Source organism: Mixophyes fleayi, chromosome 6 (genome assembly GCF_038048845.1).
Source record: "Mixophyes fleayi isolate aMixFle1 chromosome 6, aMixFle1.hap1, whole genome shotgun sequence".
Classification (NCBI taxonomy): Eukaryota; Metazoa; Chordata; class Amphibia; order Anura; family Limnodynastidae; genus Mixophyes; species Mixophyes fleayi.
This window is the reverse complement of record NC_134407.1, coordinates 185,409,355-185,481,346: the sequence shown is the minus strand read 5'-3', so window position 1 is coordinate 185,481,346 and position 71,992 is coordinate 185,409,355. Positions and strand designations below refer to the sequence as shown.

Genomic DNA, 71,992 nt, shown 5'->3' with positions numbered 1-71,992 from the left:
ATTTGCATATACAGTATATTAAACCACAGAATGTTCTGCCTTCTCTCAATAAAATAAATGTCATGGTTGACCGAGGGGCTAATATTGCACACCGCTGTCCTTATGTCACTTGAGAGCACACCAGAAAATCTGCACAACAAACAAGGCACGCTGCTCTAATTTGATTATTGGCAGGGCCTCATGGGGCTGGGGCAAATAACTGCATTGGCCCATCAGCAGCAACTTTTGTGTTCATTGGTTACGGGTCCTAAGGGACTGCGGCCCTTCACCTTGACATCATCTAAACATTCACTTATATTACGTCATTTAATATAATACTGTCCTTGGTAACCTGAAACCTAAATATAAAACATGCAACTAAATATAGTTCTACCGGAGCCGTGTACACCTTGATGTGCATTGGGCAGAACGTTGAGGTGCACCAGGGCATTCTGTAGTGCGTTTCTGGTGCGCCTTTTAAATAACCTATAAAATATATAATATCTATCAAAAAGTAAAAAGCACTTTTTTTTTTTTTTTTTATATTTTTGTTTTTTTCTCTTTGTCATTCTATTTTTGTTTGTGATCTTAGGTTGGATACTTGCAGATAGGTATCCTATGATAAAGATACAAATAGGAGATATCCAGCGCTCGAGTAAATAAAGGAAAGTGTGTAACCATATATAACAGTGTGGCTAAAATCAATGATATATAAGGGTATAGTGTGTATGAGCGACATCAAGTATAAATGAATAATCTAAAAATGGGATTTACAAATGATTTAATCTGGCAAATATATATCATAAAACCAAGATAAGAATCAGAGCACAGTTCGCTGTAGCAACGATGGTTGGTACTAATAATACAGATGATGGTATAAATGTCCAAGATAATCACAATATTGTCCAGAGTTCTAACTATGAACTATGATACTGAATGTCCGTCCTGATGGTGGCAACATGAATATATCATGGTGCACTCTTTGCTTTATCTGTCTTGGGTCACTTCTTTTCGGGCTTTAGATTCTCTTACTGTCACGACCCATTCCGGAAAAGTTGGATTCCAATTATTATCCAGAATTACCTTTAGTAGGACAGAGGAGCAGAGTCTAAAGAGCCCCCTATTTTTCACCAGGAACTGCAGCAAGGTGGTATGGTCTTCACTGGGTGGAGCGCCTCTGAACTGCCTTCTGGTGTGATGACAAGAGGTGGTATGGTCTTCACTGGGTGGAGCTTGCAGGTGGAGGTTCTCTGAACTGCCTTCTGGTGTGATGACAAGAGGTGGTATGGTCTTCACTGGGTGGAGCTCCTCTGAACTGCCTTCTGGTGTGATGACAAGAGGTGGTATGGTCTTCACTGGGTGGAGCTTGCAGGTGGAGGTCCTCTGAACTGCCTTCTGGTGTGATGATAAGAGGTGGTATGGTCTTCACTGGGTGGAGCTCCTCTGAACTGCCTTCTGGTGTGATGACAAGAGGTGGTATGGTCTTCACTGGGTGGAGCTCGCAGGTGGAGGTCCTCTGAACTGCCTTCTGGTGTGATGACAGGTGGTATGGTCTTCATTGGGTGGAGCTCGCAGGTGGAGATCCTCTGAACTGCCTTCTGATGTGATGACAAGAGGTGGTATGGTCTTCACTGGGTGGAGCTCACAGGTGGAGGTCCTCTGAACTGCCTTCTGGTGTGATGACAAGAGGTGGTATGGTCTTCACTGGGTGGAGCTCCTCTAAACTGCCTTCTGGTGTGATGACAGGTAGTATGGTCTTCACTGGGTGGAGGTCCTCTGAACTGCCTTCTGGTATGATGACAAGAGGTGGTATGGTCTTCACTGGGTGGAGCTCGCAGGTGGAGGTCCTCTGAACTGCCTTCTGGTGTGATGACAAGAGGTGGTATGGTCTTCACTGGGTGGAGATCCTCTGAACTGCCTTCTGATGTGATGACAAGAGGTGGTATGGTCTTCACTGGGTGGAGCTCGCAGGTGGAGATCCTCTGAACTGCCTTCTGATGTGATGACAAGAGGTGGTATGGTCTTCACTGGGTGGAGCTTGCAGGTGGAGGTCCTCTGAACTGCCTTCTGGTGTGATGACAAGAGGTGGTATGGTCTTCACTGGGTGGAGCTTGCAGGTGGAGGTCCTCTGAACTGCCTTCTGATGTGATGACAAGAGGTGGTATGGTCTTCACTGGGTGGAGCTCCTCTGAACTGCCTTCTGGTGTGATGACGGGTGGTATGGTCTTCACTGGGTTGAGCTCCTCTGAACTGCCTTCTGGTGTGATGACAAGAGGTGATTATAGAAGCACAAGATCAATATAGGAAAAGTCAACAATCGGGTCTGGTACATGAGTGGACTTGTGAGGTGCGTATTCAGAATCCAAAAGAATGGTGAAATAACTAGCTGTGGTCAAACACAGGCGTAACAATTTATACTTCTCTCATACCTCATAAATTAATTTATAATAGTTATAAACTAAATACCACTCCTCACTTATAAGAAATATTTACAGTTCAAGTTTGTAACACTAAAATTTTACAGTTCAATAGAATGGATTTATATATTTTTTTCTCCTTCAAATTATGGCCAGACTTTCATTGGTGCACATAAATTTTAGTTGGTAGCTACATTTAGATCATTTAAATGTATGTCTCACTTTCACCTCCGTATCTGAATAACATTTTAATAAAGAAGATGTATTTATCGAATATATAAATCAGTCTTTGAAATAAATATTTATTAATATTTATAGATTAGTTGAGCCTCCGTTTGTCGGGGAATGTTACATGTATGTCGTGAATATTAGAAAGCACATGTCCTGTGAGAGGATTAGCCTTGCAGGAAGCCTGTATCTTGCATGGAATGGCTCTGTTGCGCGAGACATCGAACGGATGTGAAGTGAATTATGGGTAATGTGTCTTGCACTATAGTTTGATCTCTTGGTTGTAAATCCTGTTCTGGCAATTTCAGTTTTACTCTGAATAAAGATGACATAAGGTGTCATAGTTTATGCACAATGTGTGTCAGTATTTAGAGCCTGTCTAAATAAATAGAATAAATCACATGAAACATTAGGTAGCCTTGAGTCCAGAGGATTGGGTAATGGTCTTAAGTTAATCCAGGTCCATTTGGATTCCCAAGACTGAAGCAATGCATCCTAAAAAAGGTAGTTGTAGCTTTTCAAATAGTGCCTATTCTCCATTTGCAAAACAAACAATGAGATCTGAGACGAGTAAGGACTTGATCGGTGGTAGTAGTTATAACGGTAATTGCAATCCCGACAACAGGTATAACGACAAAATTATTCCCATTGCACTATTTCTGATATATATCTAAAATGCAGACTTACTAGAATGAAGACAGAGCACATGTCCGATAACACTCCTACACGGCTGCTATACATTCCGATACCAGGAAATGGCGGTGCGTCAAATTGACGTCACTTCTAATGCAGATAGTCATATTTTCGTTTTTAAAGTGGCAATGCCAGGACCCACTGCCTGGATAAAGTAATCGAAGGGTTAGGGTCCTGCCATTGCCACATTAAAACAAAAAAAACAACCACTGTCTGCATTAGAAGTGACGTCAATTTGAAGCTCCGCCATTTCCTGGTATCGTAATGAATAGCAGCCGTGCAGGAGTGTTATCGGACATGTTCCCTATCTTCATTCTAGTAAGTCTGGATTTAGATATATCATAATTAGTGCAATCGTAATAATTTTGTCGTTATACCGGTTGTCAGGATTCCAATCACTGGTATAACGTACCCAACCCGGTGAGATTTAATGTTTTGATTAAAATTTAGTTTATCGTCCAAACATACTTCTACATAACAAAACAATATCTTTTATTGGCCTATACACCATCTTGTCATGTTTCATTTTTAATTTCTTTCTGAACTTTTCCTTTATGTTTTAATATGAGAAGGTTGAGTTGTTAATTTTTATGGCTATGGGATACAACACAAAGCCGCTCTCTGGGTACAATTGTTTGTCTCTATTGTATAGAACATAACTAACCACTTTCATATCACAGGACAACACGAGTAAATAATTCTGCCTTCTCATATAAATATATATGTCTGAATATGACAAGAAGGGGCTAAAAAGCAATGCATTTAATAAAAGCTACAAGGGAAAATAGGCAGTGCCTTAAAGTAGTTTGAAGATGGAAAAAATAATTAAATCCTTACAGTGCCATGACCTGAAGGTACCTTCTTGAACTGTGAACACAATTGTAAACACAACTTACTTTCTCAGCAGCTATCCAGAATGTCTCAATTAAAAATACAACAAGGATTGCATAAAAGTAAGGTACCCTTCAAAATGATGTTCCCCTTAATAAGTCTTGATGTTATTTTTTTTACATGTGTGTTATGAATATTAAAAAGCACATGTTATCCTGTGAGAGGATTAGCCTGGCACGAAGATTGTATCTTGCATGGAATGGCTCTGTTGCTCCTATGACGTAAAGTGAATTATGAGTAATGTGCGTAGTTTGATCTCTTGGTTGTAAATCTTGTACTGGCATGTCGGTTTTACTGGGAATAAAGGGAACATAAGGTCACATAGTTTATGCACATTGTGTGTCGGATGCTGCTTTCTCCAAGAGTAGTGACGGGCTCAATTATATAAAAATACATTTCTATAAAAATAAAAAAAAGCAAAAACGATTTCCTCTACGTTAGCTCTAGTTAACGTAGTTAAATGCTGCAGAACAAAGATTTGTCTTGGTGCATTGTTATTTCATGGTCCAGAAAAGTATCTTTGTCAGAAGGGTTTAGATCATACTTGCCAACATTGAGCTTTTATCCTCCGGGAAGGGGGCGTGATTGTGGCAAATCACATCATTTTGGCCCTGTACCCAGCGACGAAAGTGTCATTTTGTCATGGGGGGTGATGCAATTCACAGCAAATCGCGTCATTGAGGTTCCCATCCTGCCCATTTAGCTAGGAAGTGGGCAGGTTGCGGGAGAATTGCCTGCTCTCCCAGGACACTGGGAGACCTACCCGGAATTCAGGAGTCTCCCAGACTTTCCGGGAGAGTCGGCAAGTATGGTTTAGATATCTCTTGAAATGTACTAGTCAACTTTACATAGTGGGGGTTTTTGTGTGCCATTTTGTGTGCTGCCCAAGTTTTAATGAGAATGCAATCTTTCAAATCACTATGATCCAGTGCCATCAATGAGGCACATTGTGCTGATTCCTAGTGTATTGATAGGCTGCGTTCTTTTGAATATTGGTTTGGCCCACAAATGGCTGCCTATACTGGGGACATTTATAAAGTCCAAAGAAAAAATGGGGTGTTGTCTATAGTTTGTAAAGCATCTTTTCTTAAACGGTTTAGAGAATCATAATCATCATCACGATTTATTTATATAGCACCACTAATTCCGCAGCGCTGTACAGAGAACTCATTCACATCAGTCCCTGCCCCATTGGAACTTACAGTCTAAATTCCCTAACACACACACCAATATGTTAGCAGTCAATTAATATTTCCGATAGGTGCTCTGTGCAATGCCAGATTTCTAATTTCGCCATTTTGATAAAGTACACTGTTTTCCTTCAGTCTGTACTGCTGCATGTGTGAATATGTTTACATTGATTTGTCCCTGTTGCTTTTCATTTGAAATGCGGTGTGGGCAAAGTCAGCCCAAATGGTCATCCTTTCAGCCAGCACTATCAATCACAATTACGCTTATAGGGCCTGGTTCATCAAGGTACGCATACGCAGTGCCATGTGCGTTTATTTCAGAATGCATGTAATTCGGGCCTGTGCACGCCCGGATTCAACACGGAACGGATTTGAAAATATGTGCGCTAATAAATTCAGGTGTAAGTCTGCTACTACACAAGATACTGTATGACACGTCCATTTATAAAGCACAGTGCAATATATTTTACTGTATATATCATAGTTGCCAACATTGGCAGCTTGTGTCCGGGGAGGTCCAGGAGGGCAGAGGTGGGGGCGGGGCTCGAAGAATTGCAAGTATGGTATATATGTAATATTTTGCTCTATGGAAGGAATTCAGTCGGCCAAGAGGTGCCGCGATGTGTCTCCCGATCAGTTCGCAAAGGCACATCTCGGTGCACATTTTACAAAAACCTCCACTCAGCTTCTCTTGCGTACCATAGACATAGCACCTTGCAGCTAATTAAATCTGCCCCTATATGTGCCAGGTTGTTTTTAAATACTGCTCTATTTCAGCACACAGTTAGGATTTTTCTCTCAGTTCTGCATACAAATTCAACAAAATCTTAAATTTCTTCCAAAATAAAGCATTACTGTGCTTTGAATGCATAATATGAAAGGCGGAATAAAGTGAATTAAATTACAGACACATTTCCAATATACAAAATGTACTTTTATTTAAAAAAAATAGTCTAATTATTTTGGCAGTATTTCTCGCTTTTATGTATTTTAATTACTATAATTTGTTCATGGTAATCATTAAATAAAAACTTGGACAGTTTTCAGAGCTAAGTGCAAAACAGTTTACCGCAAAATAATCAAATAATCATTCAAATTAAAGAATAAAATGGCAACATAGTTACTTAAAAAAATGTAGTGGTACAAATTAAAACTCATATATTATTAGTTGCATGGTATATAAGGTGACCTTTCTTTTTGGAGTATCGTCCCCCCTCAGTACACTCTCTCAGTAATATGGATACACACAAGAGCAATCTAGAGAATTGATCCAGTCAGTTAATGGCTAGGCCTTAATGTTGCACAGTGTTCTGGGAGAGGGAGGTTTAGCAACACAACTTTAATATTGGTTTTATACAACATTAGAACCCTCTGCAAATAGAGTTAGTTCATGAAACACACAGCCATCAATTTTAACGTGCATGTCCAGTGGCTGGCTGGGCCAGGGGGCAAGCAGGAATATGCACCCCAGGCCGGCTCCAAAGTGGGGTACCTTGGGCTGGGTCACTGGGCTATATGCATTTATTTTCCTTTTAAATGTTCCTAATAGGCTGCTGAGCAGACTTTCCAACCCTCCCTCCCCCGGGCTAAAATTTACCAGTCCTCCTCCAGGGGCGGACGGAGGATTGTCGGGGGTTTCTCCCCGCCGACTGAAAAAACCCCCCAAACAAACCACGAGAGAGAGCTGCTGCGCATGCGCAGCAGCTCCGTTTCGCCAGCGCTGTCCTATACAGCAGCCGCGGTGCTGTCTAAGAAGCGTCTGCGGCGGTGCTATATACAATACAGCACCGCCGCGGACGCTTCTTTGACAGCGCAGCGGCTGCTGTATAGGACAGTGGCCACTTAGCGCAGGGGGGGTTTCTAGAGACTCAGAAACCCCCCCTGCGTGCGCCACTGTCCTCTGTGGATGTCTCTCTCTGGGTAAATTACCAAATCCCTGAGTAATAATTAAAAGGCCAGGAAATCCTATTTTGTGTAGAACCTTCCAATCACCTCCTGTAATCTGGAGTTGAGATTACACACTCCAGGGTGAAAATAGGCCTGATTTAGGGTTGGATGTAAACTTGTAATCAGGACAGTGTGCAAACAATGGTGCGTAGTCAAGCTACAGAAGCGCTAAGCTGCTTCCAGCCTGCTTCCACGCCACTAAAAACACCCCTCCAATGCTGTTCACACCTGCCACTAGTTCTTGCGGCATGTAAGGGGCATGCGTTAGCGGGGAACATCCTCCAACTATACAGGAATCAGGGCAAAAGTCCTGAATCACAGGATGGCAGGAAAATATTCCTCAAGCCTAAATCAGGACCGTTTGGCAGGTATAGTATTAATGAGCATGTAGTAAAAACGGCTTGTATCTCCAGAAATGCCTTTATGCAGCTACATGATGAAGATCAGCATGAATGTTTACAATTATAAAAAAACAAAATTAAGTAATAACCCCCCCCCCCAACATATCCCATCAACCATAAAAGTTAAAACAGTGCAGTACTTATAGCCTAGGCTGGTTACAGCTAATGTGGGGTTACCAAACAAAGGCTGCAAAGACTTTAACAGGAAACCTGAAGCATGGGGTCACCTGTCATAGTAGGACTGAGCCCCAGTCTAGTTAGCATTAGAGATGCTCAGGCTCGGTCCCCCAAGAACCGAACATACCCGAACTTAGCAGATCCGAGTACAGAGCCAAGCCGGCTCGGTACTTTCGTGCTTTTTCAGATTTGAAAATGAGGCAAAACGTCATTGTTGCGTTGCCGGATCTCAGATCTCACGATTTTTGGATTTCGTTTTAAGATCCAACTTAATGGTGGGTGGGACAGAGGGCGGGCCCAAGGAAAATTCCATCTTGCACCATTTTTCTTTTCTGCCACTGCTGTGTGCCAATGTGTCCTAGATGTGCTAGGAACTGCCGTGTGTTTGTGTCATTGCTCTGTCGCTTACCATCCAGCCAGGGTGCGGCAGTATTTGTCTGAAAGTGTATAAAAATAATATTGTGATCTGTGAGGTGGTCAAAATTTACTGGAAATTACTTGAAATTAGTGTTATTGAGGTTAATAATAATGTAGGAACAAAAAAAGAGCAAAATTATTTTCTAAAAAATCCAAAACCAAAACACGTAGGTGGTTTTGACAAAACCAAAACAAAAACACGAAGCTAATCTAGATCCAAAACCAAAACCAGTTCACGGGGGTCAGTGAGCATCTCTGGTTAGCATGGGTCTTATTTACCTAGTGCATTTGAAGCTCTGTCATTAGTAGGGCCGTTCCTAATGTACTTTTATTTATAAAATATGCTTTTATGATTAGTCTAATTTTCTTGGCAGTACTTCTTGTTTTTAAGTTTCTTAATTATAATAATTGTTTTTTTGGTAGTTATTTAATAAAATCTTGGATAGTTTCAGAGCTGTGCGCAGAATATAATCATTAAAATTATAAAAGTCTGGATCATTCCACCTTACATAACTGCTTCAACTCATGCATGTTGGGGGATTTTCTTGCATGTACACCCTACTTTAGGTCATGTCACAAAATTTTGATTGGATTGATACAATATTTATTCTGCTTCAACTATTTTTTGCAGACTGGCGTCCCGGGCAAAGTCCTGGAGATGGGAGTGGGAAGAAATAATCAGTGTTATAGTGAGGATAGTATTCAGAACGGAGAGGGCTAGAAGAAGTGTAGGTAGAGATGAGGTTGGAGATGTGTGTGTGTGGGGGGGAAGTTACCTGAGGGCTTTATAGGTGGGAGTGAGAAGTTTACATTTAATTCTGTAGGCCCTGGGAGGCAGTCTAATGACTGGCAGAGGGGGACAGCAGAGATAGAATGTGGGAGTGAAAAATAAGGCAGGCAATGGCATTGAGGATAGAAGGATAGACTGAAGATGGGCAAAGCCAGAGTTGGCTAGGCCAGGGAGAAAGAGGTTACAATAATCAGGGCTTGGGATTATAAGGGAGTGAATATAAGTTTTGGTAGCCTCCTTGATGAGAAGTGGACGGATCTTGAATATATCCCTCTGGTGGAAGTGGCAGGATTTGGAGAGGGACTGAATATGAGATTTAAAAGAGAGTGAGGAGTCGAGGATGAGTCCTAGGCAGAGAACTTGAGAGGCAGAGAATAGGGTAGTATTAGCAACATAAAGAGAGAGGGGGGTGAGGGAGCCCTGGAGGGAGTAGGGGGACACAAGGATTTCAGTCCTAGAAATATTAACTTTAAGAAAGCACTGGGACATCCAAGATAAGATAGCCAAGAGATGGCAGGAGACTCGAGAGATGAGGAAAGGGGAGAGGTCAAAAGAAGAGAGATAGATTTGGGTGTCATGAGCATTCAGATGGTACTGGTGGTCAAAGGAACTGATGAGGCTACCAAGGGGAAATTAAGTCATGTGTGGAGACTGAGAGGAGCGAGTGGTGAGGTAAGAGGTAAACCAGGAGAAAATATGGTTACTGAAGCCTATAGATTGGAGAATTTGCAAAAGAAGTGGATGGTCAATAGTAAAGGCAGCAGAGAGTTCAAGAATGATGACGAAGGAGAAGAGTTCCTTTGATTTAGCGGAGAGAAGCTCGTTAGTGACTTTAGTGATGTCAGTTTCGATGGAGAGGGAGAAATTCAGATTGAAGGTGATAAAAAAGGGAGTGAGAGGAGAGAAAGGAGGTGAGATTGTTTTAAACAGCCCATTTCGAGAAGATTGGAGGCAAAAGGAAGGAGGGTGATATGGCAGTAATTAGAGAGAGAGAGATCCTACTCTCTCATATCACTCCCCCTCTAGAATGTAAGCTCTCATGGGCAGAGTCCTCTTTACCTTATATCTCATGTCTGTCCACTATCCATCTTCCTCGTATTTGCCCATTGTCTTGTCTGATGCTGGATGTTTTCTCTGTTAATTGCATTCATGCATTTATTATTCTGCTTAATTGTACCCATGTACTTATAATTATGATTACTATTTTCATATATGTCATGTATGTCAGGCACTATGGAATCTGGGGCACCATACAAATAAATGATGATGATGATGATGTGACCACATAATTACATAGTATTTTCATTTGTGCCTGTCTTAATATACATGCAACTCAAAATAAACAGGTTTTATGTCCCAACTTTTATGTGTTGGGACACACATAAAAGTTGGGGCAATAACCTTTGCCATCCTTGTATTTGCCTGGAATTGCCCTTTGTAATACGACTTGATTTACATTACCCTTCTTGTATTACTATTTAAAGACAATTGTTGTCAGCGCATATCCATAACACTTCATATCTATGTGTATCTAGCAAAATGAAAACATGAGGTATTGGTTCATATTTTGATCAAAACATTTTAAGCCTGCATCCCAGCGTCAAGGGCACCTCACTGTATGCAGGTCCTTCACTGGCATATATGCTTCAAACACCATTAAAATGCAGTTTAAATCAAATGCACTGACTTCCCAGATATAGGGGCTTACATCTAGCAAGGGCTCACTTAAATAAGTTTGATAGACAGCTGCTAAGTCTATTTCTACTTGTATTTGCTTATGCATTCTATATTTACCTTGTTTGTACTACCGCAATGCTCAGTGCTGCGGAATTTTGTGTAATTATCCATAACCCTAACGTGACAGAGTAATCATAAATTTTCAACTGGTTGTTTTCAAACTAGAAAAACAAGCTTTATGAAGCCGAACATCAAATGGTGTGCAGTTCTGCATTAAAACAGAAAGGAGATGTGTGGTTAGTAATTCAGGCCACGTTGAAGTGATCAGAGCCATTTTTGCGCTGCTCTCTCAAATACTGGGCCTGCTTTGTGTCAAGTTACGGCTATATACCAAACATTTGGAGGTCTCGCAGATCTGGTTCTTCTCAGTGTCAGCCTGTCAATTGGTAAGGTTAGGAGAAGGTTCTGTAATCTCCAGGGAAGAGACATAAGGTGTGCAGAGCTGCAGTCCAATTGTGTGAAGAACTTAAATTAAGGCACACCAGAAAAATAATGCAAAAAGCCAAGAGTCATTATTATACGGAACGTGAGGTGAGTTTTGAGTTAGTCACACTAGATGCTTTATATCTGTCTGTTATGCAGGTCACAGCCATCGTGAGAAACTCTTTGCATTTTTGCTGAAATTTATCAGTGATTGTTTCAACTTATTTATTAAATATATGGCACCAAGTACTTGGCCTTTGATCAACTTCTGATAGATGCACATTAACCTACTAAAAGTTATAGGATGTGTAGTATTGAATAATTGTCTTCATTAAAGAAGTATGGTTTGAACTTTTGACATGAAAAACTATTCATTACGAGAGTCTGCATATTGCTTTCTGGTTACATGCAAAGTTTTTGTTTTCTTATTCGGCTACCCACTGACGTTGCAAACAATGGCCTAATTATATCTTCTAATATATTAGAATGATGTTCTGTTAGGTTGTAGCTTCTGCACTGGCCACTTCCTCAAGGTAAGGAGGTAATTAACTTTTCAAGACAAATTAGTTCTTGCAGAGGCGGAGCTAGCAGGCTGTGGGACTCGGTACAGGGCCTTTGGGATGAGGGAACCAAGGCCCACAGCTCGCTAGTCTGCATCTGCCGTGCAGCAGGCCCCATTATCTTCATGGGCCCCAGTGCACAGCACCTGCTGCACCAATGGTGGTTCTGCCACTGAGTTCTTGGAAATCAGGATTTAAAATGTGCAAAAGTTGACAAGAACACATTACTGTCACTAATAGCTATTTCTGTGACATCATCAGTTATTTATATAGCACCACTAATTCCACAGCACTGTACAGAGAACTCACTCACATCAGTCCCTGCACCATTGGAGCTTACAGTCTGAATTTCCTAACACACACACACACAGACTAAAGTCAATTTAATAGCAGCCAATTAACCTACTAGTATGTTTTAGGAGTGTGGAAGCACCCGGAGGAAATCCACGCAAATACAGAACATACAAAGTCCGCACAGATAAAGCCATGGTCAGGAATCAAAGCATGACCCCAGTGCTGTGAGGCAGAAGTGCTAACCACTAAGTCACAGTGCTGGCCACAGTAGAACCAAAGGGACCCAATGCATAAAAAGCTGGAACCCCGAATCGCCAGCTTAATTGAAAACAAAACCCTAGAGTTTTATCATATGACTAAAGTGATTACATAACAAATCATAAAGCATAAATATTAGCTAAAAGCATATTCAGTCATTACACACAGTCCCAGGGAGCCCAGAGCAAATGTCATGTCTGTCCTGGACAGAAAACGTCTTCTAATAAGTTCTCTCTCTTTGTTAAGAGCACATGTTGAAATGAGTTCCATGGAATGACCATTATCTCCTTCTTCCAGTTCAACGTTGTTTTATATCTAAAATTCTCAGGAGGCCATGTCAAAAACTTCACAGGGATGTTTGAAGAGATTTTGCTCATGCAATTGTCGGGTGATGTTTCCGGTATTGCAGAAACGTTTCAAAGAACCATAGTTTTGTGAAAGAAACTTGGAAACATTAACACAGTGCCACACTAACTGCTTGCCTTTATTCTTACAGAAGGCAGACATTTATATAGCATGCTTTACCTAATCTCTTGATCATGTGCTGCTAACTGTTCAAATAACATCTAAAGGCAGATGTGTTCATGCTCTGGCTAAGGATACCCTTCACTGTCTATCCTTTACCTTTCCTCTCTCCTTCATACTTCTTATTTATTCCCCCTTTTTGGCTTTAATTCACATACTGCAGGTATTATATAGCAATATACAGTATATCTGCTTATGAGAATCACAGTTACTGCACCATCGGCTACTTGGATGATTGGATAGATAGATGGATAGATAGATAAGGGGGTACATGCTCAGAGGTACAGTGGCGCACGCAGGGGGGGTTTCTGAGTCTCTAGAAACCCCCCCTGCACTAAGTGGCCACTGTCCTATACAGCAGCCGCGGCGTTGTCAAAGAAGCATCCGCGGTGGTGCTGTATAGGACAGCGCTGGCGAAACGGAGCTGCTGGTTTTTCTTTTGGTTTTTTTTTGGGTCGGCGGGGAGAAACCCCCCTCCCCCGACAATCCTCCGTGCGCCCCTGAGGTAGATGACATGAGATAGATTCTAATTATATCGCTTCACAATATTTTATATACTATAAGAAATTGTATAAAATAAATGATAATCAGTTATCATGGAAACTATTTAAAAGATACAGACAAAAATAGAAGACAAGGAAATTCAAGAACTACTATCACTTTATACTGTGATATATGTTATCAGTCAACCTCCAATATATTTTTTCTCTTTTGTATACCTTTTTTATTTGTATAGCTATAGCTATGTGAACTGTGTTAAAACTAGATCTAAACCTTCAAACCTTGTCTCCAAGTCTTTTCATCTCCTGGTTTTCTTCTCAAGTCCATCGAAAAGTGATAATTGTTGATTGTAATTGTCCAGATCTGTAATTAGCTTTGAGAAAGGTTTTCTTATGCATTTCATATGCATCATTTTAGCTTTGCGCTGTTTCCATGCTCATCACCGGAGTGCACTGGGTAACATGCTATAACCTCTTCATTTTTGTGGGACAGTCACGAGTTTTGTGGCCAAAATGTCATCGTCTCTAAAGAAAGGAAAGTATTGGGGGAAAGGCCTCCTGATCTTTCAATTGGGAAATTTTGGAGGTATGAATTGTTGCTAGTGCTTAGTATCACCAAGTTGGATGTAGACCTTAATTCCATATAGAGCTGCGTTTCACACATCATTCTCCCCCACCAGTTTGACAGGATTGTTACATCACTACACTTCACCTCCACATATCACTATAAGGTTGCCCTCTACTTGTCAGGGTAATTTACTAAAAGGCAGTGAACTAGTGTGCACAGGTCTGATTCCCTGTTCATGTCACAATAAAGACGCATCTGAATATACAGATTTCCAGCCAGAAAAGGTTTGCCTTATGGGAGAGAACTGACTACTAAGTGGATACACTGGAGGAGATCACAGTGGTGGCCAACAGTCAAAACTAAACCAAAGAGAACGTCTGAGTGTGAAAGCTGCAGATAAGAAAACTGTCCCTAACTGGATAGTTGAGCTTGATTTCTAAATGTGTACAACATCACAAAACTAGGGAGAAAGGAACACAAAGGGGGTTAATATACTGTTCTCATTTCCCAGTGAAAGAGCAGGGCATCCGCAAATTGTGTTTTTTAGTAAATGGTTTAGTTGTGGACATAAATTAAAGGATTTATGTTCATTCATCCAGCAAAGGTTGCCAAATAGTGAGCTGCACTCTCATGTCTCCTGGGCTCTTTTCTGTCACAAACTTACCTGCTCCACACTCCTGTGCTGCTGATTCCCTCTGCCTCTGTGTAAGCTCAGCACTTTCTGGTTCAGGCAATCACATGATCGTGGCTGGGAGGCGGCATATTCATCTGCACAGTATATAAAGCTTACTCTGTCACTGCAGCACTGTCAGAGCAACATATATTCATAACCAGAGTGACTTCCTGTTGTGCTGTACTGCTGCTGACCTTGGCTTTCCAAGTGATTCCTTCTTGCATAGTGCTTCTGCCTCATGTATCAGTCCTTGGTTGTTTTGACCACTCTCAGATCATGATTTTGTACTGCACTATTGCCAGTGTTCCAGATTCCGGCTTATTATTGGACTTCCCTACTGCTTACTGATTTTGTACCTCACTTCCTCCAGTGTACCAGTCCTCGGTTAGCTGACCTGCTTTCAGATTTTTCTTTCCCTCTTCAGTGTCATGCCTAGTGGCTGATCAGAGGGCTGCAATCTGCATGTTCTCGGCTGCAAAAGTCCATCCTGCCTTGCGCAAAAGTCTTCACCAAGTCCCACAGTCTTGGTGAAGACCGTGGGACCCGTTAGACTCCACGTCTCTGTTTGGCCAGCACTAAACCAGGTTAACACGTGTATCCATCACCCCAGGGCTTTCCTCCTGAAACAATCGTTACACTTTCATCTACATCATAGGTCCTGACCCTTGTAAGTGCTGACAGACTTGCTTACTGTAGAATTACTTAGAATTTTTTATTTTTGTAGATTATTTTGGCTTCAGGCAAACACATAAGTTTACTGTATATGGGAAGATTTTGTCTATTCTTTGCTGTTCAGAATAAACAGTTGCATAGTGATTAGCATTTCTGCCACACAGTGCTAGGTTTATGGGTTTGACTTCAAAATTTACCATAATGTTTGTGTTGTTGTTGAAGCCTATAAGTTCCAATGAGGCTGGGACTGATTGAATATTCTATGTAAAGTGCTTCGGACTATGGTGACTCTATGGCTCTATGGTGGCTCTATATAAATACAATATAATAATAACTGAGTAGATACTGTGGCTAACATAGGTACAAAAGTTCCCATATACAGTAATCCATAGTAGCCAATCAACGTAGCCAATCAACAATTAAGTCCCTGTTTGTCAGAATGCAGTGATAATTCTAATTTCTTATCTCAGTAACACTTCCTGAACTATATATATTCATTTTATTCCCATTAGATGCCAGATCTGATTATTACATGAATAAATCACTATACTGCAAAACTGCTCTATCCATAGTTAATTTCAGGACTTTAGGCTTCCTTTATAAGAGGTTAAGAAATATTTTTGACTTTGAATGACACACATTTGTGTAAAGTTGTTGCAAACCACTCTTTTTATTTTATAAATTATTGTGGTTTCATGGATATATTTTTGTAACCTTACCTTCAAACATCCAATTCTGCTGAATGTATCCTTCATTTGTTTTTAGTGCTTTCTAGGACACTGAAGTTATTGACTAAAAATTTTCAGGCTTCCCAAGAATTCCTGTTTTAAGAATTAGCATATGGTACATATATTTAACATTGACTTTAAGATTACACTTGATTCATTTTTTCATTTGCTGATTGCATAGCAAGTTTAATTTGCTTAGTTTTCTTGTATTTTAAGAACATATCCTTTTTTTATTGATAATAAACCAGTAACAGCTGTCTGGCAGCGTTCATATGTTACATCAATATAGCTACTCTAATGCCTGTCTAGGTTACATTCACAGAGAATGTAGTGTTAGACTCAGCCTGTAATCTTGGCCATCATGTATGAAAGACTCTTGTTACACATATTGAAATTGCTCTTTAATCCGTGTTCTGTACTTCTAATAACCTCAAGCCACATTTATTGTTTTAACCTCTCTTTCACTAATTGCAGCAATGTGCCTAGTACACCCACAGAAGCCCTGGAAATTATAGATAGGCCTGTATTTCAAACAGACATAATCGTTTGCAGGAACAGGTTTTAGTAAAGAAAAGTGCTGTGATAACAGAGAAGAGAGAGAAATATTAATGATGGGAGATTTTCAAACCCCAGATGTGAAATGGGGGTAGGAATAGCCGAATAATGAGAGATATCTGCTGTTTTGCTTTACTCTGTCTGAAAATTGGTGAAGTACCTTTCACTTGAGAAATTTACAGTGCTGCATCAGAACTTTTTAACTTTATTTAAGAAGGATAGTAAATCCATCCAATTCCTACAAACAGTACTTTGGTGGCGGTACCTCCTCTAGAATGCCCAATACTCACTTGATTTAGCACGGTTCTGCCACTCACAGGTAGCTGGTACCTCCACCCAGAGCCATAACTGGACATTTCAGTGCCCTGGCGAGAGAGAACACTAGTGCTCCCCGACATCACATATCTTGGTGTAAGTAGATGCTGCCCCCCAGCGGCAGCACCTAGACCTTTACAAACGCTAGCCCGTTCACTAACACTGTGCTGTGCTCTCCTACCTGTTCTTGATGCTCTGACTACCTGGCTCTGCTGCTTTGGTCTTAATCTCAGCTGCTGCTTCACTGAATTCTGCAATGTTGGGATCACATTCTCTTGAAAAAGTCTGAAACTCAGACGAAACGCGTTGAGACACCCCTCCAGTGACATATCCCCCTACAAAAAGTCCGGTCAGCCCGTGCCTTCCACAGTAAAACGCACGCTGCGAACACCATCTGTTTTCAGTCCACTGGAGCCGACATCTGGGTACCCAGCCAAGATCTACCAAACGCAAGTATCGATATTCACCCAAGTAAACTCTTTACAAACTGTGAAAACATTGTTTGTAACTCACTCAATATCGCGCATAGGAGTCTGTTACCCATATGAAAATTGCCATTTGAGAGACTCTTATCAAACCAATCATCCTGATTTATGAATCTCGGCAAAACACCATTGAATCGTTGTGTGATACTTACAACCTATCCAACAATTGGAGATATTGGATTTATTGCTTTGTCTCTGTGTGAATCGCTGTAGCATGTGGTACATCTTGGGACTATAACAAATTTGGACATTGTGCAATATGCAACTTTATGAGATTTATGAGAATATTACGAATGTTTGAATTGTATTTATGCTTTTTATTTTTTATTTTTTATTATTGTTGGTTTTCACATTTTATCATTGATTAAGTGGCAAAAAAATAATAATTTAGATTAAAGAATCAGTCCATTGTATAACAATTGAACAACTCAGACCAATTTAGGGAAGTAATACACTTATTGGTAATATCAATTAAATAAAATTAGGGATTGTACATGGGTAGATTAGTCCAAATATATATAGGACATAAGAAAATGCTATATTTAAACTATAGTACTGGATACTGGTAAATAACAATATTTAATCATTGAGCACCTACCTCTCGTGTTTTTTGTAAATTGTCCAAAAAGGATGGGATCCCCCTTATAGGCAGAGCTGTTCTTGCAACTAAAAGAGAAGGAGGTAGTCCCTTTAGTTATTTGTTTTAATGTTGGGACCTTGTTTGGATAAGAGATGGTTACTGTTCTCTCATTGAAAGCTGAGCAATAAATAATAATTCTAAGCAACCCTACCCCAACAAATCCAACATTAAATTAATAGTGTTTTTTTGTCCAACAAAAAGGCTTCCTTCGCCTAAGCAGCTCTAAAATTAAATTAATAGCATTCACATTTAATAAATGTGCCTATTTGACCCTCAATACAGACACAGGGACACACAAAAAGGTAAAGGGGGCAAAGAGTGCCTGTTGAGTATAGTGAATACTACTATTATTGTAAAAGAAGAGATATAGTACGGAGCACGGTGGCTAAGTGGTTAGCACTTCTGCCTTACAACACTGGGGTCATGAGTTTAATTCCCGTCCAAGGCCTTATCTGTGAGGAGTTTGTATGTTCTCCCCGTGTTTGTGTGGGTTTCCTCCGGTCGCTGCAGTTTCCTCCCACACTCCAAAAACATACTGGTAGGTTAATTGGCTGCTAACTAATTGACCCGTGTGTGTGTGTTAGAGAATTCAGACTGTAAGCCCCAATGGGGCAGGGACTGATGTGAGTGAGTTCTCTGTACAGCGCTGCGTAATTAGTGGCGTTATATAAATAAATGGTGATAATGATGATGAACTAACTATAGCTGTGAATCTGAATTTAACATATCAAATTGTTATTTAACTTATTCCCTAATTGACACATTTAGGCATATAACTATACCATGCCACATCCACTTTAACCATCAATTATATATATAAAACTATTATCTATACTATTTTATTTCAAACAATTTTCCCTTACTCCTACTACCTACCAAATTATATGTTATTTTATTTAATCAATTACCTCTATGGTAGCAGACTATTGAGAGATAATTAAAAGGTAATAAAGCTATAGGATACATCAAAATAGTTGTAGGATACTAAGGCTAGATTAAGCTCATCTTTGGTATTACCCATCATAAAATTCTATAACTATATTTTCTTTTAATTAACTCCTGATAGTCCAAGTTTAATTTATTGCAAGATATATGGTCACCCCTATCTATGTACATCTCCAAATAGATTTATGAGAAAGTTACGGAGACAAGCATGTGTAACATCAAAAAATGCCTGATCTTTATTACTATTGTCTTCTCTGGTTCTCACATCTGCAATGTAATTTATACAGACATATGAAGTAACTATATATAGACATGTTTATGGAGTATGTTGATTAAAACTGGATTGATGAATTGCAGTGTGCAATCATTTTGATTTTTGTGGTTTTTATGCTTAATGTATGTCCGCGTGTGATAGACAGAGAGTCTTTGTGTACATTGTTTGCATGTTTGTTTCATGCGGACACATTCAGTTGAAATGTCAAATGCTGCTAAGATAATTATATTTTACTGATTCAACTATTCAATATGTCTATGAGGTTGTTTTTATAGGTGAATTGTCCCTTATGAATTTTAGGCTAATACTTAACTGATGTGTGCTGTAAACAACTGAATTGTAGTAATCGTTTTATGTGCGCTATATAATGATGGCACATATTTGCCTGATGTAAGTTACCTTCACTTTATGTATGGTGGAGGCTAAATTCAAATATTTATAATTTTGAACTGATATGTTGTCATACTGTACATTGACTGTACTTACTATAATAATAATATTAAAATAATAATAATAATAATAATACCGTTAATTATATTAATACCGCTCATAAGATCACATCTGTTTTATAAATAGACTATACATTTTTATTTTTATGGTCCATTTAATTTATTTATAAGTATGAATTTATATTGTTACATTTTATTAATTGTATGAATACTAATCTCAATTGTATCGTTGTGTTCATAAGATCTGCTCTGTTTTAAGAAGCTGACCACCTACTTTCACATATGCTGGAAGCGAGACAATTAAGTATTTAGGAGGGGTTCAATTTCCAGCCCTATTTAAACACAAAAGAAGTGAGACAAACTATCTCTGAATAAGTTTAAGTTGTGCGAATCGCGTCAGTGCAGTTTGTTTCGGGCAGAACTTTTGCAGACATTGAGTGACTGAAATTATTATCAGATGATCCCTATTCCTCGGTGTTCACTCTTGGTAATTATAGCCTCTCATACATTTTTGTTTAAAGCTAATGTCACTGTTTGTAGCAGTTCGTTGGAGCCTAATTTCAGCTCTTGTTGGCTGCTGCTAAAAGCTTCTGGTTAAACTGTTAATGGAACCAGGTTCGAGCACAGATTTTCCTAAGGAGACGATACCCAGCTTTATTGGTTTCATCACAACCTAGAGAGGATTTTACCAATTGAAATATATTGAACTGGAATCAACATTTTACAAGTCAGTTAAACAGTTTTCCTATCTGCAATTCTGATTCACCATTCCTGGTTATTTCCAATGATGATTACTTGTTCTTATAGGGCCTGATTTCTTAAGGAAAGTAAAGCAAAAAAAATGAGTAATTGTTCACCTTGGCTAAACCATGTTGCATTGAAGGGGAAGCTAAATTTAAAATATGGGGACAGATTTATTGGGGTAGGACATGTCCTATATCATCTTCAAATGTCAATGTAAAAATAAAGCTATCAAGTAATTGTGTGCTATATGAAAAAACAGCCAATATTTAACTTATGTGCAAAATAATAAACTAATTTGCACCCCTTGCATTGTAACATGGTTTTGTCCAGGAAAAAACTTACTTAATTTTTTGCCTTACTTTCCTTAATGAATGAAGTCCATAGTCCCTAGGTTCCCAAACTGTGCGCCGCGGCTCCCAGGGGTGCCGCGGCACTGTCACAGGGATGCCGTGGCCAGGAAGAAGAAAAACAAAAAAATCCCCAAAACTTACCAATCCGGCGGTGCCCAGGACCCAGCAACCTCCTCCCTCCTCGCTTCTCACTGAATGCTGGGCATGACATCATCACGTCCGACATATTCAGTGAGAAGCGGAAGGAGAGAGGATGCTGGGTCCCGGGCGCCGCCAGATTGTTAAGTTTTTCTCTTTTTTTTTGTTTTTGTTCCTGTCCACGGCGGGATACAGAGGGGGCAAAGCGAGGGGGCAGAGCGCGGATGCAGAGGGGCACAGAGTGTGTGGATGCAGAGGGGCACAGAGTGTGTGGATGCAGGGGACACAGAGTGTGTGGATGCAGAGGGGCACAGAGTGTGTGGATGCAGAGGGGCACAGAGTGTGTGGATGCAGAGGGGGCACAGAGTGTGTGGATGCAGAGGGGGCACAGAGTGTGTGGATGCAGAGGGGCACAGAGTGTGTGGATGCAGAGGGGCACCAAGTGTGTGGATGCAGAGGGGCACAGAGTGTGGTGATGCAGAGGGGGCACAGAGTATGTGGAGATGCAGAAGGGGCACAGTGTGAGTTAGCTGTAAATTATTCTTTGACAGAAATATAATTGAAAAAAATATATATAAAAATATTCTTTTCCCTTGGATTTATGTGTATTATTTTTGCATACAACTAAATAAGTATCTCTGTCCTGACCTAAATACTTATTATGTTTTTTTTTACTACTTATAAAACGGGACTGTTTGATAATTATTTTGGAGGGGTGCCTTGAAAAAATTATGGAGACTCTAAGGGTGCCCGGAACTGCAAAAGTTTGGGAACCACTGCCATAGTCTATTAGATTTTAGTGACTGTTCCAGTTATAGATTTGACCAAAGTTTTTAATAAATGTATCAATTTTGATAGAACTGTTACTTATGAGCATTATTGTACTGGTTCTGCTACAGTTAGACTGCATCAACTAGTTTTTTTAATCTGTACTGTGCCCATATTAATTGAGGCCTCAGCACTTTATAAATCTTTTTATTGTTATTAGTTTCCTAGTGGGATTTGGCAATATCCCTCCATGCAGCTGCAATCACTCTGTATTTTAATTAAGTGCAGCTCAGCGCCGGAATTTTTCTTTATTTCCAGGAATTTTTAAGGCAAAGAAGTGGAATATTTTGCAATGGCCAAGTCAATCTCCTGATCTCAACCCAATTGAGCATGCATTTCACTTGCTGAAGACAAGACTAAAAGCAGAAAGACCCACGAACAAACAACAACTACCGACAGCAGAAGTAAAGGCCTGGCAAATCCTTCACCTCTCCTCCACTCTAATTACCTCTTCCCACTCCAGAATCCAGGACTTCTCCCGTGCTGCCCCCTGTACTGGAATGACCTCCCTCGCTCCATCCGTCTCGCTCCCAATCTGTGCTCCTTCAAACGAGCACTCAAAACTCACCTGTTCCTTAAAGCCTACCAACCTTCCACCTAACCCCCTCATCTCCTCCGCTCATTCTCCCCTCTCTCCCCTGGTCCCCTTTTCTCTCCCCCTTGCATCACTGCCTCCCTATCGTGCCTGTTTCCTCCACCCTCCCTTAGGATGTAAGCTCGAATGAGCAGGGACCCTCTCCTCTCCTGTCTCCATACCCATTCTTCTGCTCCGTATTTACTCCATTTGTCTGTCCGGAGTTTCTGAAGCATTGGTACTTAGTGTTTACTGTTCTGTACTGTTTCACCCTGTATGGTCTACTGTTTGTACTATGTACGGCGCTGCGGATACCTTGTGGCGCCTAACAAATAAAGGATAATAATAATAATAAAGAAAGAAACCAGCATTTGGTGATGTCCATGGGCTCCAGACTTTGGGCAGTCATTGCCTGCAAAGGATTTGCGACAAAGTATTAAAGATTACCATTTTATTTATGATTACGCTAATTTGTCCAATTACATTTGAGAGCCTGAAAATAGGGGAATGTGTATAAAAATGGTTGCAATTCCTAAATGTTTTATACAATATTTTTTTTCAACCCCTTGAATTAAAGCTGAAAGTCTGCACTTCAGTTGCATCTCCATTGTTTAATTTCAAATCCATTGTGGTGGCGTACAGTGCAAAGATTATACAAATTGTGTCACTGTGCAAATATATCTGGACCTAACTGTGTGTTCAAATTTTAGATAGATGGAGCTCTAACCATTATGGTAATTATTTACAGCAAAGAAACTCTGGTTTATATAATATTATAACACCTGACATGTTACTATTATCCTATTGGGAAACTCCCAGGTGAGTTATGGAGAAGGAACAGGAAGAGAATAGGTGTCTATACAAAGATCACAGTAAAGAAAGAGATACTGGATAATGGCTCTTTGTATCTGTCATTGGCTCTAACTTATGAGCATGTTATGAACATTTCCTAGCAAACAAAACAGGGGATAGCTGTAAAATTTTAGCCTTGGGGTAAACACAAGTAAATCACCCAGGTTTTTCTACCAGCAAGCCACAGTACACAAATGGGTGAGTCGAAAACCACATTGGCATGGTTTCTTCTAATATGGGTGTGGTTTTAAATAGCCAATGAAATATATGGAAAATTATGTCAAAGTGTTAAAATCAAATATATTACCTACCAGCCCAATCTGATTAGTTTTCAATAAAGAGAGCCCATCCTAGTGACTGCTATACAATACAGAGGGCATTCTAGTGACCGATATACAATACAGAGAGCAATATAGTGATCACTATACAATACAGAGAGCATTCTAGTGACCACTATACAATACAGAGGGTATTCTAGTGACCGATATACAATACAGAGAGCAATATAGTGATCACTATACAATACAGAGAGTGTTCTAGTGATCTCTATACAATATTGAGAACATTGTAGTGAACTCTATATAATACTGAAAACACTCTAAATATAATATATACAGAGAGCATTCTAATGACCAATATACAATACAGATAGCCTTGTAGTGATCTCTATGCAATACACAGTGTAGGGATCGGCAGAGATGGGAGACTGAGGGAGACAGACGCAGGATAATCAGTCTTTCCTTGGAATGAGAGGGCATCTGCCCTTGCAACGATCCGCCAGGCGAGTAATAGGAGCAGAAAGGCACCAGCAGTAGACAGAGGTCAGAGGTCATGAGTAGGATTTGCCACCAAGAAAAGCCCAAATGAAATGCAGGGTCCGGGCAGCAGTTCTCACAGAAGACTGTGAAAGCAGAGTACTGGAGAGCTAATACACAGCTCAATCAAATCCCCAGATGCCCCATTGTTGCACTAATCGTTAATACTAAGATGTTCACAATTTTGCTATTATGGTTTAATATTGATAAATAAATGGAAATTCAGTTTATAGTACATAATATATCTTAACTAGTTCCAAGCAAGTTCTATAATGCCTCATGACATGTGTTCCTGATTTGCTGTAGTTTTTATCTGCAGGTTAAGCATTTATTCTACGACCAAGTAATTAATATAGCTAATTTTATACTTGTTAATAAATTAAAATATGGATTAATGTAAGGATACAATGTTCTCTCTACACAATTTGTATTATTACTGAACATTAACTGGACAGAATTAGAAATTAAACCATGATTGTGTAGGTGGACATATTTCTTTTTAAGAAAAATGCACAGTGCTCTGTCTGTATATATGAAAATATTTATTGTAGATTATATATTCTATAAAAACAATATTGATACGTCAACAATTAAAAAAATACATCAGGAAACAGTGGGAAACATGCTATGGTGACATTGGGAGGTATTGTATTTTACAATATTGTATGTAGTAATGCAAATAATCTCAGTACTAATTGACATTTACTGCAGTGAATCCCAATAGTTATTAAATGTGCTTAGTTGTGCTGTGTTTCACAATGTACTGTAGCAGTATAATTTTAGTTTTTTACTATAAGAGTGGACTTTCCCACGCATTGCTTAACCTTTGATGAAAATGTTTTTAGTTTAAGATGAAATGAATGTGATGGATAATCAAATAGGCTGGCATAAATAGTGGTTAAGATGAATTGAAAGGGAAGAGAGGTTGAAATGGAGATGAGGTTATATAAATAGACCTAAGGGGTTAAAGATGGAAAGTGTCAGATCACATCAGTCAAGATAGGAGAGGTATGACTTCTACAACTTCCTTTTGTTTATAGCTTAATTCATTCCATTGAAACGTCTTCTTTCCACATTCAATATGTCAGAGTACAGCGGTGTTGGGCACTCCCTCTCGTATCCGCTTAAATGTTTTGAGCCCAGCCATATCCTCTTCCAGCATCATCATCATCATCATCATGTATTTATATAGCGCCAACATATTCCGTAGCGCTTTACAATTGGGGACAAACACAGTAAACTAATAAACAAACTGGGTAAAACAGACAAAGAGGTGAGAAGACCCTGCTCGCAAGCTTACAATCTATGGGTCAGCACTGTAATGTACAATGCTTTTACTGATAGTATGAAACCTTAGCATTCTCTCCCAGGCCATTATATTGCAATGCATTGCTTTACTGAGCATGTAGTGTAAAATAAAGTGTAGTTTTAAATTAAGTAGTTTTCCATTGTGGACCCGTGCGCCTTGAGAGAAATACAAACACAGTTTGCTAACAATAAGTGCATTTAAGTGTGGCTTGCTCCCTGGGGATGTGACCTAAATGCCTCCTTGAGATGTGGCACATATCTTTACTAGTGAAACAAAAGAATAAGTAAAAGAAAAGTACAATCAGCACCAAAGCATATAACCTAGGCTGGTGGCGGGAGTATTTATTTCTAAGAAAGATTTACAATATGCAGTGTCCATGTGTTTATTGACTGTTACTTATGTTAGTGCAAATACATGTTACAGCGGCCCTGGCATTCATGGGCATGCTATCATTTGTAGCTCTACAAGATCTAGCTGCCAGTGCTTGCTGGGGCTTGTGGTTCCACAAACTTCATTTATGATTGTCTGACTTTTAAACATTACCTCAACCCCCAATACTCCTGAAGGTTGGGAAGAACCCCAGTGCTATTCAGCACAGGGCTGGTTACCCCTGGTGGGAGGGACCTACACATTTTTTGGGGGGCCCCATTCCCCTAGGGAATTCCACCCAACGCTGCCCATGCTAGGGCTGCAGCACATAATGACTGGGGGATCCCACAGTGTTGTAGTGTGACCATTCCAACCTTGCATAGCTTGGCGCTGATTTTTTTGAGGGGACCCCTTGCTCTTTGTTCCTCTGCATTAGCCATAACCAGCCCTGGCTTAGTAACACAACATTATGATATTGATAATAATGACTGGCACGTGTTTACTGCGGCCTCATCAAGATATGCTTAAAACGTGGGGAGCTGTGTTTCAGCAGTGTGGATAGCCCATCCTGTAGATACAGACAGTCTGGAAGAGGTGGCAATGACAGAAGGCGCAGGGTTCACAGCAAGGTGGCGCAGGGGGCTTACAGCTGGATTTAAGAGGCACACAATTTGGAGGCGGTGATGTTCGTGGCTTCTTTTTAGGAGGGACTTTTTTCTGCAATGCATATGAGAAATAATTATCAATTTATTTATTTTTATTTTTAACTTTTTTTATTGTATTTTTGAAATACAAACAAAACAATGTATACAGAAAGCAGTGCAGTCAACATTGCTTAAAGAGATTTTAAAAAATGTACAGAAATATAAAACATAAGCCAGAAATAGATGAGGCGGGGGGGATGATAATTATCAGTTTCAATGCAAACCAAACAAAGACAGGTTGCTAAAATTTATCTACGGTACAATTATAATGTGTCTCACTCATGAGTTACATTTAAACCTCCCTATTTTTTTGTATGAGATCAATGGCTGGCTAGGGAACTTTAGCCCCTGGGGGGCAAGACTCGGCTCAGCAGCCTATTAAGAACATTTTATAGGAAATAAAGTGCAGGTGGCCAGAGACCCAGCCCAAGGTAGCTCAATATGAGAATGGCCCAGGGTTAGATGCCCCCCTGACCACCAGCATAGCCCCTGTATGAGATCAGGTGTGTGAGTGGAATTTATATGATGTGACTAGATGCATCTCAGCAATATCGCACTTATGAGGCGATTAATTCCATCTGTCTTCACCTACAAGCAGATATGGCTTATTTATGCTTAAATGCTGGTATTGACTAATGTGATGGATGAGTATAATAATGCCAAAACACTACGTTTATCAAAAACTGTTTATTTACAATACACTATATAGATACCTATACAAAGGTAGACGCTAACCTGACTAGCGTCTAGGAGATAACATAACCTCCGAAGTGTAAAACTCTGCAACAGCATGCAATGCCAAACACCTTACAATTTCCCCTATCTCTATCTAGCCTATCAAAATCTAAGATGCATAAAGATGTTTGTGCATTTAATGCCTCACTTATGCTAAGGTCAACAAGGTTAGAAATGCCAAGTCCCAAATGAAATATTAAATTGATTAATATGAATGTTTGTGTTTTCTCCTCAGATAAAAGTGTTTAAAAATGTTTGTTCAGTCAGCCCAGGGGGCGGTAATTAGGTTAAGCTCAGACCTTGTTTCAGGAAACTCACTTAACATATGCAGATCACAGCCATGCATTCCCTCTGATCATTCATGCCCTTTCCTACTTATTTAATTAAGGTATTGTAAAAACAAAGTGTAAAGGTGTAAATCAAAGGTGTAAATTAAAGAATCTTTTAGGTAAATGCAAAATATAAAAGAATCATAGGAAATATTAATTTCAAAGAACATGCCACTCTGTACGTAGGGGCAAAAAACACAACATGGTTATGATGTATAGATAATAACACAACTGTACAGGAAATCCACAGTAGTCACATATCTTTTTGAATGATATTTGATATTGTTGTAATTCCTATTTCATATGTAAATGTGCGGGAGGTTATGATTGGCTTATTGAATGGGGAGTTATGTCTCTGGCATATGTCCGAGAAATGTTATGGAAGGTCAAAACTTTTGGACTATTTTTGGACAAACTATAATTGAGACCCATGGAACATTTCCTCCCTGACATTAGCACATACACTGCCCCTCTGAATGCCCTCGCAGTAAAATACCATGTGTGTGGGAGGGCAGATTGTCATTTCTTGGGGATTAATTAATTGAAGGACTGTCCATTTTATTCTGCCTTGTCCCAGGCCTACAGATTATGATACGTATGTGTTATTCTCTGTAATTTCATCCTATTTGTTTTTTATGTATTGCATTTATTTTTTGTGTGTCATATATTATATGTTCTTTTTTTTAACTTATGTCCAAATGCCCTACCTTGTATATTAATAATAATTATGATGGGGTTAATTATTATGAAAGTTTAATTATGATGAGGAGGTTAATTATGAAGATATGTGCTTACTTAGGATGAAGATAAGGGGAACAATGACAACAGTGGAAGCAAGGGTGGAACCTCTGCTTAAGAGCTGTTACTAAAGCGGGGGTGGAATTCTTTGAAGCATGAGATAGAGCGGTTGGAGAAGGGAATTGAAGGGCAAACTAACAGGGAGATGAAGTAGAACAAGGGGGATGGTGGACGAAATATGAGGCGGATTGTTAGTTGATAAGTGAGCCTCTAGGAGGCTACAAATAGAGCATGAGGAAAGAAAATATCAACATTTCAACAACATTAAAACAGCCCAAGCCGAACCAGACCCAGTGAACCACTATTAACAAGATGCACCACAACCTGGAAATTACATTTTACTAGACCCCTCTGTGACTGGATCACGTATAAATAACTTATGGCATCAATTTATTTAAAGGAAATAGCGCAGAGCGCTTATTTATATAATTGCACATGCACTTATTTTTGATATTGTGTATATTTTGGTAAGGGAAATCTTTAGTTTCTGAGACCAGGGGAGAAAATGTGTTTCTTTTTTAGCCTTGCTAGAGGAAATGTATTATATCTTAAGCTATATATCTGATACAATAAGCCTTTATATGGAAGCCTTTTGTGTATTGTGATGTGGGAAAATGGCTTGTTTGGGTTTGTGGCGTTTTGTGTGAATGTGTATACTGAACGGTTTGAAGAAAGGCCCATATGTTAATCAGGCCTTTTGATGTGTGAGGCCTTTTGAAGACAGGGAGGGTTAATTAAGACCTTGCTACTAGAGATACTGTGTCTAAAAACAAGATGCAGGACATCACTGAATTTGTAAGATATCACAGATAAGTGTAAATATTGTTAGCTTTGCAACGCATGTAAATCTATGTTTTGGTAAACAGATTATGTCCTGATTTTAAAAATAGTCTGTGTTCAAATCTGTATAAAAAGCACTGTTCTGTACACTGAAATGTATCATTCTGATGTTCCATCTGACTTGACCACTGATACCTTTAATCAGTGGAACTGTCCTTATCAGGGCACCAGAGCGAAATAAAACATCACTCTTTGCTTCAAGACCCTGCTTGACAACTTCTTCAATATTGCTGTAATCCAGTGACCCTAAATCTAATCCGTTCACCGGCTGTTTCTGAGGTTGGACCCAGCTCTTCAGCACCACGGGTCTGCTGCTATTCTGCAGCTCTGGTCAGTGTGATAGGCCAGGGGGGATCCATCCACGGCAACCCTGATCCATAGTATGAGGTCCGGAGTTACCAGCCCAAGTGTACCAGCACAGGAGTACACTAGCAGTGACAGTAACCCAGAAGGAACAGGGATCTGAGTGCAATAAAGGAGCTCAGTGGTAGCAGCATTGTAAGCCCCTCCTACTGCGGCCAGAGGGCGCATTTGGGATAACGTAAGGGAACCGTGGCAAAGTAAGCCCAGCCGATTCCCAGCAACAACAGACAGGGTGGCACAGGCGGGCCATCCAATCACACCCTCCCTTACATAGCTGTACCCGGGGGCAACAGCAGCACATACCATATAATTTATATAAAATGTGTTTTTTTTACTTTAAATGCAACATATTTTAATTAATAAAGTTTTTTTCTTTTGATACTTGCTAATTATATATACACCACTGTAGATCACCAGTGCCACGCCACTTCTTCCACTTAAACCACTGTTTTCAAATATTGAAATATTCTGCTGTCTGGCTAATGTAATGCATTATTCGCTGACTTGAGCCAGGCAGCGAGAGATTTAAAACAGAAGAAGTCACTAGTGAGTTATACTGGCACCTTTCTAATTAACAAGTACATTTATTTTTTTCTAAATCAATAAAAGAATTTTAAACAGTACTGCATTAAAAAATGCTTTATCTCAAAAATAAATAATTTTTTAAATACTTTTTTTTAACGCCATCCCCAGCTGGCGTTATCAGAACAGGGAATACTGCCTTGATGCTTGATACATAGACTCCCTCAACTGGGGTTTGCGTTAGCAGTAATCCCATTTCACCATAACAGAGATTAAACTACTTGTTGTGCACCAGTCAACACTTATCAGGTTTCAGGCTATTAGGTTAATGCGCCGAGTGCCTTATCCTCTTTTCTTGTGAGTGTGTGTGTGTTTCACCAGTTGTTTTTAGGGAATCAGGTGGCGGTTTCCCAAGTCAACCCCTGGTGGACCCTGCTAGGATCTATAGTCTGAATAGTGAGAACGACTCGAGTATGGTTACTATGTTGAGAAATCAGGAAAAGGTGAGACAAACTTAATCATGAGGTTTACCACCCCTGTCCCACCCAGGTGCGTTGAGGTGTCTAGTGGAGAAGGGGCTACATATGTAACATATAGAAAGATTGAACAACCCAGGATACAGGCTTGGACTGACCTCAGAGGGATTTTGTAGCTATTTAGATAATAAAGCCAAACATTCCTTGGGGGTAAATGTATCAAGCTGAGAGTTTTCTGGCGGGTTTGAAAAGTGGAGATGTTGCCTATAGCAACCAATCAGATTCTAGCTATCATTTTGTAGAATGTACTAAATAAATGATAGCTAGAATCTGATTGGTTTTTCAAACCCGCCGGAAAACTCTCAGCTTGTTACCCCTTGGTGTCTTAAACTTATCCACATTTCTTCTACATAGAACATTTCTTGTCCTGTCTCCAAGCAGACAATTGTGAAATAATTTCCTCATCAGATAAGTTCTCAATTGATTTTTCCTCATGTTCTCAATTAATTTATCTGCAGATTAATAAAAAAGTGTGAAGGTAACGAGCTGTCTCTAAGTCTCTGCTGCCCCAGGCACAACTTTATTGTGGACATGATTCTCCCTTGGAAGTATGGAAAGCATTAACTCGATATGTATATGCTACTTGTAATTATCTTATTTTACAGTCAGATATGTAAGGTATGTTATTATTTTCAAGTCTAGCTGGCTCATGTGACTTCATAAACAAGTTTAATGCTGGAGATGAAATTTGAGAAACTATTAAAGAAACTGAAGATAAAACAGACTGATTTACCAGATGTTACTTGTAAGCTCTTGAAGCAGGGGGAATAAATGATTACTGTTAGAAATTGGACGGCAACTATATCAAAACAGTAAAAATCAAAGCAAAATCCATTTGTTTGGCTGTATCGGACAACATGATGCAAACAGATGAGCTTCCACCGTGGTTCAGCAATACTTCCCTACAGGTGTGAATATATGTATGACAACAAGGTCATTTCATATGGAACACAGACTGCTCTCATTTGGCCCCGGAGACTTTGCAATTTATCAAACTAGATCAAAGCTGTTGGTGCTCCATATGTTTGATAAGGTCATAATGATTACAGCTAGGTAAAATGTCCATTTTAACTGAGATGTCAATGCAGCAGCATTCATGTCTTCATGGAAGCCAGGCCCATCTAATCAGATTGCTCTTCTGCATTAGAGGGAAAGAAGAGGAAGATATTGGAAAGCTGAAAAATACCTTAGAGAGAGATAGAGATCATGTACTTGGGAGATAGGAATTTCAGATATTTGGAATCATCCCACTATAGCCCCTTATAAATTAGTGTGGTGGTGTAGGAGCTTCTGACATATGTTCCTACCTCTGGCTTTGGTTTCAGTCCCTTGTTCTTCTCTCTGTTGTAAATAAAGTGTAAAAGGGCAAGTGCAAGTTTAATAACCAATTTAAGAGTTAAGATGACAGAAGTGTAGCGGTGCAGTGCGCATGGATGTGAGCAGAATGTATGCCAGACCATTTCTCGATAAAACTCCTTTATTTACTCTTTTAGCACTTTATTTACTTACAAGTAATAAATAATATTAACAGGGGATCAAAGATAGATGAAAATCGATTAATGATGAGTGGTTTAAGTAAGGACACATGAAAGGTGTTGGAGATCCGGAGAGAAGCAGGCAATTTCAGGGTCACTGAAGCGGGATTGATGACCTGGAGTATTTTAAATGGACCGATGAATCGGGGCGCAAATTTCATGCATGGCACTCAGAGTCGCATATTCTTTGTGGCCATTCACACTTTATCGCCGACTTTCAATGGAGGAATTGCCCAATGTTTCTTGTGGGAAAAATGTTTGTAACGAGAGGAGGATCTCCTGAGACTTTTGAGGGTTTGAGCCCAGATGGTAACAAAGTTCTGATAAGTGCTATCAACAGCAGGCATCTGGGTGGGTGGGAGGTATGCAAACCTAGGGAGGTTTGGGTGTTGCCCATAGGTAATAAAAAATGGTTGTGAACGAGGTAGATTCATGGTACAGGTTACTGTGTGCAAATTCCGCCCAGGGCAGGAGATCAGACCAGTTGTTTTGAGAGGCAGAAGAATAAATTTGAATAAATGTGTCCAGCTCTTGATTTACCCTCTCTGTTTGCCCATTAGATTGTGGGTTATAGGCCGATGAGAAGTTGAGTTTGATATTAAGAAGTTTTCACAGGGATCTCCAGAATCTGGACGTAAATTGAACCCCTTGGTCTGAAACAATCTCCAAGGAAAACCCGTGTAGCCGAAAAATCTCCTTCACGAAAAATTGGGCCATCTGAGCGGCCGAGTGAAGGTCCCAAATGGGTACAAAGTGAGCCATTTTTGAAAAATAGTCAATGAGCACCCAAACAGTGTTAAAACCTTTACTTGAAGGGAGATCCTGGCATTACTCGAGGTGTCTTGTGTTGAGCACAGATATTACATGCTGACACAAACTCTTTGGTATCGGTGCGAAGAGTGGGCCACCAGTAACTTTTGGAGATGAGCTCAGTGGTTCTCCGGATTCCAGCATGACCAGAAAAGCGTGAGGCATTGTACCATTGAAGTAACTTCCTCTGGAGAGCTTGAGGCACAAAAGTTTTCCCAGGCGGTGGCATGGGAGAGGAGGATACAGATATGGCCATCAGACAGTTGGGATCCAAGATAGGACGAGACAGGGGCTCGGCTGGTTCTTGTTCATGGGGAAAAGCCCAAGAGAGGGCGGCTGTCTTCTTTTTTTGAGAGCCTGGCATGAAAGTGATGTGCAGGTTGAAGTGGAAGAAAAAGAGGGATCAGCGTGCCTGGCGAGGATTTAACCACTGGGCTGTTTGGAGGTAAAGCAGATTCTTGCGATTGGTGGTAATGTTAACAGAAAACTGTGATCCTTTCAGAAGGTATCTCCATTCTGACAGAGCTAATTTCATGGCCAAGAGCTCCTTATCTTCTATAGTGTAATTTTTCTCCACTGGTTAATTTTTTTTTTGAAAAAAGATGGCAAAGGAATGGGACTTCTTCTCCCCCGGGAAACACTGTGAGAGAACCACTCCTACACCCAAGGTAGAGGCATCAACTTCTACAAGGAAAAGTAGAGAGAGATTAGGATGTCTGAGCATAGCTGAAGCAAAAGATTCCTTAAGAATATTAAAAGCTTTAATAGCTTCAGGAGGCCAAGTTTTGGTCTCTGCTCCCTTCCGAGTAAGTGCCACCAGGGTAGAGTAATAGTTGGCGAATCCCAGAAACCGCTGAAATGCTTTGAGACCAATGGCACAAACCTTATCTGGATCCATTTGTAAGCCAGAGTCTGACACGATGTAACCCAGGAAGGTTGTTTGAGCCGTCTCAAAAGAATATTTCTCGAGTTTGCAAAACAGTTGGTTTCTTCACAAACGGGTAAGTACCTCAGTAACTTGCTGATGATGAGTAGTTAGATCTCGGGAAAAATCAGAATATCGTCTAGGTATACAGAGACACAGGAATAAAGCATATCTCTGAAGATCTCCTTGACAAGGCTCTGAAATACTGCTGGGGAATTACATAGCCCGAAAGGCATCACCAGGTATTCATAGTGGCCGCCTCGAGTGTTGAAAGCGGTCTTCTATTCATCCCCTTCACGAATGAGGATCAGGCCTCTCGGAGATCTAACTTGGAAAAAATCTGCGCACCTTTTATGTGGTCGAAAAAGTTCAGTTACGCGGGGAATAGGATACTGATTCTTGACTGTGATGGAATTCAAGCCTCTATAACCAATACGCGGACGTAGAGACCCGTCCTTCTGATTTACAAAGAAGAATCCTGCACCTGCTGGTGAAGTAGAGGGATTGAATAAAGATGAGCTGTAGATTCTCCTTGATGTAGTCAGCCATTGCTTGGGTCTCTGGTATAGCTAGTGGGTACACCTAACCTCTGGGAGGGGGTTTTACCCGACTGGAGATTGATAGGGAAATCCCAGACACAATGAGGAGGCAAAGTCTCAGAGCGGGCTTTATCAAAGACATCGGATAAAGGTGCAAGATGAGGAGGCAGGATTGTCCCAGAATCAGCAGGATGGGTTGATGTGGCTAGTAAAGGTTTGACTTGAAAAAGACAGCGGAAATGGCAGGAGAAGCCCCAAGCAAAGATATGAGAGGAAGTCCAATCGATATGAGGAGAGTGCCGTTAGTGCCAGGGGAGGCCCAGAATAATTGGACAGTAACCTGGGAGAGAATAAGGTGAGAGATCATCTCAAAATGCAGAGCAGCTACTTGGAGAGTAATAGGTTTGGTCTGGTGAAGAATAGTCCCGTTGGCTATATGACTGCCATCAATAGCTGTAATAGTAATAGGCCGAGGTAGAAGTTCAGTAGGTAAAAGTTTTTAAACTAGTGTGTCGGAAATGAAACTCCCTGCTGCTCCAGAATCCAGAAGGGCAGAAGAGTTAAACGGGACGGAAGGCCAATGGATAGTAACCAGGATGGAGTATGCAGAAGCCTTAAGAGAATTTGGAGAGGGTTTTGAGGACCCTAGCCTGACCTCCCCCGAGCAGGTTAGGGCCTGGCATTTCTCTGGTGTTTAGGGCAAGAAGCTAAGAGGTGTCCAGACTCGCCACAATAGATCCAGAGGCTTTTGGATATTCTTCTCTGTCTCTCATCAGGTGTCAATCTGGAACAGCCCAGTTGCATAGTTTCTTCAGGAGGACTGGGTGGCCGGAACGTTGAGTGATGTCTTTCTCGGAGGCACTCTCTCTGAAGCGGGTATCCACTCGATGACAAAGAGAGATTAAAGCGTCAAAAGAGGCCTTGCCAAAAGGCAGCAATCAGGGCTTCATTGTTCCATTGGAGTTCCGAAGAAAGATTACAGAATTGGACAACATACTGGGAAACACAATGTGAGCTCTGAGGAAGTCTGAGGAGACTTGAGGCCGCATACGAGACCCGGCCTGGCTCATCAAACATCTTCCGGAAGGCCGAAATAAGAGCTTTGCTGTCCCGGAGGATGGTGGTCTTCCTTTTCCCAGAGAGGGAATGCCAAAGCCAATGCTTGTCCAGATAGTATGGCGATTATATAAGCCACTTTGACACGATCCGAAGGAAAGTTCTTTGGGAGTAGCTCAAAATGGATTGTGCACTGATTGAGGAACCCCCTGCACAGTTTTGGATCGCCATTAAACTTTTGAGGGGCCGGCAGTCTCAAAAATGAAGCGACTGCCACCGCTATGAGAGTTTCTGGAACAGGAGCTGCAGCTTGTCGAGAATGGGGGGCAGCGACTTGTAAATTATCCATTCGGGCAATCAATGCTTAAAGGCATTGGAGTAACTGAACTTGAGCTGCATCTTGCTGCTCAATTCTTGTTACCAGATGTTGCAGCATGTCCTTTGCGGAAGGATTTCGGTGGGGATCCATTTTACTGGCAAGATCTTACTGTCACTGAGTTAGGGTCAGAGGACTGCCCGCACAGCCGGCTCACGTGATATTACCTTCCAAAATGCACAGAGTCTAAAGGTATGGAGGTGTTCACCAGGAACTCCCGCAAGGGAGTTTGGAGCTAGCTGCTTACAGACCGCAGGTCGCTGCCCTCTTAGTGGGTGATGAGCGAGGCTGTATTGAGAACCAAGATAATAACTGAAGAGGCAACGGATAAGAAGTAGCTGAATGACTGAGAGACTAAGAGGCAGTTTCCCAGGGCAACGGTAGAGTCAATGTACTGAGAGTAAGGAACAGCAGGTGAGTATGCAGGTTATACTGGAGACTGGTAGTGATGATCTGCGGGTAGATGTGCTGGAGACTCAGAGAACGGGTAGCAATAATCTGCAGAGCGTTACCACAGGATAGTGGAGTAGACACAGAGGCTGTGATGATCTGTGGATAGATGTGCTGGAGACTCACAGAACAGGCAGCAAACAGGAGCCAGGGAACAGGACATCTGAACAGGAGAGTAGACCTGGATATCTGGCAACTTGGTAGAGAAGCAGGTGCTTTAAATAGACAGAGCTGACAAACAATTAGCCAATCAAGAGGATGCAAGAAGTATTGAGCAAACCAGGCGTGTGCATGCTCAGTTCAGACCAGCAAGTGAATGCAGGAAGAGGGAAACAGGTGAGAACATTGACCATAATGTAGGTTTAGCTGGTGCAATGTGTGACAGTTACATCCTGTCACAACACTCCCAGAAAATGCACATGTAAATAAATGGGCATGGTGTATGGAACCAGTGTTACAACCCCTTAATCTAATCCATACCTGGACTGAACTTTTTAGCCATGTTGTTATCAGGAAGTTTCAGTGATGGAACTATAACATCTCCTTGGAAAAGTACTTCAGGGATTAAATACCACCTCCACATGGAACACTCAGGATTTGAGTGAATTAAGCTACCATTGTTATTTCTGTTTGCTCCACTTTTGTTCACTAGTGAGCTCTACAGACAGCCAGGAGCCGCCCCAGCAGGGTTCACCTGAGGGAGGACAGTTGGGGAAGTAGGGGAGGGGGCTGGATTGTGTGAGAAGCCCCCAATCGAGACCTTTTGCAACTTCCCTGGGCAGGCAGTTCCCAAGGTGGGATCAAGAGGTGATAAAAGAGGCTATCCTGGAAGTTGGACACAAACGTGACTGACTTTGGCCAAGAGGTGATACTCTGCCAGAGATGTTCTAAGGAACCTATCCCACTGAATTTATTTGAACTGATTTCCTCACTTGTTGGACCTGCTATTGTTAAGGGGGTCATGCTGTATTTAATCCTGTTCTGCAGAATAAGTCATCCTTCTATTTTTCCTCTAATACTGTGTCTGAGTGATTTGGGAACCACGTATCTTCACAACACATATCTCACACAAGACACTGTAAAAACTTTAATTCATGCACTCATCATCTCCCACACTGGCTATTGCAATACCATCCTTACTGGTCTTCCCCAAATCAGATTCTCACCCCTAAAACCTATTTTGCATGCAGCGGCTAGATTGATTTTTTACTTGCAAATCGTTCTTCCACTGTTTAGCCTCACTGTCATTCTATACATTGGTTTCCTGTTTATTACCGAATTCAATATAAAATACGTCTACTGACCTACAAGGCCATCAACAAAACTGCACCAACATACATCTCCTCACTTATCTCAAAATATCTCCCATCTCAACACCTCCGTTCTGCACAAGATCTGCGTCTCTCATTCCCACTTTTTACCTGCTCACGTTTACAGTAATTTTTTCGGGCTGCACCCACTTTGTTGAACAACCTTCCTCACACAATAAGACTTTCCTCTAGTCTTCAAACCTTCATGTGTTCTCTGAAAACCCACTTCTTCAGGCAAGCTTATAACATTCCTCAACCTCCCTCTTAACCTCCCCAGAGTATCCTATTGCCACCCATTACACCGTTCACACCAGACATCAGCTCTCTGACCAATACTGCTGTGTGACTGGATCATATAGCCCACTAAGCACGTTTTAACTTTGCATTCTGGCTGGATCAATATGCAATATGAAGCGCTTAATCTTATGTATCGAACGCCCATTGTCCAAAAGATTGTAAGCTTCCGAGCATGGCCCTCTTACCTCTCTCTCTGTATTACCCAGTATTGTATTATTACTATGTTTGTTCCCAATTGTAAAGTGCTACAGAATATGCTTGTGTTATATAAATAAATGTGGCTGACAAAGTGAACTTCCCCTTTTAGCTAAAGGACACCACACAAGTCATTTGTGAAATATTCTGGTAACTTTTACATCACATTATTCACCCCTAGGCACCATTTAACAAGACCTGTTGATATGCTTAGGTGGTTGGCTTGACTGGAATTTTATGTGTAGGTGGGTGTTTTTTGAACATATAATTGAGAGTCTGCTCACTTTCTCTTTGATATTTGAGTGTGAGCAGGAGAGTTATTCAGCCTCAGCCTTCTAACTGTTCCATGCGTTCTTTTTTATTTAGTTTTGCAAAAATCTAGAGTTGCAATATCTACCTTAGACAGTATATTCCTTTCAGCATCCACTCTGCTCACCCTCCGAAAAGACTTTTTTAAATCTGTGAGATATAACAAAGGAATTAACGATTAGGGGTGCTTTGTTACCTTACTGTCCATATTAAGCTACGATATCTACCTCCTTTACTTACCAACTATAGAGATAGGTGGAAGAATCTCTGGAAATCGGACAATACTTTCACTGTTGGTTTTGTCCTGTTTTCCCAGCAGGACATTGTGAGACTGGACCAGCCAAATGACACATGTTAGGAGGAGAATGAAAGATATACCATTCATGTCTGGAGAAAAAAAATGACATTGCATCATCATCTATTTTTATAGCACCACTTATTCCGCAGCACTGTACAGAGAACTCACTCACATCAGTCCCTGCCCCATTGGAGCTTACAGTCTAAATTCTCTAAAACACACACACACACAGGTCCATTTGATAGCAGCCAATTAAGCTACTAGTATATTTTTGAGCGTTGGAGGAAACCGGAGCAAAAACCTATGCAAACACAGGGAGAACATACAAACTCCACACAGATAAGGACATGGTCAGTAATCAAACTCATGACCTCAGTGCTGTGAGGCAGATGTGCTAACCACTGAGCCACTGTGCTTCCCATCACATGCATTGTATGCGTACATATATAAACCTTGTACCATTCTGACATGTAACTTGGGGGTCAATTTATTAAGGGGGTCAATCGCAATGCATTGCAGTGATGCATAATGAAACACCGCTGTAATTTACCATGCCGCGGCCATGGTCATTGAAAATGACAGGTAGTGCAATTATTTTCACAGCTTAATAAATTGGAGACCTTTGCAGTCCCCATATTGAGATATGGGTCCTGCAATAAGAAACTTTAAGTAGGTTATGGCAGGAAATTTATGACTGATCGTACTTTCATAAATAGACCCCTTAGTGTTTAACATTGTAGATAATACAAGAGTACACTACTGTGAGTGAAGGTAGTGGGCTAGTGAGGCCCTTATCTCAGTCCCCACGCTGTGCAAACCCCCCTCCACTCCGTGATTATCAATAAAGGTGAATATCTGCAACTCTTTACATACTTTATATACAGGAGCAAAAGTCCATGACAAAATCCTGAGGAGGTTTTTCAACTATCTTTGACCTCGGTAAGATTATCATATAGTTTTAGAAAGTAGTGTAAAAAACATTTAGCAGTTAGGAGGTTAAATGTGATCGAAATAGTATACCCCTGTGGCAGGGGGCAAGTTGCCCTTCACTTTTATGGAGCACTTAGCCATAATACATTTACCTGCTTACCCATAATGCCAAGTGATACTTTCATTTAATGACTTATTTCATAATTTTGCCATGCGGTAAAACACCAATTGATACACAGATTTTTTGGAATGGAGAAAGGGAAGACATTAGTAATACAGACAGAGAATATATATTTTTTTAAAAATCCCAGATATATCGACAATCAGCAAGATTTTATCATAATAATGTAAAAAGATAAGGCACCTTAGTGCTCCCAAATGAAACCTAGTGGATGAAATAATGTGAAGTTCAGTCCGTAACACATCCCAAACAGTTGCAAAACATTATTTTTGAAAACTACAGAAGGAAGTGGATACCTGGGGGTAAATGTATGAAACGTCGGTTTCTGCAAGTCACTGGAAATTGGCAACTTTGCAGGGGAGATTTAAAGCGGCGATACCTTGAACAAGATGCCCAAGATGACTGTACCTCACAAGACCCCCATCTTTTTAAAGAGGATGGCATCATAAAGCCACACCAAATAAGACACCAAAATAGAGACTGGCTGTACAGCTCTAAGGGTATATTTACTAAACTGCGGGTTTGCAAAAGTGGAAATGTTTCCTACAGCAACCAATCAGATTCTAGCTGTCATTTTGTAGAATGTACTAAATAAATGAAAGCTATAATCTGATAGGTTGCTAGCATCTCCACTTCTTCAAACCCACAGTTTAGTAAATATACCCCATGGACTTTAGATTCAAGAGTTGCACTTGCCTCAATATGGGGAGGTTTTTCCTATTAGTCAAAAGTGCAAAAGGTTTTTGTCATGTACTCATAGCGATGCAGGAATGAAAGAGGGAAACCTTTTAGACAAATAGATGTGTCTCTCATTCTCTTGTTTTTGTCTCCTTATTAACTTGTTAATTTTGACATGCAATGTTAATTTATAACATGCATTGCCATAGTTAATTCCAAAATGCATGATATTTACCCTATCGACAACCTTTTCACACACACAGAGTGAAAAATTCCAACTTTTAGGGGTAAATGTGTCAAGTTGAGAGTTTTCCGGCGGGTTTAAAAAACCAATCAGATTCTAGCTATCATTTATTTAGTACATTCTACAAAATGATAGCTAGAATCTGATTGGTTTCTATAGGCAGGGCCGCCATCAGGGGGGTACAGGGGTACCCTTGTACCGTGCCCGGGCTCACCAGGGGGCCCGGCGGCACACAGAGCTGGATTAAAGCTTTGGGGGGCCCGGGGCACTTAAGACAGGGGGGCCCCTAAGATCTAAAATTAAGAGCATTGTGACACATCTTGCATTACAACACCTACAGCCCACAGTATGACACTTACAGCTCTCCCAGAGGGCTCGCTTAGGTTGTCTGCATAAGAAAAATCATTGCTTCCACAAACTAAAATACTGTACATTAAAACAATCATCAAAACACCACATTAAAATGGGTATTGACACCACACATTAAAACTAGCAATGATATCGCACATTAAAAATACCATTGATAACGTACACTAAAACTAGCAATAATACTGCACGCTAAAACTAGCAATGATACCGCACTTTAAAAATAAAATTTATAATGCACATTAAAACTAGCAATGATACCGCAAATTAAAAATACCATTGATAATGCATCATTAGGCGTGGCCAGGCCACCCTCCTACAAACAAAAAACCTGCATTGTTGTGTACACCATTGAACGGTCACCAAAAATTGGGATTGTCCCACTAGAATAACAACATTACAGACTTTGCTGCTTTCTCCTACCTGTTCTTCTTACTTTCACCACCTGTGCTGCAGGTTTCTATAGTTGTGGCTTGTCTGGATCCTGGAATGTTAGGGGCCCTATAGGAAAAAAAATGGGTACATTTAGAAAATTAGGCCTTCCTTCAGCCCGAACATTAAAATAATAGTATTCACATTTAATAAATAAACCTAATTCCCTCCCTACAAACAGCCCCAGCAATAAATTAATAGTATTTACATTTCAGAAATATACCTATTTCCCGCAACCGTCACTGCCATTAAATAATTCATAGGCACATTTAATAAAGGGACATCATTCTCCCCAAACTCACTCCCACATTCAGTAGCGCCCAAACCACCCCATCTTAAATTAATAGTCCCCATTATTGTGCCTTTCTCCCCCCCTTTTTCCTCATGCTGTGTCTCTCACCCTTTATTCCTTACTGTGCCTCTCTCCCCCTTTTTTCTTACTGCGCCTCTCTTCCCCCCTTTTTTCCTTACTGTGCCTCTCTCCCCCCTTTTTCTCATGCTGTGCCTCTCACCCTTTTTTCTTTACTGTGCCTCTCTCCCCCCTTTTTTCTTACTGCGCCTCTCTTCCCCCCTTTTTTCCTTACTGTGCCTCTCTCCCCCCCTTTTTCCTTACTGTGCCTCTCTCCCCCCCTTTTTCCTTACTGTGCCTCTCCCCCCTTTTTTCCTTACTGTGCCTCTCTCCCCCCTTTTTTCTTACTGTGCCTCTCTTCCCCCCTTTTTTCTTACTGTCCCTCTCTTCCCCCCCCTTTTTTCTTTACTGTGCCTCTCCCCCCCTTTTTTTCTTACTGTGCCACTCTCCCCCCTTTTTTCTTACTGTGCCTCTCTTCCCCCCCTCTTTTCCTTACTGTGCCTCTCTCCCCCCTTTTTCCTTACTGTGCTTCTCTCCCACCCTTTTTTCTTACTGTGCCTCTCCCCCCCCCTCTTTTCCTTACTGTGCCTCTCCCCCCCTCTTTTCCTTACTGTGCCTCTCTTCCCCCCTCTTTTCCTTACTGTGCCTCTCTCCCCCCTTTTTCCTTACTGTGCCTCTCTCCCACCCTTTTTTTTCACTGTGCCTCTCTCCCCCCTTTTTCCTTACTGTGCCTCTCTCCCCCCTTTTTCCTTACTGTGCCCCATTCCCCCCTTTTTCCTTACTGTGCCTCTCTTCTTTCCTTTTTCTTCATACTGTGCCTTTCTGCGTTATTCCCTTTTTATTACTTACCTTTCTATTAGCTTCTTTGTTCTCTTCTCTTCTGTCTTCTTGTTTCTTTCTTGATCTTCTCCGTGCTGCTCCTCACTGAATGACAGGCGTGACTTGATGATGTCACGCCTGTCATTCAGTGTTAACAGTGCAGAGAGGAAGGAGGAGGGACGCCGGTGCCGCGATCAGGTGAGTAGTATATTTATTTATTTATTTTTTTACTACCCTGCTCCCCCCACCAACGAAGGGAACCCCGAACCCGCCCGCAAACCCCCCCCCCCCCCCACCGCCGCCATAAAAAAAAGAATAAAAAATAAATAAATCAGGAGTAGAGGTTATGTGCGCGGCGGAAGGGGTACCTCGGAGAGAGAGGGGCACGTGCCCCCTGTGCCCCCCTTTTAATCCGGCTATGGGGGCACACATTTAACAGGGAGCCCGTTATCTTCAGCCTGGCTGTCACTGCAGCGAAGACGCCGGGACTGAAGGACAGCGGGCAGAGTCGTGACTGTACCTTCAGCCTTAACTTCCACAGTGGAACGCACGTGTGTTCCACCAACAGGAAGTTTTGCGTTCCAAATGCCGAACTTCCTGTTGGTGAAACGCATATGCGTTCCACTGCGGAAGCTAAGACCTGAAGGTACAGTCCAGAAGACCTGAAGTCTCTCTCTCCCTCCCACTCCCCTAATACTAATATATATATATATATATATATATATATACACACACATATAATCCCTTTTTTTTTACATAAAATATATATATATATATATATATATATATATATATATATATATATATATATATAATATATATTTTATGTAAAAAAAAAAGTGATTATATGTGTGTGTGTATATATATATATATATATATATATATATATATTCACTTTTTACACACACACATGCATGTATATATATATATATATATGTGTGTGTGTGTGTGTGTGTGTGTGTGTGTGTGTGTGTAAAAAGTGAATATATATATATATATATATATATATATAGGGTAGAAAAAACAAACCAGATATCTGCAGGTGGCGCTTACCCAATATATGGATGGTAACACAGATGCAAAATTGCGTGTGTAGTAAATATGGTATATGCAAATACAATAATTGATTATATAAATATATAGTAGTAACAGTAACACCTTCACAGCGTACGTGTGGCAGCCAAACCTTAAGGGCGGATGGTTAGTCCGATAAACATAGAAGGATATATATGGTAAAGGGCGGCGCCTTCAGGTGTATACAGTGTATATAAACATATAAGCACAGGTGTACACAAAATAGTCCAGAGGAGTTAAACAAAATGGTGTCTGAATAGATGCACCGCAGGTAGTTCATAAACACGGTAAAACAAGATAGAGATGATCTATGATTGATCGTGCAGATTAATAGAAGTGGTGTGCCTACCAGATATATAAAATCAAACCGCTTATCTGTATAGTAGCTCCTTAGGAATCCCGGAGTATGATCTGTAACCAATTCTCCGTTTTTATTTTGCTTTCAGGCTTCCTTTCCACAGCTCTAATCTCTGGTTTTTTCAATTACATTTCATGGGTTCCTATATTTTCTCTTTGTTCATTCTGAAGCCCAATAGCCGAGTAGATATCCAGAGAGTAGTCAGACGTTAGCTGCGTCGGTACACAAGTGGGTAGTCAGACGTTAGCCGGGTCGGTACACAAGCGGGTAGTATTCTGCTTGCTCAGCTCCTGCTACCTGCTACTCTACCTTGCATCTGTGACTACCTGCTGTGTACCGACCCGGCTAACGTCTGACTACTCGCTTGTGTACTGACCTGGCTAACGTCTGACTACTCGCTTGTGTACTGACCTGGCAAACGTCTGACTACCCGCTTGTGTACCGACCTGGCAAATGTCTGACTACCCGCTTGTGTACCGACCTGGCAAACGTCTGACTACCCGCTTGTGTACCGACCTGGCAAACGTCTGACTACCCGCTTGTGTACCGACCCGGCTAATGTCTGACTACTCTCTGGATATCTACTTGGCTATTGGGATTCAGAATGAACAAAGAGAAAATATAGGAACTTATGAAATGTAATTGAAAAAAACAGAGATTAGAGCTGTGGAAAGGAAGCCTGAAAGCAAAATAAAAACGGAGAATTGGTTACAGATCATACTCCGGGATTCCTAAGGAGCTACTATACAGATAAGCGGTTTGATTTTATATATCTGGTAGGCACACCACTTCTATTAATCTGCACGATCAATCATAGATCATCTCTATCTTGTTTTACCGTGTTTATGAACTACCTGCGGTGCATCTATTCAGACACCATTTTGTTTAACTCCTCTGGACTATTTTGTGTACACCTGTGCTTATATGTTTATATACACTGTATACACCTGAAGGCGCCGACCTTTACCATATATATCCTTCTATATATATATATATATATATATATATATATATATATATATATATACTAGAACAAAGCACAGGCAGGGCGCCTCATAGTATAATACCAGGATAATAAAGGACAGAATGTGTATATATATGCGTACCGTCAGGTAAAGATGTATGATCTAGAATCGAGTGGATCCTCTTTGAGAACTGTAACTCTGGATCTCAGCTCGGGAACAATCGAGGAATGTGGAAAAAGGCAAACATAGCATAATATTGTAATGCAAAGAATAATGCACCACGTGAAACTTGAAACACCACATGATATTCAAAGGGTGTAAAGTTCAAAATTCACCAGGGTATATGTATAGTATCTAGCCCAGAGAAACCACACACCACTATTTTTGTGTATGAGCAATAAATCATATGCGTACCAGAGATATGAGCATAATAGCCAGAAGATGTTTCCTTGTAGGCAGCTGTAACCTAGTACATAGGCACCCGGGTACAGCTGATCAACAGTAAGGCTCGACACGTTTCGTCTTGATAATCACAAGACTTCCTCAGGCTGAGATCCAGAGTTACATCTCCACTGTGCCACCACACTAGGAAATTCTAAAAAGATCCTCCTGTGGCTGACCACGGCAGCCCACCCCCTCTCCGACCCATGATGTAATAGTGGGGAGCAGGGTCGCTCCTTAACAATCCCCCTGTTGTCGAAAACTCAACACTAAGAGGTAAATCTATCGAGCTGAGAGTTTTCCGGCGGGTTTGAAATGTGGAAATGTTGCCTATAGCCAGGGCCGCCATCAGAAATCGTGGGGCCCAGTACAATGAAGCAGGCAGAGCCCCCCGATGACCCCCCCTCCCGATGAACCAGGGCCATCTTTCCGACTGGGCACGATGGGCAGGTGCCTGAGGGCCCAGGGGGAAAGGGGGCCCAAGGCAATGAAAAAAAAAATACTGTAGAAAAAAACGAAAAAAAAAACAACAACTTACCTTTTGTGGTCACGATCCGGCTCCCTCCCATGTCCTATCTTCCATGAAGGGGGTCAGACTTAAAAGGTAAGTTAAGGGGGGCCCTAATATATATATATATATATATATATATATATATATATATATATATATATATATATATATACATATATTTTATGTAAAAAAAAAGTTTTAATGATTTATAATTTTGCCAGTGTCGTGGACTGCCATGGCAACCACAGTCACATGGCACTTGATATAGTGAGTAAAAAGTTTTGGAATGACTATCTGAGCTCTGTCTGCTCTGTGTAATTTAACATCCTCCCTCTCCTTCCACCCCTTTGCCTTCAGATATGATATGCTCAGAGCTGCAGACTGACCATGTCTTTGTCTGGCAGCCATATTTTGTAACCTTCTGAGAGATTTTGAAAAGGTGATAGTTATTTGTAGAAGGACAAATAATAAAAATGACAAATGCATGTTTAATAGGTAAATAACTTTCTATTTAATAAAAACAAAACCATATGTGGTATTGTTGCTTTAAATATTATTAATTATTGATTACAACTACTCAAATGGTTTGTCTGCTTTGGAACAATCCCCGATCTTTAAATAGTGTTTCAACCAGGTAATAAATTGGGAAGGTTTCCCACCATTGCATTATAGCAGTTTCCAGACCACAGTGTTTCCCAGCTAGGAGAGCAGATAATTATTGAATGCTCAAAGGCTGAAGCCACCAAAGAGTTTCAGTGTGCTAGGGCAGGAGGCTCCTATCCAATCGAGTGCCAGGTCGACTTTTTAATTTACTCTCCGAGTGTTGTGCACCGCACTCAAGGTTCTGGGCACTTCAAGTTCTTAAAGGGGTTTTGTGACTGCTACCAGTTATCGGTGTGGATACTGGGAATACCCAACTAAAGTTTTAAAGGGCATTTTCCTTAAAGGGAATAAGTTCCTAAAGCAGACAGCACTTTTTAATCACACCCCAGTACGCTAGTTTCACTTTCTGTATTGTGTATAATTGGACTCAGCTACTAGTATATGCTGCAGCTGCTTCACATTAACCTCAGTGTGCATACAAAAACATAAATGCTCTCTGTTTAACTTTTCTTTCTATATGTGAAAAATAGAATATGTGCAATATGTGGCCTAGTGGTTAGCACTTATGCCTCACAACACTGGGGTCATGAGTTTGATTCCTGACCATGGCCTTATCTGTGAGGAGTTTGTATGTTCTCCCTGTGTTTGCGTGGGTTTCCTCCGGGTGCTCCAGTTTTCTCCCACACTCCAAAAACATACTGGTAGGTTATTTGGCTGCTATCAAAATTGACCCTAGTCTGTGTGTGTATGCTAGGGGATTTAGACTGTAAGCTCCAATGGGGCAGGGACTGATGTGAATGAGTTCTCTTCTCTGTACAGCGCTGCGGAATTAGTTGCGCTATATAAATAACTGATGATGATGACATGTTATGTTAGAATATGTTTCCTAATGCTTGTATAAAATTCATAGATTTATGTTAAATATATCAACATCCCAGTAATAGAATCATATGCACAGTAGCACTGATATAGTCATGTGACATTCTTTCACGCAAAATGTTTTCATCCGCACAACATTTCACCTTTTTCGAAAACCTCAGATTCTACCATTAAGCTCCTGTGAAAAGTCATTTTAATGGAATTAGGTGACATCTTTTACTGAAAACCATGTTTATAGTATGATTTTCCATATGAAAGCTGTTGGGTAGCCCCTGAAAACATTCAATAGACCAATATTTCTTCCTCATACAGAAATACTCTATGTTTGTAGGTAGAGTTTATATTCATCTTATGTCATTTTTGAACTTTATTAATAGGCTGCATTCTCATTAAATTTGGCTCAGGTGACTATAGTATGTACAAAGGAAATAATCAAGCAGAACTGGCTTTTTGTGTTTTAGAAGATATTCCTTGTCTGCAAATGTAAGCTACCATATATACGTGGAAGGTGAGTAATAGCTATTCTGCAATTTAAATACTGTTTCTTTTGTAGCTGTTTAAATATAATTCAATTAAACCAATAATAACATTTATAATACTACACATATGTTCCTTAATGTTCCTTAACCATAACCCTCTGATCTCATAAAAGTTGGTAAGAGCCAATAATGTTATTTTAATCCTTCACGGGGGTACTTATTAAAATGCACATATTTCAGTTCTATGATATTTTGATGTTTGTTTGATGTTGATATTCCTTTGGAATGCATTTTGTTACCCCTTCGATTTAATATGAAGATAGCTTTCCATTAATTTAGATAAGCACGTACATAATGCATATGGTTAATCTGTATTAATATTCAAAAGACCAGCAAATTTAAAGTGAGTCTGAACTGTTTCACCATAAAAGTAAATAATATTCTGTAGGTCTTTTAAATTATGCAAAACACAACAAAAAATATCTCTTAATCAATATAATCTGATGTGATCTGTAGCCAGTATATGTGTAGTGTAATTAATATTTTGCAAAAAAATAATATTAAAAGTAAATGTAAAAAGCAATTAAATGACTCTCACTTGAATATTTACTGCACTGTAAAGTTTGCATTTTCATGATCAAGGAGTGATAATACCCTATTTTGTAGTGTTTTTATTAGCTCACTGTTAACATCAGTTCAGTTCCTATGATACTTACAAGGTGCTAACTACCCTATTTTTTAGTGTTTTATGTTGTATTTGTGTTTGTTACATTTCATAAATCATTCATTAAATAACTGAAAAATGATAAAACTCTCACAAGTTTTACCCCATCTACTTCCTATAGCCTCAAACTCTTTGCAAGGTTTCCTTTGTTCTACTTGTGTCTTCTTATGTAGTTGCTTTATCTTTAGTTTCTTATTGTGTTGATTTTCAATGATTCTATAGTTTATCGCACCCCTCGCTTATTTGTATATTGTTACATTACTATTTTGTTGATTGTGCGGAGCTGCAGATTTTGTAGCACCTTCTAAATAAACTAACATAATGATGATGATACAACAAAATATATTTTTAAGCATTCTGTATTTAAATATACATGCATGTAATAGAAATATATCACCCGTATAATGTAAGTGCTTTAATAAGGCTGTGACTTTAACGGTGATTTAAATCTTGCCAATTATGTAGTACCAAGATGTAGTACCAAGCATTTTGCTTTCATTAGCACACTGTTAACAGCTGCAAACATCAACTTAGGCTGGGTACACACTACAGTATTTTTAGTCGATTATCGGGCCAATGAATCGATAAACGACTTTTCGGCCTGATATCGCATTATTGTGTATGCTGCAGCAATGAACAATTATTGTTCCAAAGCATATCGTATCATATCATTTGATATTTATACTGGACTAAAAATATCACTTGAAGATGGAACAATGTTGTTCCAGTTCTGCAGTGTGTATGCTCTCAGGACCAGCAGTGTCCATAGATCTCTATGTAGTGTGCAGAGTCAGGATCTTTTTAGCCACTAGTCATGACAGATGAAGAGCACAGATCGGAAGGTAAATCTTGTAAAATGTGTTTAGTGTGTACCTAGGAATTGACATGCTGATCGCGACTTTTTTGTTTTTTTTATTATTGATGAAATCGTTAAGGATATTGCATCGGGAGAAATTTTGTATAGTGTGTACTTAGCCTCACATAGGTACAGCGTGCTAAATGAGTTTAGCATTGTTTTCTCTTCATATTATTCTTTACATTATTTATTACATTGCTCATATTAATAAGTTTTATACATTTTCTAAGTAATATATAGGGAGTTTTAATCTAAGCTGAGTCAAAAATATATTTTAAAATGAAAATGGGCGACACTGCTAATGTGTATATGTATATATATATATATATATATATGTGTGTGTGTGTGTGTGTGTGTGTATATATCCAATGTCTAAATCTTGTATATGATTATTTTTTGTGAACATTTACTGATTACACTATTAATAATGTGATTCTGTTTTGTGCATTCATATTTGTGTCATTCAAAATGTTTTACATTTATTTATTTATTCTGTTTGGAATATTTAAAAGAAAGAAATTAAAACATTCTGTCTTTAAAATGTTTGCATCTTCTTGTGTCATTCCAAACTTTTAACATTTATTTATTCTGTTTGGAATATTTACAAGAAAGAAATGACAAAATTCTGTTTTTAAAATGTGTGCATCTCCTTGTGTCATTCCAAATTTTTAACATTTATTTATTCTGTTTGGAATATTTAAAATAAATAAATGACAAAATTCTGTTTTTAAAATGTGTGCATCTTCTTGTGTCATTCCAAATTTTTAACATTTATTTATTCTGTTTGGAATATTTAAAAGAAATAAATGACAAAATTCTGTTTTTAAAATGTGTGCATCTTCTTGTGTCATTCCAAATTTAGCAAAAAGTATTACTTTTCAAATATTCTACTTACCAGTAGTATATAATACCCAGCACATATATAATAATATGTATATAATACCCAAGCCAGAGTGAATAAACACTATCAAAGGATAGTAGTCTCTAAATTATTATTATATAATCTATCAATTTTCCATTGTCTCTATGTATGTAGGATTTCTACTAGGACAATGCATACATTTCATTATATATATATATATATATATATATATGTATATATATATATATATATTCTCCAGTATTTTTTTTATTATTTTACATAGTATTACGTATGTTTGGACAGCTTTCTGAACCCTGATTGTAAAGCTGCTTACCTGTGATTCTGTAGAGCAGAGTGAAGCTTTGTCAGCACTATGCCCAGTAATGGACCTGTGTGTCTGTCTTAAATAGAACAGCGCTGGGCATTCAGCCACGTGTGAGATTCCTTAATAAGGAGTAACAGTCCCTCAGAGAACAAGGAGCCCAATGGGTTTCCGTATACTCTTCAACTATTGAAAACATTTTTGCTATTCAGACAATAAAAATAGGTTGTTGTACTAAAATTCTTTTTTTTTATTTTATTATACACTGTACACTGTAATGTAAACCCACGTACCAGGCTCTTCTTTCAAGTAAATTTTAAAAGTAATGAATGTGTATCTCAAAACATAAATGTCTACAGTAAAGTGAGAGACATATAGACATATTTACTCTCACCAGTAAATAGTTGCATATGCCAGCATTAAATTTCTTAGGAAGCCTAAATGTGGAGAATTTCTTAACATTACCAAGATAAAAGTCTTCATGTAAAATAAATTATACTAAAAATCTTCCTTTAAACAGCCTCGCTCTGAGACCCTTTACATTGATTAAGTATCTGTGTTATTTTATAGATTTGCATGCAGACATTTGAAGGCCAAGAAAAAACAAAATCTGACATTCTAAATACAAAAGATAAATTCACATTTGTTTCTCGTTTTCGGCTACTTACTCTTTAGCATTGCAAAACTCAGGCATAAATTATTTCTTTATTATATGTATTTATTTGTAAGATACAAATGTACAGATGTAGATACAGCACGGCCATATGTAACTTAGTGCAGCGAAAAGCAAACAATAAAACATTAAAATACATATGGTAAAAGAGATGAACTGCGGTACTTACAGCAACAAATAAGAAACAAATAGACATATAAAATAACAGCAATAAGAAGCACAATTGTTTAAATAATCCCGCGCCCCGTTCTGCTTTAGGCTGTGTACAGTACATTTATAGCACATGATAAAAACTTCTGCTTAACTTCTGATAAGAGCTATACTGTTCTCGTAACAATGTTCAACTATTTCTTAGTTAATACATTTTATATTTACCTAGCAATATTATGTTGATCTGCCTCTTTTTTGATCTCTAACCCCACAAGTGTGTGATTCTGTCTCATATTCCTAAATATTTAATTTATAGAGAAAAAAAAATGACCTCCCAGCCACAAAAGGACAACTGCTATGATGCCATTTCCCCTTATTTTAGTAGTGTTTTGTGAACACCAAAGCGCAGTTCATATTGCAGCGAGGGAGAGCGGTCATTATGTTGACAATCGGGTCGGTGAAAACAGAAATGAAAGGAGGTAAAGAAAATTCTCTCATAAAGAGTTACATTTGATATAAAGCATATCGTATCCATAGAGTTTTGTTGGACCCCTGCAACAAGATCATCTCACACAACAAAGTGTACACCTCTGTAGATTTCAACAATTTTCCTTTTGTTGTGTGTAGCTGTATTAATTCTGACAGTACAGTCTTACTGCACATATCAGTTTTCACATAATTATTGCATTACACCTCGGACTGTATGAATTGAAGATAAGAAGAATGAACAGAAAACAGATCGTAAACTCAACTACAAAGAAAGGACAACAAGAATGAGGTCAGGAAAAGGTGAGAAATATAAGAGCATAAAGCAGGTTTGTTTAACCATATCATTGTTCTTCCGTCTCCTTAAGCTTAGTGGTAGGACACATTATTATTATTGTTTTTGATTTGTAAGGAGACACAGTGGGCAACTGTCTCCCTCTCTGTCTATCATCATCATCATCATCATCATCATTTATTTATATAGCGCCACTAATTCTGCAGCGCTGTACAGAGAACTCCTTCACATCAGTCCCTGTCCCATTGGAGCTTACAGTCTAAATTCCCTAACATACACACACACACACACACACACACACACACACACACACACAGACAGACAGAGAGGGAGAGACTAGGGTCAATTTTGATAGCAGCCAATTAACCTACCAGTATGTTTTTTTTGGAGTGTGGGAGGAAACCGGAGCACCCGGAGGAAACCCACACAAACACAGGTAGAACATACAAACTCCACACAGATAAGGCCTTGGTCGGGAATTGAACTCATGACCCCAGTGCTTTGAGGCAGAAGTGCCAACCACTAGGCCACTGTGCTGTCTATGCCTGCCTGTGTGTGTGTGTGTGTGTGTGTGTGTTAGGGATTTTAGACTGTAAGCTCCATTGGGCCAAGGACTGATGTGAGTGAGTTCTCTGTACAGCACTGCGGAATTTGTGGTGCTATATAAATAAATGATGATGATGGCTCTTGGTGTGGGGGCGAGGTCTTGTAGATAAGAGTAAGAGGTGGTTATCAGAGAGATGGCACAGGTCAAAGGTAGATCTAAGCGGAGAAAGAGTATTTTGAGATGAGGTTTGAAATTTATGAACGGGTGGTGCTGTCGAGGGGTTTTGTAGAAGTTTGTAATTTGAATTAGAATGTGTCGGATATAGGGATCCAGTCTGGATTCTCAGAGTGGTGGGCAGATGTAGAGCAGCGAGACGGAATCTAGACTATAAGCTCCAATGGGACAGGGAATGATGTGAATAAGTCAATATTCTCTGGGAAGCACTGCATACTATGGTGGCACTATCCAAATAAATGATAATAAATGAGGCTATGTGTAACATAGTCTCCCTCCCATGAAGAGTCTGTACATCAGGCATTGGTGATTAATAATGAAAAGCCAAACAAACATCGTTGTGTATATGTATATTATTATATTATTGACCATCGATGCAACACAGTGATACAAGGAAAACATAGCATTTTGGATAGCAAGAACCCTAGGATAACCCATAGTTACTTTTTTTTCTATTCCAGATGAACTCTCTGCAATCATTTTGAAAGATTAAAGAGCTCATGCTATGTCTGGAAATATTTTGGGATTGTTTACAGCTTTTAGTGATATTTCAGGGACCATATGGTTTTAATATAGCAATTACTCTAAATGTGGTAGTATGTAGTGCCAATAAAAGACTGGCAGATATGCATTTTAACCCACTTTCTATGAATATGGGAATAAAGAATATACTTTGATCAAGTTATCTAGTGCAATAAAGTTTAATTTATAACTACAGTTGCATTATTTGGAACATGATAAATAGTTCACAGGGATGTATAATAACAAATATTCTGACAGGGGGAGAGAAAGGTAACAAACATTGTTATATAGCTTTGTAATTTGTGTAGCATTGTCATACTGTAATTTCCTGATTCTTCATGACACCTAGTAATCCGCATTATAAGTATTAAATTGCTTCCCATAGTCCTATGAAAACAAATATAACACACAATGATGTTTTACCTGGTTGAAATTTATTTATTTAGGTACCTAAGTTCCAACATATCTGCTCTTAATCACCCCCTACTCTATACGCACGAATGGAAACAGCCTTGTCTCATAGTCTCTGTATGGAGGTCATCCACAAGTATTAATGGGAAGTGAGCTTCAATTAGCGCTAGATGGCTAAATAAATCCAGGCCATTCATCAAAGATGTCTACTATTGGTTATTATAAGTTTATCTCATACATATATCTCATATGTAAATTACCTTTATGATCTGGCAACCATCTTGCCATTGTTCAAGGTAACCATTACTACCTCCACTTTGTATCCTGTTTCCAGTTTGAATCTATAAACAGACATTCCCTGATTGAAACCTTTGTTTGAATATTGTGCTTCCTCTGCTCCTGTTACCCAAACTTTTTCCTCTTTGATCATCTACTACTGTGTACTGTGTATGACCAGTCTTAATGATGATGATGATAACATCTGAATACATATATGAACTAGTTTATATTCGACTGTATACTGACTTTGTTTGTAATTAGTAATCAGCTATTGGACACCGATATAATGACAATAGTAGAGTAACTGAATGTTTAGATTACACATGATTCCTATATATTAGAGGGACAACTAATTCAGACTTATTTTTTCTGATCCTACTTTTTTGCTCAGACGGGTACATTTTTATTTTACAACTCATTTGTCCAACAAAACGGAAGTCACAGGGACATCTAGTAAGATAAATTACATCCCCACTTTTACATGTATGGAAACCATACATTTTGAAAGTGGCCCCATTATTAGGGTGGGTTTTGTCACCCATAATGACAGTACTACAGTTAGAACAAGAAATACATGTCAGAGTAAACAACTACATATCCTATAATCTAAATTTCTTTATATTCCACCATAGGACTGTTAACGAAAAGATTCTGAAAGGTTGTGTCTTGCTGTAAAAGTCTCCAGTATTTATTATTAATACTATAAATACCAGTGATAAATTAGGATGGGGCTCTTGGTTTGACATTCAAGTCTCAACTATCTGTCATCATGCGGTATGTCATGCACTTCCTTTCTACAAGTCTCCAGTGCTGGATAGCTTTAGATAGGGGCCCCTAGACACAAGCCTTTAAATGCACTATGTGGTATGCAAGAATAAGTCAAAATTAGGGAGAGAAATCTGCGTTACCACCTCACTTCCTTTTAAAAGACCAGTGATACTTTTTTGGCCGGATTTACTGCTATCCAGTGTTGGTACAAAAAGCAGGGGCTGCATAAACGTAGACAAATCATAAAAGATAAATTCCTGCTTTTTTGTTTTGAAAATTAACTTTAGCATTGACCCTATAGTTACATTTTTGTCAAAACATGAACTTCGTTTAGGGTTCAATCTGTCAAACGAACGATCTTGAATCCAAAAGTTTCAAATGTTTTTACATCTATTTCCTGTGCCTAGCTTAGTACAAGTTCTCCAGGCTGTGACAGGCCCACACTGCACATATATCTCCCATGTTTGTGCTGCAAGAACAGTGATGATCAGATGTATAAACCCTTTATAATAGTAGAAATGATTTATGCTCTATGTGAGACAGGAAGTGTTTTATGAAATTAGTCAGCCTGTATGCAAGAGTAGTGATGGCCGTCACTCCCTTATGTGACAATGGGAGACTGGTGGGGGGATATGTGTGATATTCTCCTTGTCATATGTGCTCTCCCACCATTCTTATCTTGTCAAGTGTGAAAAAGTTCCCTGCCCCAGAGGCTCCTTGGAAGAGGGCTGTGGCCTTCAAAACAGCTCCCACATCACTTCTCTCTGTGGAAAGAAACTTGCCATTACAAGGCAGCGCCGCTTTAAATTTTAGCTGTCATCTTGCCGAACTCCCACGAGTTGAAGAAACCGGAGTATGATACATTTACCCCCTTGTTTATGGACTGGATGTCGTAAAAAGCATTTTGACAGGGACTGATTTTTTTATCCCCAATATATCCCCAAAATCTAGTTAAACAATGCATAATGACATTTTTATTACAGTAGATGATGTATACAAAATATTAAAGTCACCACGTTTATATGATTAATAGTAAATTTACAAATCAAATACCATATTAAACACTGATGAAATTTATAATCAGCAGTTATGCTGATTAACATAACTAACAAATTAGATGTATTAAGTATAGTAATCTAAAAAAATAATCACTAAAAGACATTTTAACATATATGTAATATGTAAATAATGAATTCATCCATATTGAATTAACAGAAAAATAATACATCCCTAAAGTGATTAATGTTCAAATACCAAATTATGGTGACAACATAAAACTTATATGTAATCACTTAAAAATATCCTGTCAAAGCAGGTGTGAAATGCGTGTTGGGGTTAGGGTCCCATGATAGTTTTAATAGTTTTATTGAAAGATTCGCTATTCACTATTGTGGAAGAAAAATAACTCACTAGATACTATTGTAATGGTCAGAATGATTGTTTAATTACTTAAAGCAAAGAAAACAAATGTAAATATATTTATTATGGAGCAATCTGACACAGTCATTATATCTTAAGATGGCTCCACACAGTAACCTGCCTGTTACATAAAGCATTTCCGCTTACCAAACTAATGCAAATGTTATGTTTTTACTTTTGCTTTTTTTTAAAAACATACAAATAATTTAAATAGAAATCCTTTTTTTTAATTCTGCAATAATTAATGCATTATATAACCCTTTCATTCCCTCCTTTTGTGCAATAGAAGCACAATAGTTAATTACATATTTATATTCATGAGTTTATTTAATTCATTTTCAGTTAACTCTGTCTCCATCTGCATAGATTGGTAAAGCTATGGCTCAGTGACTCTAAAGATGATGTATGGCCAGCCTCAGGACAGGATAGTGATTTGCTTTAATCATACTCTCCATTGTGCTTCAAATTGTACTTGCTATTTCCCAAGCACTGTTAAGAAATAGAATCTCTCCTGTTTGTCTGATCTGTCACCTGTGCATTATTGCTGCAACCATGTGTAGGATCAATCCTGAAGTTCACTGTTTCAGCTGGTGGCTAAGTAAATAGCTACTAGCTTCTCTCAGAAAGGGGGCTGCTAAAAGTGAACATCTCGTGAAGCAATTCTAGCAGTTGAGGATCACACGCTACTCTGCCCTTAACGGGCACTCAATTCATACCTCTTCATTTCCTCCTTACATCTTAATTTTTAGATCTGTTGATCTTGTTCCCTCTGGCTTTGTGTAAAGATCTACTGCAATACCAACTACAGACGACAGGTGGTAATGCACTGCCAATACTGACAGCTGCACATTCTTTTTTACTTACTGCAATCAGCACTTTGCTAAAGGTCAAGTTAATTAGGGCTAAAAGACCCCACCTGTATGCACTATAGACTCTCACTCCTACAAATTTTTGCATGCACAAAGTTGGAATTTCATTTCTTTACTGGTGTATGCCTGTTTATCGATTTTGGGTTCCTTCCACATGATTATACAGTCTACAACCCATCGACTTTAGCTTTGTCCCTCATGATCCATCTTCTCAGGACTAAGCGGCTTGGTGTCTTATTTTTCTATGATAGCTACGCCAGACATGTGGTCCTCTCCTTGGAGCGATCAGCACCATCAAATTTTGCTTTTTGCTTTACAACACTGCACAGAGATGCACAAAGCAGAGACTGGCATCCTTAAGCAAGCAGTTCTTTTGACTGATGCCTGCTATGAGTTATTGGTCAGCCAGCACAATAATCTCATGGTAGAATCCCAGATTATTGTCCGACAGTAACAATTGGTAGTTTCCATTTTTTTCTGGGTTCCTATTGTTGTTGCACTGTGTTTTGTTCAGAAGGGTGCAGGAAACTACTGTGCCAGATTTACATGCAATTGAAACTACAAGCAGCATTGTTCTACACAGAGCAGATCAAAATGGGACATGTAATCTCCCTGCTGACTGGCCAGGCTTAGTCCTAGGCCACACTACAGCAACAGAAGAATGATTCATTCATGGATAACAACCCTGAGCTTTTGACCACTTTGATGGTGATCTTGTCTCTCCGGGGTCACAACACTAGCCCACTATCTAACGTGGTTGCTCAGTCACCCATTATGCAATGGAATTATGGACTCTAGCAGCAGAGACCGGGTGGGAAGACAAGTTGCTGTTTTCCTTACAATACACTAAAATGACAACAAAATTCTTTATATGTAATTTTTATTGTTAAAAATATTGTACAGAAAATGAATAACTTGTCTGTAATAAGTGAATGTAATTAAAAATAGATGGTACAATCTCAGAAGTACTCTGCTGCTGTATTACAGATACATAGAAAGATATACCCAGACTGTGTTGTAAGAAATTATTCTGAAGTACTGCAGGGAATTGCGAGGGGTATTGCACTGAGTAAAATTTAAGTACATATAAATAACCAGTTTTGATTTATAGATTTTTCCAGATATATCTATAGTCATAGATAACAATATATGAACATGTGTCATGCTGAGAGCAGACATCATGTCCAGATACATGGGAAGAACACCACTTTTATTGCATAAACATAAACCATTAACAACATAGAATACAACAGTGTGTCTTTAAGATATATTCTTAGCAGGATCATGTACAAAGCCTATAAAAATAGTGGTTTGAGGTAAAAAGTGAGGAGACAATACTTAATAAGTCTTTCTGTTGGAGCTCATGCCCAGTTGCAACAATGTCCATTTGTAATACCCTGCAAATCACAGGTATATTATTGCATGCATGCATTCAGAAAACTGCATCCAAGTTTAATGCAAATTGCATTGGCCATTTTGGAGTGGACAAAAAAAAAATATTTCCCCAGGCTGCTCAGTAGAGCCCCAGAATGCACTAGAAGCATGCATAGAGAGTTAGAGACTGCAACAAGTTGCAAATATCCGCAAAAAATGGGCATTTTGGTGCCAGGATTATACTAGAAGGCTCCCGGAGAATCTTGGAGGGAAAAGGGAGGAATCAAAAATGGATTAGTGGAAGCTAATGAATTGTGCTTTGTGACTGCTGGCTAGGATAATGAGGGATCTTCCCACAAAGAGCAACTGCATGCTATTGCTGGACTACTGTCCTGAGGGATGTATGCAGCTAAACTATGTAAAAGTCAGTCCAGAAAGAAGCATCTTTGGAGTACAGAAAAAGCCCCAGCTCGCCACTGCCCATGAGATGTTAGCAGGACTCATATGAAGACAGATAAGTTTATGGTTTATTTTGCTTTGCTATGTTAAATTTATTTAAGTGAAACAAGTGAGACATCAAACTCTGTCATTAAAACCTCTGAACAGGACTGTAATATTGCTATTGAGAGTTTATGGTGCTTTCTGAAGGAAGACATATTTCTCGCCAAATCTTCTGTATAAAAAGTTATTTGCAAGCTGATGCAGTGTGCAAGGGACATAAAGAGAAATTATTTTTCACAGGAGTTTGTCTATATTGCATCAGAATTTTTGATTATGTTCTGAAACTGCCTAAAATGGTTGCTGTGGTAGAATGAAAGCTCCTTAGCTGTAGGTACTGGAAAAAGTATGTGTTGGGAATATTAAAGTTTGCCTTTAGGTCATCGAATGGTGGGAAGGAAATGTCCCTGGTGATATCACTGAGATAACGGACACCTCCAAGGCTCGAAGAATGACAGTGTACAACCTGGTGGAAATTTAGGGTTGTCAAAGAGTGAAATGATTGGGCTAGGAGCAGGAGCTAACTTAAATTTTGCGCTTGCTCGATCCCAGAGAGATAGCAAGTGATCCACAACTGGGTGATGAGTAACAGACTGTGGGCAGCTAGGGCGAGGGAGCCAGAGGAAAGAGGAGGCAGAGGAAATACCCAAGCTCTCTGCTTCAATTGAGACCCAAACTCTGGCGGAACCAGGAAAGTTCCATAAATCATATTGGGCAAGTTGTGCCGCTAAAAAATTATGTTTAAAATTGGGAACCACTAGTCCACCGCCCTGTGCCAATCTCTGTAGAACAAGAAGCCGAACTCTAGGTCATTTCTTGCCCCATATGTATTGTGATGTGTAATGTTGCAAAAATTTGAGTTTACGCGGTTTTAATCCTGTGTCCCTTGTTTCATTCCAACACTACTGGGGGGGGGGGGGGTCCTTTAACTAATTACCATACTACCAGGCCTGTGGAATCCTATCTTACACTACTTTTGGGGTATCATAGAAGAAGCCCACGGAACCTTCAAGATTTGAAGACTATTTGCATTGAAGAATGGGGCAAAATCACACCTGAGCAAAGCATTCAACTAGTTTCTCCATACACGAGGTGTCTTGAAGCTGTCATTACCAACAAAGTCTTTTGTACAAAGTATTAAATAAATTTCAGGAAGCGTGTTCAATACTTTTACCCTGTGTCATTTCACATTATTACACAAAACTTAAATTATGGACATCTATGGTTTTATTTCTTTGCATGTGTGGATTGCAAGGGTTGTTGCTGACATTTGGTGTAAATTTCATTACAATAGCCACATTAAATATATATTTACTGAGAAAAATGTTGATGTGTTCAATACTTATTTCACCTACTGTATATGGACATCTGTATTCAACAAGTATGTACAGGTTTAGGGCCACTCTTCTCTAACAGATAAGGCACTGCAGGATACATCTAATACATATATGGAATATCAAGTCACTAAAGAACCTACAAAAAATCAAAACAACCCTATTTGTATGGAGTTTGTATGTTCTACCTGTCTGTGTGGATTTCCTCCAATGCTCCTGTTTCCTCCCACAATCCAAAAACATACTGATAAGTTAATTGGCTGCTGACCAAACTGGCCCTAGATTGTGTGGTTGTGTGGGAGAACTTAGATTGCAAGCTCCAATGGGGCAGGGACTGGTGTGAGTGATTAATTATTCTCTGTAAAGCTCTGCATAATATGGAGGCACTATATAAATAACTGATAATAAATAATGCTGGATACTTGATAATTAGATGGGTGCTGCACTTGACACAGGGGAAAGGTGTTGTACAGGATTCTGCCTTGTGTCCTCTGCTGCACAATGGTACCTTTTTCCCCTGCAGACGCATCTCCCAGCTCTCTCATCAAGTAGGTAACTGAAACCCTGGAATGACAGATGGGCAGAGTTAGTTAAAGCGTTTTTTCTGTTTGAAGTGCAGTGAGCATATCATTAACAAGTATACAAAGCTGTTTCTTTTGCATGGTACATGCACTGCTTCTTTTCTTTCAGCACATGGACAAAACGCCCTTCCCCTATTGATCCTCATATGTTCTCAATAGAACACACATAGAATGGAAGCGGATATGCTCAAGTAATATGCTTCAGTTGTATTCATTTACGCACTCAATCAGAAGATATATTTTCCTTCATCTCCAACCCTCAATCTCATACCCACACACCAATCCTCTCACCTCCAATTCACCCCAAGATAGTCCTGAGGTAGATGGGCGAATACAAACTAAAGATGAAGTGTTGCCTCTGCTGGCTGTCACCTTACGTGAGCTCTGTGGAGTACTGCCGACATGACATATCGGCTCCACTGTATGTATGTGTATACATATATATATATATATATATATATATATACATACACTATGTGGACAAAAGTATTCGGACGCTTGCCAATACACCAACAGGGATTGCAATGACATTGTATTCAAATACATATACTTTAATATGGAGTTTGTACCCCTTTTGCAGCAATAACAGCTTCCACTCTTCTTGGAAGGCTTTCACAAGGTGTTGGAGTGTTTCTGTGGGAATTTTTGCCCATTTATTCTGAAGACCATTTATGAGGTCAGGTGCTGATGTTGGACGAGAAGGCCTGGCTCGCAAACTCCATTCCAGTTCATCCCAAAGGTGTTTTCATTGGGGATGAGGTCAGGGCTCTGTGTGGGCCAGTCAAGTTTTTCCACACCGGAAACATCAAGCTATGTCTTAGTAGTCCTTGACTTTGTACACTGGGCCACAGTCAGGTTGGAATACAAAAGGGCCTTCCCCAAACTGTTGCCACAAGGTTAGAAGCATAGCATTGCCCAAAATGACTTGGTATGCTGAAGCATTAAGATTGCCCTTCACTGGAGAAAAGAGACCTAGCCCAAACCTGAATAATAGCCCCCTGCCATTATCCCTCCTCCACCAAACTTCACAGTTGGCATAATGCAGTCAGGCATGTAAAGTTCTCCCGGCATTCACCAAACCCAGACTCGCCCATCTGACTACTAAACAGAGAAACGTGATTCGTTACTCCACAGAACATGTTTCCACTGCTTCACAGTCCATTGTCAGTGTGCTACAATACTCCATCTGACACTTGGCATTGGTCTTGGTGATGTGCGGCTTGCGTGCAGCTGCTCAGTCATGGAATTCCATTCCATTAAGCTCCCATCGCCCAGTTTTTGTACTTACATTAATGCGAGTGGGGGTTCGGAACTCTTCAGCAATGGAATCAGCAGTGCATTGGCGACTTTTACGCCGTTGACCCCGCTCTGTGATATTACGTGATCTTTCACTTCGTGGCTGAGTTTCTGTTGTTCCTTAACGCTTCCACTTTCTAATAATATGACTTACAGTTGACCGTGGAATATCCAGCAGGAATGAAATTTCACGAACTGTCTTATTGCAAAAGTGGCATCTTATCACAGTACCACGCTTGAAGTGACTGAGCTCTTCAGAACGACCTTTTGTATCACAAATGTTTGCAAATGGAGACTGCATGGCTAGGTGCTTGATTTTATACACCTCTGGCAACGGGTCTGATTGAAACACCTCAATTCAATAATTAACAGGTGTGGCCAAATACTTTTGTCCATATAGTTTATATATATATATATATATATATATATATATATATATATATATATCCAAAAAGTTCTTTAAGCTAACCAACGCTTAGTAAAAGTGACCACAGTGAATCATACAGAAAATTTATACTCAATGTAATAGGCAGCTCCCCAGTCAATCAACACCTGTCTGCAAGTGTTACACCTAAGAGATAAAATACAAGAAGACAGGGGGCGCCACACATAGTGTATTATCAGTGATAAACAATATACAGGTGACTCCAACGATAAAATAGTCCCGTACCAAATATGTGATGAAATTAGGCAGATGTAATAATCAGGCTGACCGTAGTATGGATCCACCTCAGATTTGGATAACAGGAATCCACGATCACAGACCAAGTGATGGAAGACAATCTGCGGACTCAAATAAATCCACAATAGTGTAACACAGTATAAAAAGAGACCAAACTAGTCTCAAAATACCACAAATTTAATGGCACCACATAGAAAATAATAATGCCCGTACATGGAGCACAATAAAACAAGCTTATCTGTCCGCTGGCACAAACATGGAAGAGAAGGGTAGCAACCGGCGACACCTCAGAACATCCAGTAATGAGCACAGGGACCAAGAACCTCTCCAACGCGTTTCGTCTTGTAGGTAAGACTTTATCAAGGAGTAATGAATCTAACATCATCGCGGGCTCCTAAATACTTGAATCCTTTTACATGGGAGCCAATGCGAGCATGATCTTAGCGTGTGGGCGGTAACCTCCGACTCCCGATACGTCACATCCGGGACTCCACTTCCGGTATAGCGGTTTTGTGTGAAGACAGATTTTGTATGTTAGATGACATCAGGAGGGGATATTCCCAACAACTCCAGCTCCCGATGTGTCACATCCGGAACTCCGCTTCCGGTATAACGATTTTATATAGAGACAAATTTTTATTTACATAACATCGGAGGGGGACATTCCCAATATCTATCAGAATGTATATGATAGGAACTATGTCCCAGCGCATCACATCCCGTTCAGCATCAGCAATACAAGTGTAAGAAGAACTGGATCTTAGTCCAATGCCTCAATAAGCCATACCATTTATAAGCCTTAGAACTATACAACATAAAAATAGATACAATAACAATACATACAAAAATAAAATATAGCGTCACACTATCTAGTACAAAATACAGCTAACTAGTCAGCATTATCACATGTTGTACATAAAAATTCTAAATATATTTTTACATATTCCCAGAACACGACAATATAATATTTAGCAGCATACAGACCGCCCCTTAAAGAGACAGGCAAATAATCAACACCCAGCATTAGGCTAAAGAAAGGGGGACAATAGACCCTACCAATACACAGAAATAACAGCACTACAGAGCCCCATATTAGAGTTCCATATGAAACACCTAAAGGGAAGAAAAAATACCTAAAAAGAAAAACCGGCATTAATATACAAATCAGTAAATAATTACATCAAAAATGAAGCCATTTCAAATGCTTCATTTAGGCCTCTAGGTGCCAAGGTGTCCAATTTATACACCCAATACATCTCTCTACAGGTAAGTTTTTTAGCCAGATCTCCACCTCGTGCACCCAACACCACATGTTCAATACCTTTAAACTTGAGACCACTAGGGTCAGCATTCTGACAGGAAATAAAATGTCTAGATACTGTATGTAGATCTGATTTATTTCTAATAGCCCTCACATGCTCCTGAAGACGTATCTTGAGGGCCCTCTTAGTTTTACCAATATAGACCTTTCCACAAGGGCATTCCAATTGGTAAATGACTGACGTAGTAAGGCAGGTTATACGATCTTTTACTTTATATTCCTTCTGGTGCAATGAATCATAAAAGACTTTATTCAAAGGAGAAACAAATTTACACATATTACAATTGTTGCATTTGAAGGAACCTTTCCCCAGATTATTGAGAAATGTAATCTTATTACCCTTTTCCTCTTTAAGTAAACTGGGTGCTAGTAGAGATTTCAGATTCCTAGTTTTCTTAAAAATGACATCCGGTTTCAACGGAACTACCGGACCTAAAATTGGGTCCATACAAATTAAACTCCAGTGTTTATTCAAGACAGATTTAATCTTCCTTTCATCTTGACTATATTCCGTAATGAAGGGAACTAGTGTTTTACATCCTTCCTGTTTTCTATTCTTATGAACCAACATCTCTCTTCTATCTACATTATTAGTTTTTATTAGTGCTTCTGAGATAATAGGGTCATGGTATCCTCTTTCCTTAAACCTTTCTGCAAAAATAAGGGATTGTTCCTTATATGAATTTTCTTCCGAACAATTACGTTTGATACGGTAAAATTGTGACCTAGGAATATTATCCTTCCATTTTCTGAGATGGCAACTATCATAGTGTAAGTAACTATTCGTATCAACCTCCTTAATAAAGGTTTTCGTATGAATTTCAGGACCCTTACTTTCCAGAACTAAATCCAAATATTCTATACGGCTATCATCAATCTTAGATGTGAATTTCAGATTGAAGTCATTTCTATTCAAATAGCTCAAGAATTCTTCCAAAATCTGAAGAGGACGATCCCAGATTAGGATAATATCATCTATATATCTACGATAGAAAATGATGAAAGTAGAAAAAGGATTATTATCGCCATATATGAAATCAGACTCCCATCTGCCCATAAGGAGATTGGCAAAACTGGGGGCAAAAATAGTCCCCATTGCCGTTCCACATATCTGCAGATAGAAGTCCTCCCTGAATTTAAAATAATTTCTAGAAAGAATAAATCTGACAAGTTTACAAATGAATACTTTAAGCCCATCATCTAGATCTTTATCCAACTGGAGATAATAGTTGATAGCTTCTATACCTTTTGTGTGATCAATAGAAGTGTACAGAGCCTGTACATCTATAGTGACCCATCTATAACTAGGTTTCCACTGTATAGCACCCAATAGATGTAACAGGGATGTGGAATCTTTTAGATAAGCAGGTAGAGAAATCACATACTTTTTAATAAAAAAGTCTACATATTGTGACGCATGTGACGTAAGGGAATCAATCCCCGCCACAATGGGTCGCCCAGGGGGATTCTCTAGGGATTTATGCACTTTGGGCAAATAGTAGAATATCGGGATCACTGGTGATTCCTGTAGCAAAAATAAGTATTCATCCCGAGACAATATGTTTAGTCTAAATGCCTCCTGTAAAATTAGCCTTAACTCGTCCACATATTCGATTGTGGGATCCTGTTCTAACTTAATATAAGAGATTCTATCATTTAATAGTCTCTCAGCCTCCATAATATAGTCTTCCCTATTTAGGACCACAATCCCTCCCCCCTTGTCGGCCTGTTTAATGACAATTTTATCATTATTCATAAGAGCATCCAATGCTTTTTTCTCTAAAGGTGAGATGTTCTTTTTATAACTCACTGTAGCATTTCTTTGGCAAAGATCTTTCTTAACCAATTGATAAAACATCTCTATGTTACTACCCCTAGATTCAAGAGGATAAAACTTTGAAGGTAACTTAAGACCTGTTATTGATTTTTTGGAATCTACCAATTCAGTAACATTCTCATTTTTCTTCAGAAAATGTCTTTTAAGTGTAAGATTTCTAGTGAATCTATTTAGATCTAGAAATAGCTGAAAGTCATTAGATATATTTGTGGGTGCAAAAGAGAGACCTCTGCTGAGTAATTGCAGTTCATCCTGAGTAAGAGTATAGTCAGAAAGATTGAATATACCAAGAGATTTTGGATCAAGAGGCTGAGGGGGGGCAGAAATCTGTTCTAATAATGCCTTCTTTTCCTTTCTCTTGAGTCCACCTCATTTGCCTCTTCTTCTATATATCTCCTTTTCATAGGAGAGGCTATTTTTATATTTTCTCTTAGGTGGAATTTTTTGTAGACCGTATCCTCCTTGGGTGTTATAACAGGGGATAAAAAATCCTCTTCTGTACTCCAAAATCTTTCCCTCTGTAGTGGGGAGAACCTATTCCTAAGAGCTAGATGTTGGGGTACTCTTGTATCGAAAGAATTCCGATGTTTATGGGGTACATTAATCCAATCATTTCTATCCTTGAATCTTGACCCAAATCTATTTAGATCACCTTGTGTTCTTTCCCCAACCTTAGGCCCTTCATTAGTTTGTTGTCTAGCCCAGTTATAAACTTGGTTATTCACATAATCTCTTTTATCTCTGATGTATTTCCTTTCTTTTCTTTCAACCACCTCAGATTCAAGTCTATCTAGTTTCTTATGTAACACTTTTTCATTGATCTTATAATCCTCCTTAGATTTAAGCTTCTCAGCTTTGGATTCTTTATCCTTTATTTCTATTTGGACTGATGTAAATTGCTTTTGTTTCTCAGAAACAATCAACCTCATAAGATTAATAGAACATTCATCTAAAGTTCTGTCCCACTCCTTCATGAACAAAGGATTATCTATACCAAAGGAGGGGATTTTTTTAATTCTCAAACCTCTAGGAACCCGTTTAGTTTTAATATATTCCTCCAAACCAGCTATATCCCACCAAATCCTTATTTCTTTAGCTAACAATTTTTCTAAATTCCAGACAAAATTATCTAGTGATTCTTGTTCAGTGGACAAAGTGTCAATATCAGTGAAAATCTTTTGACAATATTCAATTCTTCTATTAGCAATATTCTCAGATCTAAACATATTGCAATATAGAACTTTAGCAGCTCAGCTTAAAGTGCAGACAGTGACAATGTGACACCCAAAAAGTTCTTTAAGCTAACCAGCGCTTAGTAAAAGTGACCACAGTGAATCATACAGAAAATTTATACTCAATGTAATAGGCAGCTCCCCAGTCAATCAACACCTGTCTGCAAGTGTTACACCTAAGAGATAAAATACAAGAAGACAGGGGGCGCCACACATAGTATATTATCAGTGATAAACAATATACAGGTGACTCCAACGATAAAATAGTCCCGTACCAAATATGTGATGAAATTAGGCAGATGTAATAATCAGGCTGACCGTAGTATGGATCCACCTCAGATTTGGATAACAGGAATCCACGATCACAGACCAAGTGATGGAAGACAATCTGCGGACTCAAATAAATCCACAATAGTGTAACACAGTATAAAAAGAGACCAAACTAGTCTCAAAATACCACAAATTTAATGGCACCACATAGAAAATAATAATGCCCGTACATGGAGCACAATAAAACAAGCTTATCTGTCAAGTATTTAGGAGCCCGCGATGATGTTAGATTCATTACTCCTTGATAAAGTCTTACCTACAAGACGAAACGCGTTGGAGAGGTTCTTGGTCCCTGTGCTCATTACTGGATGTTCTGAGGTGTCGCCGGTTGCTACCCTTCTCTTCCATGTTTGTGCCAGCGGACAGATAAGCTTGTTTTATTGTGCTCCATGTACGGGCATTATTATTTTCTATGTGGTGCCATTAAATTTGTGGTATTTTGAGACTAGTTTGGTCTCTTTTTATACTGTGTTACACTATTGTGGATTTATTTGAGTCCGCAGATTGTCTTCCATCACTTGGTCTGTGATCGTGGATTCCTGTTATCCAAATCTGAGGTGGATCCATACTACGGTCAGCCTGATTATTACATCTGCCTAATTTCATCACATATTTGGTACGGGACTATTTTATCGTTGGAGTCACCTGTATATTGTTTATCACTGATAATACACTATGTGTGGCGCCCCCTGTCTTCTTGTATATATATATATATATATATATATTTACTTGTTCTCACCCCAGAACAGGAAATATCTCTTCTCATGAAAACAGTATAGTACTGAGTGATGCCAGGGGAGTGGTTTAAATGTGTTAACAGGCAGTACTTTGAAGTGACATTTATGCAGGGACCACCCGAAAATACCACTGGGCTAGGTGGCATGGCTATGATGCATCATATGGTTCATTACATCTTATGAATTAAGTGTCTACAATATACCATTCCTCAGTAGACTGTTGAAGTTTAATAATTGGACGAAGGTGGCAATAATTTCTGTACACTACAATCAGTTGCGATGTGATTAATGCGCAACGTAATTATTATCGTAGTAACATTTAACAGATCATCGCAGCATCTACTATTATCTCACCTACTGGCTGGATAATCATTGCCACGTCTGTGGTAATACCTGCCATCCGCTGATCATAGCCGCATCTTCTATTATCTCACCTGCTGGCCGGATAGTCTCATAGCCAGGTCAGTGGTATATCCCTGCCTTCCGCTAATCACAGCAGTATCTCTTATTACCTCACCTGCTCGTTGGATAACTCCATCTCCACGTCTGTGGTATCTACCACCTGCTGCCCCTGGGTTTACTACATGCATCCTCAGAGCACCTCATTGCGTTCTGTTATCCAGATTGCCATATCAACAATCCTCATAGCTGTATGTCTGTTAACCCTGCCACACTCTCTTGAGGGCCGCAACCTGCGCAGTGGTAGCCGCTAAACCCATACCCTCTTGCGGAGGTCCCTTGAGTAGACCAGCACTGCATTAGACTCCGCGCCTCGGGTGTAGTAACAACTATTGGCAGAATTCTGGGTCGAGAATCTAAGTAACCGTGACAGTAAGAACAGACCATGACGGACCCAGGCACGGAACCTTCAGCTAAAGATTTGCTGCAACACGTGGTGGCTTGGGTGGAGCAACAAGATGCTATTCAACGACAGTTACTACAGTGCTTTCAACCTCTAGTGCCTCGGGTGGACTCCCAACAAGTTTCTACCTCGCCTCCCACCCAACATCCTCCGGTAACTCCTCAGTCTACTGAGCGATCCCTGGTGCCTACTTCTTCTTTTCTACATCTACCTACTCCTTCCAAGTTTGACGGAGATCCAAAATCCTGTAGGGGATTTCTCAATCAGTGCTCCATTCACTTTGAACTCCAGCCGCAAAATTTTCCTACCCAGCGTTCCAAGGTGGCATATATCATCTCTCTATTCTCTGGGCAGGCTCTGGCATGGGCTTCTCCTCTTTGGGAAAAGGATGACCCTCTGTTAAGTGATTATACTGCCTTTCTAGCCACCTTTTGTAGAATCTTCGATTAACCTTGGCAGGTTTCTTCAGCTTCCTCTAGTATACTTCGGCTACCTCGTTCGGTAGCCCAATACGTGATTCAATTCCACACGTTTTCTTCTGAACTCCAGTGGAATAACGAGGCAGATGCCCCCCAGCCCAGCCTGCCCCTGCCCTTTAGTTTATATAGCCAACCATAATGAGGCATTATAGGTTCTGTTGAAGTAGATCAAGTCTTTGGGATAATTTCCTGGCCTCAGACTGGAATAAATCCGCTCTCTTCCCCTTGTACTTCAGAGAGTTAAATATTTGGAAGAGCTCATTGACAGCAATACTGTCAACTCTTATGTCGTGGCACTGGATATATATCACAAGTACAATTCTGCTTTTCAGACTCTCATTTAGTATATGCGCACTGGTGGCTTGGCAGTATCCTGATATAGTGTAGCTTTGGCTGGTTCATTTGAAGATTTAATTTCTCTTATTTAAAGAGGTGTTAACTGGATTCCCAGAGCTCCGTGGGCACCCAGCCGATACCCCCCCATCCCGCTTAGCTTTATATATTACTTCAACAGATGGGAGTGGGGGCAGTTTTTTTCTGCTCCTCAGCCTGGGAGTGTGGTACTGGCCTGTGACATCCATTATAGCTTAGTGGCTATGGGTTTATTATACACAACTGAACAATGTCACACTTGTAATTGAGCTAGAGATTCCTATCTGTATGTAGCATAGGAATGCTCGTAAAATACCAGTTCTGTAAACAAGTGTTTGACTTTGTGACAAAAGCAGCCCAGAGCATAAAAATATATATTGTGACATGATTAGATACAAAGAGAGCAACCTTTTGATCAGTGAGTATTTAGATACAATACATGGGTTTCCATCAGGTAATTTAGGCTTGTGAACATAAATTATTAGCAACTATATAGCAAAACAATTCTGACTTAAAGTCGTCACCTAACACCTACCCCCTATTGAGGGCACTACAGTACTTCCTTGCCACCCTCTATCCAGTGGTCAGCTAGGCCACTTACCACTTTCTGTGTAGTAGCACAACTCACAAAGTTATACAATCCTTTTATTGTTGAGGTTTCCTCCTCAGCCAGTCACTGTGGTCTCTCTTTCTCTAAGAAGCCCATGACTCTCCTGAGCTTCTGTGTGGTAGAATCCAGCTCTCTTAAAACAGACCACTTGTTTTCCTATTGGTCCTATGTCTGAGTTTACAACTTCACTCTCCTTAGTATCCTGAACTCCTCTCTGGCAGAATCCAGTTTTTTTGTCTGCCAGTACTTTTGTCTGCCTGGACCTTCCTCAGCTTACCTGTCTCTTCCAGGAAACATGACGGCCTCACACTGGGCCCACTACTGAGCTTTATATGTAGATATAGATGAAAGTCATTTATGGGTCTTCTGTGAAGTTCTATTACAGCAGAAACATTTCAGAATTTTTAACTTTTCCTTTTTATTAAATCTTGAAATTTCAGTCTTAAATATACCAAAAACTCCAGCCCATGTGCCCCCTGTGGCTTATTGGAAGAGTTTGCACAGAACGCTCTGAAAATCATACAGGTAGCCGAATCATTGTTCACCATGCCAGCATGCCTCGGCTATCTAGACAAGCTGCAGTAGAAACCGCAGAAAAACGCTGCAAAGTTGTCTATATCATGTGCATGCAGTAGATAAAATAATAGAAAAGGTGATTGGGTCAGGAGATACATACATATTGCTGAGTCTTTGGGCCTAATTAATTGGAAATGATAAGAAAATAACTGTATTTTAATTTGCAGACATCAGATAGATTTAGTTAATGAGCACATACATATTAGATCTTTCATTAAGGCTCTTGTTGGGAGAATTAAAATATTATCTATTCTCTATTTTCATTTTTTATTTTAAATAACTTTAATGGGGATCAGTTATCCTGGGCAATACAGAACCCGCAACCCCTCTGGGCTGAAAGGAGCGCAATCACAAGACAAGCCACAAGGGTGGTACTTGCACTGAAAATATAGTCGACTCTTCAAAGTGAAACGGGTTCAGAATGCCTACCACATTAATGTGTGCCCACCAATCATTGGCCACTGACTGCATTGCATTTTCCGGCAACAAGAACTATCCAGGACCTCCA

The 71,992-nt window shown here is 39.6% G+C and overlaps 1 protein-coding gene across 1 annotated transcript; it reads right to left on the bottom strand.

The window, feature by feature from the left end:
* Window positions 1–24,557: 24,557 nt before the first annotated feature.
* LOC142160506 (agouti-signaling protein-like) lies at window positions 24,558–50,805 on the bottom strand. The gene is made up of 4 exons (XM_075215387.1): window positions 50,723–50,805; window positions 38,580–38,726; window positions 38,428–38,489; window positions 24,558–26,427 (listed from the first exon to the last, which is right to left on the bottom strand). The coding sequence occupies exons 2-4, from the start codon at window positions 38,722–38,724 to the stop codon at window positions 26,257–26,259; spliced, it is 378 nt and encodes a 125-aa protein (XP_075071488.1). The 5' UTR covers window positions 38,725–38,726; window positions 50,723–50,805; the 3' UTR covers window positions 24,558–26,256.
* Between the last annotated feature and the right edge of the window lie 21,187 nt (window positions 50,806–71,992).

What these genes read in the sequence shown, in the direction of transcription:
- LOC142160506 (XM_075215387.1), bottom strand. Translation starts at nt 38,724, where the DNA reads ATGAATGGTATATCTTTCATTCTCCTCCTAACATGTGTCATTTGGCTG. An exon ending in TCCACCTATCTCTATAGTTG is followed by an intron (nt 38,490 to 38,579) that starts GTAAGTAAAGGA and finishes TATATCTCACAG; the next exon opens with ATTTAAAAAAGTCTTTTCGG. An exon ending in AAAGGAATATACTGTCTAAG is followed by an intron (nt 26,428 to 38,427) that starts GTAGATATTGCA and finishes TATGCATTGCAG; the next exon opens with AAAAAAGTCCCTCCTAAAAA.